General features: G+C 42.5%; 3 protein-coding genes across 3 annotated transcripts in view; all 3 read left to right on the top strand.

The window, feature by feature from the left end:
• The first annotated feature begins 14,449 nt into the window (after nucleotides 1-14,449).
• LOC124118397 (tyrosine-protein phosphatase 10D-like) lies at nucleotides 14,450-34,368 on the top strand. Its single transcript, XM_048400095.1, has 15 exons — nucleotides 14,450-14,547; nucleotides 15,201-15,713; nucleotides 15,750-16,106; nucleotides 21,514-21,595; nucleotides 22,371-22,435; nucleotides 23,666-23,742; nucleotides 24,542-24,626; nucleotides 25,714-25,787; nucleotides 28,870-28,906; nucleotides 29,373-29,470; nucleotides 29,690-29,815; nucleotides 31,495-31,646; nucleotides 32,453-32,588; nucleotides 33,395-33,522; nucleotides 33,785-34,368. The coding sequence occupies exons 1-15, from the start codon at nucleotides 14,481-14,483 to the stop codon at nucleotides 34,071-34,073; spliced, it is 2,286 nt and encodes a 761-aa protein (XP_048256052.1). The 5' UTR covers nucleotides 14,450-14,480; the 3' UTR covers nucleotides 34,074-34,368.
• Nucleotides 34,369-42,839: 8,471 nt separating this feature from the next.
• LOC124146220 (ornithine decarboxylase 1-like) lies at nucleotides 42,840-52,005 on the top strand. The gene is made up of 7 exons (XM_046516409.2): nucleotides 42,840-42,844; nucleotides 44,841-44,978; nucleotides 47,820-47,985; nucleotides 48,261-48,432; nucleotides 49,479-49,609; nucleotides 50,358-50,569; nucleotides 51,972-52,005. The coding sequence occupies exons 1-7, from the start codon at nucleotides 42,840-42,842 to the stop codon at nucleotides 52,003-52,005; spliced, it is 858 nt and encodes a 285-aa protein (XP_046372365.2).
• A 7,654-nt stretch (nucleotides 52,006-59,659) lies between these two features.
• Nucleotides 59,660-67,398, top strand: part of LOC124146219 (tyrosine-protein phosphatase 10D-like) — a 21,715-nt gene continuing 13,976 nt past the window's right edge. Inside the window, exons 1-2 of the mRNA XM_048399349.1 lie at nucleotides 59,660-59,753; nucleotides 64,097-64,879. Of these exons, the coding sequence (XP_048255306.1) occupies nucleotides 59,660-59,753; nucleotides 64,097-64,879 (877 nt within the window). The remainder of the gene's footprint in view (nucleotides 59,754-64,096; nucleotides 64,880-67,398) is intronic.

The following is a 67,398-nucleotide window of genomic DNA, read 5'->3' on the forward strand; positions in this document are numbered from 1 at the left end:
GTATATATGTTTTAAGATTTTGCCAACACGAAACTACTTTTTAAATCGCAAATACAAGGGATGGTAAACCGTCCCTATGTGAAAGGTAGGGAGAATTTACGTTTCAAGGTTTTACATTTGTAATGAAATAATTTAATATTCCGGTAAATAACTACACAAAAAGTATATAATAAATAGAATATTCCTTGTGTCTCGTGAAATATCACGTTGCTCTTATCGAGTGACTCGTACGCCACTCGTGAAAATATCTCCTTTCCCTGTCACTCGATGAGTGAGTGAGTTGGGTTTACGCCGCTTTTAACAGTATTCCAGTTATATCACGGCGTGTCAGCTTAATGTGGGAGGAAAGCCCGAAATGATGCAGGTCTCAGACGTTTACCACTTCGGTGAAACCCACGAGCACGGGTATGGTGCTGACAAACCTAGAAACATAATCGGGGTGAATAGGGATTCGAACCCACAATCATAGGTTTCTGGCGTGTCCAGGGGACGCAACTCTGCACAGCGAATCGCGGCGCCTTAAACGACTGGGCCACCCGTGCCCCCGTCACTCGATGAGAGATATATGATATTTCACTCGACACATGAAATATCCTCTACTTTTTGTTATCACACCGGGGCTTATTTTTTCACAGCGGCGGGGGAATTTGATATACGAAAACTTATTATTACTTCACGTCGGAATGAAAGTTCACAGCTGGTGGGAGATGGGAATCTTAGACTAAATCCGGACATCATGTAAGCAAACGCGCTTAATATGATCAGTATCCATTGAGTGCATAATCTGCCAGTAGCATTCAATGCAATATGTTCATTATTTTGGTGATATAAGCAGTTCTCTATTAAACCTAAATGTACAGATCAAGAAGGGTGGATAAATCTTTAACTTTCAATACAATTTGTACATAAATGGTGCTTATCAATGAATGATACTATGTTAATAAATGCTTACAATGAAACTAACATCGATAACTCCAGGTGAAGTGAGGTGAAATGGGGTTTAACGTCGCGTCCAAGACTATTGCACTTATATAGCGACGTGCATGTACGTGTGTGTGTTTGTGTGGCTGCTTTTACTAGTCCGGACTGATACCGATATATAGTGCTAGCCCACTGAGATACCATACCGCAGTTTACCATGAATACCCCACTCAGACACAGTATACTGACTCCGAGCCGACCAGTCCTTGTTTTAGCCGAGCGCCAGACAGGGTAACAACAAATACCATTTTTTAACGTCTTTTGGTATGACGCGGCCGGGGATTAAACCCCGGACCTTCCGCTCTCCGGGCGGACGCCCTACCACTAGGCCACAGAGGCGGCCCGATAACCCCAAATCACATTTCATGTCCAGCGGTTATTCATACCTATGAACGTTTTTTTATGTTTTTTTATATTAACCATGCTATCATGTTAGTTGTGTTGATTTTGGTTAATCGTGATCATTTGCTATTATCTTATTATGAGTTATTCCTTCACGACCTTTCATACGTACTATTGTTTTGCATAATTGGCCTGGTAAAGCAAGTACATGTATGCTAAAAACTGAATTTGTTTTAATACAGATATCTCGAACCTATAATCAAAGAATGTGTGCGCTTTATACTTTATATCTATACTTCGAACTTTAGCTTTTACGAAAGGTTACCTAGATTCCTGACCATCCCGGATTCCAGTTTATTTAAGCTTGATATATTTCTTTTCATTCTTCTTTGAATAAAGTGCTATTAAAAAATTCCGTTTGACAGCTTGTGTTGTCTTTCAATAAATGTAAGAGAACCATTTTTATGATTATAAAAAAATCTCTGCCCGACCAAGGCATAAGTACTATCAAGTGGCGATGGCACCGGATGTTCGCGAAACACGTCATAACGATTTATGTTAATCAGAATAAGATGCTGAGAGTCATCAATGAAGGAAGAGTGAGTGAGTGAGTGAGTGAGTGAGTGAGTGAGTGAGTGAGTGAGTGAGTGAGTGAGTGAGTGAGTGAGTGAGTGAGTGAGTGAGTGGGTGAGTGAGTGAGCGGGTGGGTTGGTGGATGGGCGGGTGGGCGAGTGAGCGAGTGAGCGAGTGAGCGAGTGAGCGTGAGTGAGTGAGTGAGTGAGTGAGTGAGTGAGTGAGTGAGTGAGTGAGTGAGTGAGTGAGTGAGTGAGTGAGTGTAGTTGTATGCCGCTTTTAGCAATATTCCAGCAATATCACGGCGGGGGACACCAGAAATGGGCCTCACACACTGTACCCATGTCGGGAATCGAACCCGGGTCTTCGGCGTGACGAGCGAACGCTTCAACCACTAGGCTACCCGACCGCCCCCCGAGGTGACATTGACTGCAGCATATTGCAAATACTTAAAACACGCGGCACGGCAGTAGTTCAGTACTCGCTTATGTCCTGGACTGGGTTCTGGGGGCATTGTTTTACGCCGGTTTTAGATCTATCATGGCGGGGAACATCAGAAATGAGCTTCACGTATTTTAGCTAGAAAAGAAATTTTAAACAATATTTATCAACAATTTTATGTTTTAAACGTACTTTCCATGAAGCTTAGGAAACGGACCGAAAATATCTCTTGCTGGCGTGTAGGACTTTGAAAAGATATTCTTAAAAGCATTGGTATAATCTGCGACTATGTAGCCTGGCGGAGGAACGTCTCTTAAAGTGCTAAAAGTCCTGTAAGTAAATATTAGATTGAATTTTTTAAATCGATCTCCCAGGGGTAAATCTCCAGGGCAGATCTCTTGCACAAAAACTCTTGATCTTGAAATATGTCTGACATGTGTATTCTGAGCGAGTGTGAAAACCCGTCCGGAAACTATCCCTTATATCACAAGAAGATAAATGTGTTTTCCGAGTGAGTGGCTATGTACAACGCGGCTTGGTTCAGGGATTTCAGCTTGAAGTACGAGTGATGCAGGTCATAGACGTGTACCAGAGGGATGACACACTGGCGGTTGAATGAAAGAGTTTCCGGAAACACAGATCTCAGATGTGGCTTCATTTGGGTTCTTACCCCATGTCATGTAATTTGCATATGAAAATGGCGAGTAACCGTTACATTCCTAACATACCACTTCTATACAACCATTACATCCCCAACATACCGCTCCTATATAATGATTACATCCCGCTTCTATATAAACATTACATCCCCAACATCCCGCTTCTATATAACGATTACATCCCGCTTCTATATAATCATTACATCCCTAACATACAGCTTCTATATAAATATTACACCCCTAACACACAGCTTCTATATAACCATCACATCCCCAACATGCAGCTTCTATATAACCGTTACATCCCTAACATACAGCTTCTATATGACCGTTACATCCCTAACATACAGCTTTTATATAAATATTACATTCCTAACATACAGCTTCTATATAAATATTACATCCCCAACATACAGCTTCTATATAAATATTACATCCCAAACATGCAGCTTCTATATAACCATCACATCCCAAACATGCAGCTTCTGTATAAATATTACATCCCTAACACACAGCTTCTATATAACGATCACATCCCCAACATACAGCTTCTATGTAACCGTTACATCCCCAACATACAGCTTCTATGTAACCATTACATCCCCTACATACAGCTTCTACGTAACCATTACATCCCTATCATACCGCTTCTATATAACCGTTACATTCCGCTTCTATATCACCAGGTGGGTTGGTGGATGGGCGGGTGGGCGAGTGAGCGAGTGAGCGAGTGAGCGAGTGAGCGTGAGTGAGTGAGTGAGTGAGTGAGTGAGTGAGTGAGTGAGTGAGTGTAGTTGTATGCCGCTTTTAGCAATATTCCAGCAATATCACGGCGGGGGACACCAGAAATGGGCCTCACACACTGTACCCATGTCGGGAATCGAACCCGGGTCTTCGGCGTGACGAGCGAACGCTTTAACCACTAGGCTACCCGACCGCCCCCCGAGGTGACATTGACTGCAGCATATTGCAAATACTTAAAACACGCGGCACGGCAGCAGTTCAGTACTCGCTTATGTCCTGGACTGGGTGCTGGGTGTACCTCTTTGGTGAAACCTACAGGTACGCCTATGGTGCTGACAAACCTGGAAACATAATCAGGGGGCAGATCTGGGATTCGAACCCACAATTGTGTTTTTTAGGTGGAGGTGAACTGACACTTATGTTGTTCCTGTGAAACCGGGGTAGAATAGGTCATCAGCAACCCATGCTTACCGTACAAGGCGACTATGCTTTTTGTAAAAGTCGACTAACGGGATCGTGTGGTCAGGCTCGCTGACTTGGTTGATACATGTCATCGTATCCTAATTGCGTGGATCGATGCTCATGATGTCAATCACTGGATTGTCTGGTCCAGACTCGATTATTTTACAGACCGCCGTCATATAGCTGGAATATTGCTGCGTGCGGCGCTAAACAACAAACAAACAAACAAAGATAATTCAAGACGTCACAGATCACGTGCTGTTCTGGAGTGCTTACGTCAGAATCTCACTGAGACACTTCTTTAGCGAGCAAGACGTCCGGATCTTCCAGAAGAACAATTGTGTGATGAATACCCTAAAGGCAGTGATGTTCCTAATCCCCTCAATATGTTAAAACAAATATAATAACACATTGTTGGTCTATACACGTATATTCAATTTATTTGAAGTCTTTCTACAAAAGGCAACATGTAGATATAAATAGCAGTAGCAACAGCATAAACAATAGCGGAAAACAATCTCTTGCATTACAACCAGGATACGAAGACAACAATGTGGTTTGATAGACATTCGTGTATCATGGATGCCATATATAAATTCTGTTTGTGAAACAATAATGGCGGGTTAGGTTACTCCAGGGTATAAATTACTTGCTACGTTAGAGGCGACTAATGGGATCGGGTGGTCAGAGTCGCTGACTCGGTTGATGCCTGTCATCGTATCCCAATTGCGTGGATCGATGTTCATGATGTCAATCACTGGATTGTCTGGTCCAGACTCCATTATTTACAGACCGCCGTCATGTGGCTGGAATATTGCTTTGTGCGGCATTAGACAACAAACTTGCTAAGTACTGACAGGGATATAGCACGTCATGATAGAGCACTAAATGTCTAAAGTCTGATTATCAAACCCGCGGTATCTTTGAAGTAAGCGGTAAGAGAAGTCTCTTTTCATTCTGAAGAAATCTGACACAAGGGAAGCAACTCATGGTCATGCTGCCCATAACTGCACGGATAACACTGGTCAACTCCAAAATACATGTCCTTCCCGTTTATAAACCAGACTATACCTGTGTCTTACATAGGAAATACTGTCATCTGGAATACAATGGTAGATCTTGGTGCTGTTCACATTAACTTAGGAATGGTTTCCACTGAAATGTCGTCCATTTTCTGTGAAAATCTTATCCCTGAAAACAAAAAAACACATCTAAAAACAACACTTTCGTTAAATATATGTCCATTACTCGGTGCTAGGTGTAAACAGCTTCAAGTATTGGTTGATTGCCACTAAGGGAGACAATTGATGAGACGAACTAGAGTCACATACACAATACGGCGCTTGAGTTTGTGAGGAGGCCAACTGCTGTGGGTGAAAGAAGCCTTGCCTTGTAAGTGAATGAGTATGGTTTTCAGCCACTTTTATCAATTTACCAGCAGTATCACGTCGGGGCGCCAGAAATGAGCTTCACACATTGTACCGATGTGGGGAATCGAACACTGGCGTGACGAGCGAACGCTTTTATCACTATGCTACACACGAAGCAGTCAGCATAGATTTGGTATGAATGTTTCCCTTCAAAATGTCAAACGTCAGAATAAATAGTCTCGAAGCATATAAAAGGTAAATAAGTGATGAAAGCTTTTTGGATCAGTGGAAACTATATGGAAAACCAGTGATGACTTCAGGCGTTCATGAAATGGATCAGCATGTTCTGCTTTGCCGCCACTCGCACGATTTTCATAAAAGAGAAGGTTTTGTTTGTTGCCTAACGCCGCTTGTCGTGATTAGGCAGGTGGCCAGAGGGATGACGAACTGGCGGTTGAATGAAAGAGTTTCCGGAAACACAGATCTCAGATGTGGCTTCATTTGGGTTCTTACCCCATGTCATGTAATTTGCATATGAAAATGGCGAATATCCGTTACATATCAATCTTCAGAGGTTCAGGTCAAATTATCAAAAGCAAATGCCATCTGAAGTTTACTGAGAACAAAATATGCTAAATGCTCAACTTCCTCATTGCTAGTATCTTCGTAAGCTTTAAGTGTAGGACAGGAAAAAGGCACCCGTCATGGGCACCAATTGTGGTGAATCGAAATGTCTGCTCAGGTGAACAAGGTCAAAACATTTAATTTGGCTAAGGTTCCGGTATATGAATGATCTGGTATCGTTCAATAACAATTACATGATTTACCCACCTGAACTTCAAAGAAAGGAGTGAGTGAGTGAGGTTTAAAGCCGCTTGTAACAATATTCCAGCAATGTCAGGTCGGTTGGCACGGATAAATTGACTTAACAGATAGTACATATGTAGAGAATAGAACCAGGGTCTTCGGAGTGACGCGCAAACGTTTTAACCTCCAGGCTACCCCTCCGCCCTACAACATTTAAGGCCTCATTCAAACCATTTTATGGTACACATGTGGAGGTCATTTCCAAATTTGACGCATAAGTGACAAAAATGATGTGATATGGGTGTCATCGGTAGAGCAGGATACGCTAACGAACATCAGCAACCTATCCTTGTCCTAAGAGGCGACTATGCTTGTGGTACCAGGCGACTAACGGGATCGGATGGTCAGGCTCGCTGACTTGGTTGATATATGTCATCGTATCCCAATTGCGTAGATCGATGCTCATATCAATTACTGGATTGTCTGGTACAGACTCGATTATTTACAGAGCACCGTCATATGGCTGAAATATTGTTGAGTGCAGCAATAAACAACAAACAAACAAACAAACAAAGTAACCCCCACACTCAAACATTAGTGTCCTGAGAACTCCGAGTTAGAGATGAAACAGGAAGACGTGAAATTGGCCAGCTGAAATTATTTTCCTACCATGGGACATTTTAAACAAACGCAATATTTTGATGTCCATGCAACATGAGTGAGTGAGTATGGTTTTACGCCGCTTTTAGCAACGGCGGGGGACACCAGAAATGGGCTTCAAACATTGTACCCATGTCGGGAATCGACCCCGGGTCTTCGGCGTGACGAGCTAACGCTTACACTACTAGGCTTCCTGACAGCCCCACCCGTGCAACATGAATTCACCATAACAGTGTCATCAAAAATGTGTGAAGCCCATTTCTGGTGTCCCCCGCCGTGATATTGCTGGAATATTGCTAAAAGCGGCGTAAAATCAAACTCACTCACTCACAATCGAAAGACCTTTTATTTTTCAGTGGTTAAGATCCAAATATTTCGGCCTTAAAGTCAATGCATGTAATCGAAAAAAAAGAGAAACAATAGCTTTCATCTCCAGTTTATTACTGCTACTCATAAATTAAATTGAGTGAGTGAGTGAGTGATTTGGGTTTAACGCCGCTTTTAACACTATTTCAGTTATAGCACGGCGTGTCAGCTTAATGTGGGAGGAAAGCCCGAAGTGATGCAGGTCTCAGACGTTTACCACTTCGGTGAAACCCACGAGCACGGGTATGGTGCTGACAAACCTAGAAACATAATCGGGGCGAACCGGGATTCGAACCCGCGGTCATAGGTTTCTGGCGTGCCCAAGCGACGCAATGATAAATTAAAACCAAACTCGTAGTTCATGCCATCACGGAAGTACGATTGCGAAACGATACGGGCTGATAATTGATTGTTTGGTTTTTTTGGGTTTTTTTTGGTTAAAACAAAGATCTTTATACGTATTATTTACCATTTCTTACGAACAGAGATGACAAAATCTCAGGTGTGTTGTTTTCATTTCACCTAATTGTTTTTTTTGTCAAAAGTCATATTTTGTCTAAATCTGGGTTTTTTGTCGGTCGATCTCAAAACCATTTAAACAAATATATGGCTTACCTGCTACTACGATTATTATTGTTTTTAGGATAAGCTTTTCAGAACAAACGTCGGATATAAATACAGATTACATAAGGAATAAATGAGTGAGTTAGTAAGTTTCTGTATATATATTATATCACGGCATGTTAGTTTAATGAGTGAGTGAGTATGGTTTTACGCCGCTTTTAGCAATATTCCAGCAATATCACGGCGGGGGACACCATAAAAGGGCTTCACACACTCTACCCATGTAGGGAATCGAACCCGGGTCTTCGTCGTGACGAGCGAACGCTTTAACCACTAGGCTACCCAACCGCCCCCTGTTAGTTTAATGTTAGAGGGACGTCCGAAGGGATACAGGCCTCAGGTACATACCACTTTTGCGAAACTCTTTAGGAACCAAGAATCATAATTAGGGCGAATCTGGGATTCGAACCCACGATCTTAAATTTCACCTCCACACAGCGAATCGAACGGGGTCGACGACAGGGATACAAGTTCCCTCCCTCGCTGTTTCAAATTTAGCGTGTGAGGTATGTAAGGCATCGTTCTCAAACACCTGGTGTTATATGTAAAACAGGGAATTAATTGTTATCAGTATTGTTCATATACTTTTAAGTACTTTTAAATATTTTATTGTAGATTTAATTTGTTTGTCACTTTTATAAAGACATGATAATTTGTTGCTGATGTGTTGATGCCTCGCATCAAAGTTCTTTTTTCTTTTCTTTTTTGTAGTTTTTGTGTGTGGGGGTCTGTGTTGTTTTTTGTTGTTTTTATGAAAGGGTCAAAATTCGTGTTTTGTTGCAAAGCGGAAAAAGGAAGAATGCTTCCAAAGTCAAAATCGAATTGAAAATCTGAAAATAGATAGGGAAGGAAATATGGCCCAAATGAGCGAACAACAAAGAGAGAGATTAAACTACTGTATTCAAATGTGAACAGGGAACCATCATATTCAACAACCCGGCACATAATTAATTATTATCTGTATTCACAGAATTATATGACAATTCTAGAGAAGTAATGCTATGTTAATTACGACTAATAACCAGTTATGAGGCAGTAAAAGTGTATGGAATAATAAAAACGACTATGTTTTAATGTTATTATAATATAATGTTTTATTAAGAAGATTAAGAAGATCCGACTGATGATACCCGTTTCTGTAACTTGATTGTAAATTGAGGTCCCTTTAGGTTACTTGTGAAACCTTCCGGTATTGTGACTGATTTTCACAAAGAGAGGCAACTGTTGTGACGTCTTAATAAATGAGTGAACCTTCAGCGATATTAAAAGCTGACAAGGCCGTAAGCAGACACACATTGTGTGTAGCTACATAAGGTGCGGGTTACAATGAGACACACATTGTGTGTAGCTACATAAGATGCGGGTTCAGATGAGACACCGTCAACTAGGACACACATTGTGTGTAGTTACAGAGGGTGCGAGTGACGATGAGACACCGTCAACTAGGACACACATTGTGTGTAGCTACATAGGGTGCGAGTGACGATGAGACACCGTCATCTAGGACACACTTTGTGTGTAGCTACATAAGGCGCGGGCTACGATGAGACACCGTCAACTAGGACACACATTGTGTGTAGCTACAGAGGGTGCGAGTGACGATGAGACACCGTCAACCAGGACACACATTGTGTGTAGCTACATAAGGCGCGGGTTACGATGAGACACTGTCAGCTAGGACACACATTGTGTGTAGCTACATAAGGCGCGGGTTACGATGAGACACCATCAACCAGGACACACATTGTGTGTAGCTACATAAGGCGCGGGCTACGATGGGCACCATCAACCAGGACAAACATTGTGTGTAGCTACATAAGGCGCTGGTTACGATGAGACACCGTCAACTAGGACACACATTGTGTGTAGCTACATAAGGGGCGGGCTACGATGGGCACCATCAACCAGGATACACATTGTGTGTAGCTACATAAGGCGCGGGTTACGATGAGACATCGTCAACTAGGACACACATTGTGTGTAGCTACATAAGGCGCGGGTTACGATGAGACACCGTCAACCAGGACACACATTGTGTGTAGCTACATAAGGCGCGGGCTACGATGGGACACCGTCAACCAGAACACATTGTGTGTAGCTACATAAGGCGCGGGTTACGATGAGACACCATCAACCAGGACACACATTGTGTGTAGCTACATAAGGCGCGGACTACGATGAAACACCTTCAACCAGGACACACATTGTGTGTAGCTACATAAGGCGCGGGTTACGATGAGACACCGTCAACCAGGACACACATTGTGTGTAGCTACATAAGGCGCGGGTTACGATGAGACACCATCAACCAGGACACACATTGTGTGTAGCTACATAAGGCGCGGGCTACGATGGGCACCATCAACCAGGACAAACATTGTGTGTAGCTACATAAGGCGCTGGTTACGATGAGACACCGTCAACTAGGACACACATTGTGTGTAGCTACATAAGGGGCGGGCTACGATGGACACCATCAACCAGGATACACATTGTGTGTAGCTACATAAGGCGCGGGTTACGATGAGACATCGTCAACTAGGACACACATTGTGTGTAGCTACATAAGGCACGGACTACGATGAAACACCTTAAACCAGGACACACATGTGTAGCTACATAAGGCGCGGGTTACGATGAGACACCGTCAACCAGGACACACATTGTGTGTAGCTACATAAGGCGCGGGCTACGAGGGCCACCATCAACCAGGACACACTTTCTGACAACCCGATCCTCAGCTTTCGGCTCTCACTACAAACATGAGATAAAGGGAACCTTTTCTGCCACTGAATCCCTTTGCAATGGTAATCGGTTTCTAAAGTCTTTGACACCTTCGTTACAGGGAAGTAGCTCATTTCATGCCCAATAAAGGATGCACTCTCAGCAACATAAAAGATGTGAAAACCTTTACAACACAAACTTCTGTTCGTTAAACTAATGCATGGTCACTATTTCCGCATCATAATGCTGTCAAATGCAGAAGGGGAAACTATTATTACCGCTAAATGTTGTATTTTGGACAAAGATGACTAGTCCTCGGGGATGTATGCACGGAAGGTGAAACGCTGGCTCTGTTACAGATGAAGCAGCCACAAGGTACTCGTAGTTCACGTCTCTAGTGCTGAAGCTGATGAAGGTAGTGCTCCATCTTTGTTTCATACATGGATATTTTCTCATGGCTTTATGATATCGTCACGTTAGCAATTCATATACTCGTAAACCCGTGAAAGGTCTTCAGCAACCCATGCTTGCCGTAAAAGGCGACTATGCTTGTCGACTAACGGGATCGGGTGGTCAGGCTCGCTGACTTGGTTGATGCATGTCATCGTATCCCAATTACGCGGATCGATGCTCATGATGTCAATCGTTGGATTGTCTGGTCCAGATTCGATTTATTACAGACCGACATCATATAGCTGGAATATTGTTGAGTGTGGCGTTAAACAACAAACAATCAAACATAAACACGTGCTTGTGACAAGTCGGTGTCAATAGCCTCTGCTTTCAGCATGAAACAACAGAAGCCAAATGATTTTTCTCGATTTGAGATATGCCACCGTCTGAACATATGCTGTCAAGGTGGTGACAGACAGTGTCAATGCCGACATACTTCATTATGTCCAAGATTATTGCACTTATATAGCGTGCATGCACGTGTGTGTGTTTGTGGCTGCTTGTACTAGTTCGGACTGGTGCCGATTTATAGTGCTAGCCCACTGAGATATCATGCCACAGTTTAACATGAATATCCCACTCAGACACAGTATACTGACTCCCGAGTCGACAGTCCTTGTTTTAGCCAAGTACATCTTTTAACACCTTTTGATATAACGCGGCCGGGTGTTGCTTTAAGTGTTTAAGGGGTCGCCTTCTGCCTCAGATATTTCTTTTGACATGTCCTTCTATGGGACTCATGTTGTGTTTCTTTGTTGTTTAACGCCACACGCCAATATTCCAGCTATATGACGGCGGTCTGTAAATAATCGAGTCTGTAGCAGACAATCCAGTGATTGACATCATGAGGATCGATCCACGCAGTTGGGATACGATGACATGCATCAACCAAATCAGTATACTTACTCCGATCCGACAGTCCTTGTTTTAGCCCCTTAATGCCGAACGCTCGAAATGGTAACAACAAGTACCATCTTAAAACGTCTTTTGGTATGACACGGCTGAGGATCGAGCCCCGTACCTTCCGCTCTCCTGGCGGACGCTCTACCACTAGACCACGGAGGTGGTCACTTCATAAACATAGACGCGAGTCTTATTGAAGGAAAACTGCGGGTAACAGGTTGTCGTTGGTTTTATGAGAATAAAACTACTGCGGAGTACAATAGAAATTCAGAAAGTGTATCCATATTATAACGTCGTTCCCCAAAGCAGACGGACAAAACTCAGATAAACATGAATAAACGGTTGTATCTAAATCTTATAGTTCACGCTAAAAATATTTTAAATGTTGCCTTGTTGCTCGCACTTAACGAGAATATGCATTTTATAACTAATTACATAATGCTCGGAAATCCTAGCCGGGGTAGCTCTATAGTGATGATATGTGCTACACGCGTTTGTATGAGGCGGAAGGATATTTGAATTTTCCTTGTATGACTAACCCATTTCTGTTCCCTGCTTAACATTGGGATGTTTGAATGCTTTGCTGTGGTTAATACTTGTATCATTGCAATGACGTGTACGTGCTATGGTAAAGGTACTTCCTTGTTTGAGTAGCCCCTCGGTAGAGTGTTCGCTCGTCAAGCCGGCCAGGGTTCGATCCCCATACGAGGGCTCGTCAAAAAGTTAAACAAACTTTATTATGGGCCATAACCAAGGTGCGCTAGTTAATGTAGTATATTGTTTGAGTAGTTTGTTGCAAGTGTATTTGGTCTCTTGTGGCCGTTTGTATATTAGTGACAGCCAGTTGAACGTGGTAGGGATCCAATTGGACGCAGAAATGGAAAAGAACGAGTACCGAGCAGTCACGTTTTTGACTTTACAGAATAGTACTACCTAAGAAATTCATGACCGCATGTCACAAATGTATGAGGACAAGTGTCCTAGCTATCCAACTGTTGAACGTTATGTTTAAGGCTGGGAGAACAAGCCTTGATGATGACCCCAGGTCTGGACGTCCCTCAACTTCCATCCATAAAGACCCGTGCTCGTGGGTTTCACCGAAGTGGTAAACGTCTGAGACCTGCATCACTTCGGGCTTTCCTCCCACATGAAGCTGACACGCCGTGATATAACTGGAATACTGTTAAAAGCGGCGTTAAACCCAACTCACTCACTCACTCCATCCATAAAGATTCAATCAAGGAGATAGTAAACATATGCTGTCAGATAGGCGTATTACCATTGCTGAACTTAAGGAAGACCATGGATCCACTGAAAACTAATATTCATGAACATTTACATGTGAATAAGATATCTACTCGTTGGGTGACAAAGTTTCAAAATTCTGATCTTGAGGCAAAAAGAAATGACATTACGAGAGACAATTTAGAGCTTATTGAGGAGGATTTTGTCAAATTCAAAAAAAGATTAGTAACGGGTGATGAAACATTCGTTTACCAATTTGATCCCGAGTCAAATCGTCAATCTATGGAAGAGCACCATCCTACTTCTCCGGCACCAAAGAAACTAAAGTCTTCAAGATCAGTGAAGGAGGTTATGGCCACTGTATTCTGGGATGCAAATGGTGTGATCCTTGTTGATTACTTAGAAAGTCAAAAGACGATTGCCGGTGCCTACTGTGCTGATATGCCTATCGCCTGAGACATTATATTAAAGAAAACCTACGAGAGATGCTGACTGCTGGAGTTCTTCTCACAGCTCTCGACTTGCAAAGGCTGCTGTGCGACAATGTCGGTTCGAAAACACATTCACAATTGTTGGTTTTGTTAGAACTTTTGACCAGCCTTCAAAGACACTACATACATACAGCGGGGGCACGGGTGGCCCAGTCGTCGCTGTGCAGAGTTGCGTCCCTTTGGCACGCCAGAAACCTATGATTGTGGGTTCGAATCACGATTCTCCCCGATTATGTTTCCAGGTTCGTCAGCACCACACCCGTGCTCGTGGGTTTCACCGAAGTGGTAAACGTCTGAGATCTGCATCACTTCGGGCTTTCCTCCCACATTAAGCGGATTTGAGAGAACTACTTGTCTATTTATTGCGTTACAGACGTGGCACAAGCAGACACGATGCTACGTTTTCTTAGTTATGGGCCAGTCGTCAATCTATAAACACCGCCCAAATCGGTATTAGGTTTCCCATAAGAATGCACCGATACACTTGACTATGTGACTCTGATGCAGGTAACCTGGCGCCTGTACCCCTCCCCTCTCCAGCATACACGGTATGAGCTGCTGTGGAGACAAGGCTGCATATGGAACATCCCCGTATTGTTTATCATCCAGGTCAACGCCGTGTCCATGGGGATAGAATGCAGGTCACGTGGTTCTCTACCTTGTCCGCTGTAATCATCCTGATTGGTCCAAGGATCCCATGCAGTAAGATTTAATGACGTAATATACTGTGCTTGAGTGAGTGAGTGAATATGGTTTTACGCCGCTTTTGGCAATATTCCAGCAATATCACGGCGGGGACACCAGAAATGGGCTTCACACATTGTATCCATGTCGGGAATCGAACCCGAGTCTTCGGCGTGACGAGCGAACGCTTTAACCACTAGGCTACCCGACCGCCCCAACTGTACTTGAAATTAGCTGGCCAGCAAAAGCAAGTGTACACTAATGTGGGTTTTAGGGTGACAATAATTATACAAACAAGAAATGGTTATTCGATGGTGATGTTTTTGATACGGGTATCAGAGGCCATACTGCTTGCATCGTATCAAAGATTATGTCACAGCAAGTGGCTGTGTTTAGCCAAGTAACGTTTGTAAGTTTTAGATTAAATCAAATTTTCAAGTGTATATTTTCTTTTCCCCGACAGTGTATCTCGACAAGAGTAATCGCTCTGTTTATCTTTAACATTTAGTAAGATAACAGGAACAACAGATTTAATAAGTGTAGAAAGTGTGCATTGACCAAAGGGCGATAACAGTTACTTTGCATGTATTTTGTTGTATTAAGAAATGTGTTATATCATTTTTAACAATGTAAGTGTGTTTCTATGATTGTTCTACCAATTTATATCACAGCATCCCCAGAAAGCACACCATGCAGCAACTGTGACGGTAACAACGTGACCTGTGTTGACGGTGTGTGCTCACCACGCTGTGTCAGTGTGACGTCATCTGGAGAGTGTCTCCAGTGTCGGGACTCCAGGTTCTATGGTAAACAGTGTGAAGATGACTGTCCAGACACCTGTCTCAACTCTCGCTGTCAGATGGACAACACCCGTGTTGTGTGTACAGAGGGATGTGTGGCCGGCAAGAAGGGAGATAACTGTGGCGTGAACTGTCCTACAGCCTGTACACAGTGTGAACGTTATGGTGATGGTTGTACAGGACCGTGTCAGAATCCCCAGTATTACGGTCCACACTGTAGAACACCTTGTTCCTCCAGCTGTACAGATGGATGTAATAGGATCACGGGGGAATGTGGCAGCTGTGAGCCAGGTTACATGGGGGACAAGTGTGATGTTACCTGTCCCCCCAACTGTAGAGATGGATGTGACAAAGACACGGGGGAGTGTGACAGCTGTGAGCCAGGTTATATAGGGAAGTACTGTGGCAGCTGTGAGCCAGGTTACACAGGGGACAAGTGTGATGTTACCTGTCCCCCCAACTGTAGCGATGGATGTGATAAAGACACGGAGGAGTGTTACAGCTGTGTGACAGGTTACACAGGGGACAAGTGTGATGTTACCTGTCCCCCCAACTGTAGAGGTGGATGTGATAAAGACACGGGGGAGTGTGACAGCTGTGAGCCAGGTTACACAGGGGACAAGTGTGATGTTACCTGTCCCCCCAACTGTAGAGGTGGATGTGATAAAGACACGGGGGACTGTGACAGCTGTGAGCCAGGTTACACAGGGAACAAGTGTAACGTTACCTGTCCACTCAACTGCAGAGATGAAGATTGTGGGAACTGCACACCAAGTAGTAAGTTGTAATCCGTTTTAGCTTATTGTGGTTGGTAGTACACTTCTGTGCATCATACGTATACTTACTGCTGTTTCTATAACGATGAATGAGCTACAGATACACAACAAGTCTGACGGCATCAGGCGGTCCACACGGGGGTTACTGGCGAGGGTGGTTGGCGGTTAGGGCGCATTGTGACGGGTGTCGGTGGGTACAGGGTGTTATTGTGACTAATACCTGGCGAGTTACAAGGAGTTGTTGAGGAGGGCGTTACGGGGACGTATTGTGACGGGTGTCGGTGGGTACAGGGTGTTATTGTGACTAATACCTGGCGAGTTACAAGGAGTTGTTGAGGAGGGCGTTACGGGGACGTATTGTGACGGCTGTCGGTGGGTGACAGTAATGGTCGGTTACAGGGATGTATTGTGAGAGTTTTAGTCGGTTCACAGGGATGTATTTTGACAGTTACGGTCGGGTAACAGGGATGTATTGTGACAGTTATGGCCGGTTACAGGGATGTATTGTGAGAGTTTTAGTCGGTTCACAGGGATGTATTGTGACATTTACGGTCGGGTTACAGGGATGTATTGTGACAGTTATGGCCGGTTACAGGGATGTATTGTGAGAGTTTTAGTCGGTTCACAGGGATGTATTTTGACAGTTACGGTCGGGTAACAGGGATGTATTGTGACAGTTATGGCCGGTTACAGGGATGTATTGTGAGAGTTTTAGTCGGTTCACAGGGATGTATTGTGACATTTACGGTCGGGTTACAGGGATGTATTGTGACAGTTATGGCCGGTTACAGGGATGTATTGTGAGAGTTTTAGTCGGTTCACAGGGATGTATTTTGACAGTTACGGTCGGGTAACAGGGATGTATTGTGACAGTTATGGCCGGTTACAGGGATGTATTGTGAGAGTTTTAGTCGGTTCACAGGGATGTATTGTGACATTTACGGTCGGGTTACAGGGATGTATTGTGACAGTTATGGCCGGTTACAGGGATGTATTGTGAGAGTTTTAGTCGGTTCACAGGGATGTATTGTGACAGTTACGGTCGGGTTACAGGGATGTATTGTGACAGTTATGGCCGGTTACAGGGATGTATTGTGACAGTTATAGTCGGTTCACAGGGATGTATTGTGCCAGTTATAGTCGGGTTACAGGGATGTATTGTGACAGTTACGGTCGGGTTACAGGGATGTATTGTGACAGTTATGGACGGTTCACAGGGATGTATTGTGCCAGTTATGATCGGGTTACAGGGATGTATTGTGACAGTTATGGACGGGTTATAATTACAGGGATGTATTGTGACAGTTATGATCGGTTTACGAGGATGTATTGTGACAGTTATAGTCGGTTCACAGGGATGTATTGTGCCAGTTATGATCGGGTTACAGGGATGTATTGTGACAGTTATGGACGGGTTATAATTACAGGGATGTATTGTGACAGTTATGATCGGTTTACGAGGATGTATTGTTACAGTTATGATCGGTTTACGAGGATGTATTGTGACAGTTATGGTCGTTTCACAGGGATGTGTTGTGACAGTTATGATCGGTTTACGAGGATGTATTGTGACAGTTATGATCGGTTTACGAGGATGTATTGTGACAGTCATGGTCGTTTCACAGGGATGTATTGTGACAGTTATGGTCGGGTTACAGGGATGTATTGTGACAGTTGTGGTCGGGTTACAGGGGTGTGTTGTGACAGTTATGGTCGGGTTACAGGGGTGTATTGTGACAGTTATGATCGGTTTACTAGGATGTATTGTGATAGTTATGGTCGTTTCACAGGGATGTATTGTGACAGTTAAGATCGGTTTACGAGGATGTATTGTGACAGTTATGGTCGTTTCACAGGGATGTATTGTAACAGTTATGATCGGTTTACGAGGATGTATTGTGACAGTTATGATCGGTTTACAAGGATGTATTGTGACAGTCATGGTCGTTTCACAGGGATGTATTGTGACAGTTATGGTCGGGTTACAGGGATGTATTGTGACAGTTATAGTCGGTTCACAGGGATGTATTGTGCCAGTTATGGTCGGGTTACAGGGATGTATTGTGACAGTTTTGGTCGGGCTACAGGGATGTATTGTGACAGTTATGGTCGCGTTACAGGGATGTATTTTGACAGTTTTAGTCGGGTTACAGGGATGTATTGTGACAGTTATAGTCGGGTTACAGGGATATATTGTGATAGTTTTAGTCGCGTTACAGTGATGTATTGTGACAATTTTGGTCGGGTTACAGGGATGTATTGTGACATTTATGGCCGGGTTACAGGGATTTATCATTCTATTATGGGTGGGTTACACTGAGCCATAATTAAAGTTGTTGGTGGCATAGCAGGTACTTATGAATACAGTTGTTCACGTTGAAAGAAATGGGTGGGTTCGTATTATGACAGTTATGGTAGAAACGTTTGGATCGCGTTTCATACAAAATTCAAATTCGTTTTACTAAGTACTGTTTATGACGAAACATGGAGGATCGCTTGGTGTAGTGATCTTACTGTTTGTATACCCATCCATTAGCACACATTCTTTGAATATACTCTTCAAAAGGGTAGGGAATACTCAGAAATAACTTAGAATTTCCAAAACGTACCATATATTGGTTTCTTAGTAATAGTTCCATGATAATAATGAACAAATTGGGAACACATTACAACCTGTAGTGATGTATGACAGTAGATGTTATGAACGCCCGCGATAGGGAGAAGTTGGGTAATTTCAAAGTTGACGTTTCTGGATCAGTAGTGCGAAATACCGCCACGATTTGTCTAACATCCATTCACTCGACGAGCATACTGCTTATGAGCCTCCCAATAGCGATTTGAGGGAGCCTGTCCCACTCCTCTTGCAGCTCCTGGCCCAGGTAAGCCATCGTGGTCGGCGGCCTATGACGTTGACGTACACGTCTCCCTATAATGTTCCAGGCATTCTATGGATAGTGTGCTGCTGGAGGTGGGAATTTGCGATCAGTGCACGGTGATCGAGGGCGATCTCGTCCTGAAAACGCCTCGCAAAGGGGACAACATAGGGTGTCAGTATGTTGACCCGATGGTACAGATGGTACCTTCTTTGCACAATATGGAGTGGGGTTCGGTCGGTCTTAGTGACACCTGTCAACTGTCAGAGATCTCAGCTTGACATTGGCTTGAGGTTCACGACCACGCCTATCAGGGAAGTGCAAAGTTAATCAATAATTGACAGAAATAATGGTCCGCAGAGATTAATCGACATTCCTTTAAAGTGTCAAAATCAGGAATGACATCTACAGATGTGTTTGGCGCTACGGTGTGAGGCACGTGTAAACTGAAGGTAGTGGTTTCAGACACAAACGTTCCGTCACAGGATGTAATCTTTGTTCTTTAATACTTTGTATTTACATTTATATTTCATGTTCCCCTAAATGTATAATTTGCTTTTTTCAACAGAACAGAGTGTAAACTAGTTTGCACTTTGTACAGTTCCAAATGCTATTGAAGGAGGGGCAAACACTCCTCTGTCTAGAGGGTCTAGAGGGTCTCATTTGGCCTTCGTCCTTCTTGTGGACATACCTGTAATGCTGTCTTTGGTATGCCTGAAACAGAATCAAGACATTGACTGGCAGTTCGATGATTAGAAAGACTGCCAGCGTCCCAAATTTATAATTAAATTCATACGACATTGTTGTACATGTAGCAGGGCGTGGAGTCGTCCCACAGATGACATCCTTACACTGTCAGCTTGCTGACAGGGTTAACCTCTTTGGTCATGTGGACAAGGCGTCCGACCTCGGATCAGAAGGTCCCTGGTTCGAATCCCATCACGGGATTCGCTACATACACAACAGTCGAATTCAATGATTGTCTCCGTAAAGTCGACGGCATTTAAGGCTGTTATATAGATGCAAAGGAAATCTTCCCGAGACAAGGGAATTAACTGATTATAAAAGTCGAGTTTCCACCCGAAACTGGCTAGAATTTCGGAGTTATCTTTTGGCTAGACTAACGAGTCTATGCATTGTCCTGTCTAAATCGCGTGTCAAAGCATGTGTACCGCCAACTCGTCATATTTTCATGTTTTTAATCAAGGTGCTCACGAGATTTGATGTACTTCGCGAAGTAAAACCCGTTTGATCACAATATTGGTTTTGATCAGATCGCCTTGACTTGGCGCCGCCATTTTGTTTGAAGCAAATGCAAGTGATACGAGAGGTGGAATTTGATTGTCATTAGGAGGGACATATGAATGGACATAACTCGTAATAGCCACTGGTGACGCTACGATCGATATTTTCCAAATCTTTTCATGTTTATAATCAAGGTGCTCAAGTAATTTGACGCTTTTTTGCGAGGTAGGACTCGTTTAGTTACAATATAAAACTTGACTATCGATTAGAGCGTCTTGACTGGGAGCCGCCATTTTGTTTGAAGTGATATGAGATGTGGAATCTGATTGGTCAATAGGAGGGACATAGAAGGGACAGAACTCGTAATAGCCGATCGAGTCACGAAGTTCACGAAAATCCAGCGTAGTTCGGCAAGGATAGGAACTTGACTTTTATAGTCAGTTAGTTCACTTGCCTCGGGAAAATGTGCAAAGGAATATGTTCAATGCGATTGCCCAAACGATTTACATTTAATAGCATTACTTGCATATACAATGTAACAAACACACATACACAGACACATGTACACACATACACAGACGCAGACACATGTACACACATACACAGACGCAGACACACACATACTGACACATACACACAAACGCAGATACACCAATATTCACACAAACACACAGATGCAGAAATACACATACACAGACAGACGCAGACACACCCATACACATGACGCAGGCACACACACACACACACACACACACACACACACACACACACACACACACACACACACACACACACACACACACAAATACGCATCCATACACAAAGATGAAGACATACACATACATATATACACAGACGCAGACACACACACACACATACATAGACAGACGCAGACTCACACATATAATTAGACGCAGACACACACACAGATACGCACACAGAAATGCATACACAGACGCAGACACACAGACTCACACATACAATTAGACGCAGACACACACATACACACGCAGACATACACATACACACGGACACAGACACACATACAGAGAGAGACACATACGCGCACATACACACAAGCTCAGATACACACATACACAGACAAACGCAGACATGCACAGGTAGACATACTGAGCTTTTGAGTCAATATATTTAGATACTGAATCACTGTTTAAATGACCAGCAGACAGCCACAGCTGTTAGCGAGAGGCCAATATATACGGGATGTGCATGTATTCTGTGACTTGATCATGACATTCAACTGGTATATAATGAACACGTTTGTTTCAGCAACAAGAGCCAACGCTGAAGCCGCGTGTGTTGTACTTGTCGCCATCCCCATCCTCATCCTCGTTGTCATCGTGTACAGAAGGTGCGCGGTTCATTGTATTCGTGTATACACCGATACTCCAATTAGAGAATACCACGCCCATAAGCAGAATAACATTAATAAAAGCCTCATTGCATGCTTTTCCGTTTACTCGTTCGTGACCAACTCGTGTTATTCCGGGACAAGCCGAATAGCGACTCGTTTCCCTCTCATGGCCATTTTTGCGACCGGGTTCCGTCTTAGCGTAAACGGGCATACCTAAAACAATTGTCAATTCGTTGGTTCACATATATTTCCCCATATATTTTATATATTTCAGATGCAATTTAAAGCACATCTGGACATGCGGAGTTATACAGTATGATTGAACACATTTAACTGTGTCATGGGTATATTTTTAGATGCAAGACATATGTAAAATCAAAAATTATTTCTGAGGGATTCTTTGACGAAGAAATTGAAATCATACGCGGATTCTGATTGGTTTGGCGTATTTTCGCACATTATATTCATCGATAGAGGGATGAGTCTTCTTGCTGGTTACGGAAAGGGGCGAGTGGTGACGAATGACCGTTTACCATCAAGGCACCGTAAAGTAGGGAACATGTTATTAAGGGTATGTCTTTCCATGTTGGTCCCTGAAACCATTTATGGAACTTTTATCGTCAGCCCGATGCGTGTCACGCTCAACAGTACCCACCCCGCAACGAAGAAGGGATCGAGCCTTACGTTGTCTTGTTTATTTATCATCCACGCCCATCTTGCGGATTTCACGACATGCATAAGAATACCATGTGCCTTTTATTTTCAAACAAAGGCGACGCAAAGGAAGACAGCAGAACCAAAAAGGAACTCCTAATCCAACATACACATCGTGTTCGGGTAAGAATATAGCCAATAGAAAATCGATCTAAACTAATCGATGTGGTGTTAGTATGACTTTTGAGAGTTCCTTTACCTTATTTTGACCAAATCAAGGATCTTGTCAACAAAGGGATAAAATGTATTTAATAAAGCTATTTGTACAAAATTTAATTTCCCACCATGTTCGAGGTCCAATTGAACACAATACAGTAAACTAAGGTTATAACGAACTCAAAGGGACCACAAATTTTAGTTCGTAATAACCGTAGTTCGTCACAAGCATATATACAGCATAACTACAGCAAAAAGTCGGGACAAAAGGTAAGTTCGTTATATCCGTCAGTTCGTTATAAGCGTGTTCGTTATAAACGTAGTTTCCTTTATGTGCACGTGGAAGGTAATTCAGAACTATGCCTATTTCATGTGAAGTTTCATCATGGAATACTACTTACATCGACTTCCTTGGCTTCATATCTGGGCAGGACAGTGTTACATGTGTCCATCCTCCTGAGGCAAGTCCAGTTTCCACCCTTGCCGAACGAGGCTGGAATTTCCAGGCTCGACCGTAGCGCCACTAGTGGCTATTACGAGTTATGTCCCTTCTACGTCCCTCCTTTTGACCAATCAGATTCCCCTCTCATATCACTTGCATTGGCCTCAAACAAAATGGCGGCGCCCAATTAAGACGATCTGATCGATAAACAATATCTATATTGTAATAAAACGGGTCTTACCTCGCGAAGTGCATCAAGATCACTCGAGCACCTTGATTAAAAACATGAAAAGGTTTGCAAAATATCTGTCAACGCCCAGTCGACAGTACACATGCTTTGCAAATCCTGCAGTCGACCGAAATCTGCATGTTGAAATCTATGTTGTTTACGAAACATGTGACTAGTTCGTTACGCGATTTTGATTTGACCATGCATAGACTCATTAATGCAGCCAAAATGTAACTCCTGAATTCCAGCCTAGTTCGGCAAGGTTAGAAACTGTACTTTAATAGACAGTTAACGCCCTTGCCCCGGGGAGATGACAGGTGTCATGTTACTGGGATTTTACTGCATGTTATGGGATTTTACTGTTTTCGAAGTTACATACATGTTAATCTGCGTGTCTTCGTGACCGGAAAATGTAAGACACATAACGAGACTTAACATTAGGATAAGACGAAAATTCTGCAAACGAATGTATACATGCAACCTAAGTGTGCATTCCGTACATATTAATCATATGTCCATCTTCCAGTCTATACACTAGGCGGGGACATGTGTGATGAGCTGAGCGGGGACACGTCGAAGGAGGTCATGGAGGGGGAGTTTAAAGTAGGTATACTTCAAGGTTCTGAATACATCATCAACCGTAGGGGGGGCACGGGTGGCCCAGTCGTCTAATTGCCGCAGATTTCATCCCTTGGGCACGCCAGAAACCTATTATTGTTGGTTCGAATCCCGGTTCGCCCTGATTATGTTTCTAGGTTTGTCAGCACCATACCAGCTCGTGGGTTTCACCGAAGTGGTAAACGTCTGAGATTTGCATCACTTCGGGTTCCCCCCCCCCACCCCCCCCCCCCCCCACACACACACACACATTAAGCTGACACGCCGTGATATAACTGGAATATTGTTAAAAGCGGCGTTAAATCCAACTCACACACTCACTCAACCGTACGATAAAAAATAATGTGATGCTATATGGCGAGTGGGTGGTCTGTGGTTAACGCTGCTAAAATTTGGAGGCTTACGTCCTTGATGCAAATATGATGTTTATCGGCGAGGGATCTTAACATAGGATGGATGTGAGATTCGAACCACACACCCGGGTTGCCGTTGTGCGAAGCGATCTTAGCGCTAGGGTGATCGTAACTTCCATACCATAACATAGACTTACGACAGTCGTAGCGTTAAGGTTGGTTTGTACAACGGCACCCAGGACCTTAAGGTACATCCCTGCACATAGACTCCCTGATATATAGATAGGGGAGTGTTGTGTGACTTGGCAGATTCTGTGTCTCAAACCCCGACCATATTTGCCTAGTCAATATCCAAGTAGTTACTCCCTGACATATCACTCTCTGCGGCTTTAAACACCACTCGCATACAAGCTATTATGTTTCTGTTTTAGAAACTGCCTTCTTATATAAAACCAGTAAATTGTGCCACTTTGGACGAAAACGAAGGGAAGAACAGATACAAAGATATCCTGCCATGTATGTAATTATATATCCTGCTGTACTCTTTATTTGGAGTCATTTTAAAAAAAACAACTTTATACTTACTTTAATTAATCTTAGATAGGTAGAATTTTGCGGTTCGTTATGGAACTTCTACTTTGAGTAAATGTTCGAAATTGGAGTTTATGGATATCTATGAATTGCTGATCCTTTTCGCGAACACCAGGGGCCACTTGCACAAAGCCATCTTAGCGCTAAGACTATCTTAAGACTATGTTAAATTTGGGAGTTACAATCATCTTAGCGCTAAGATCGCTTTGTGCAAGTGGGCCAAGGTGTCATCACCATTTTTTCAGCGATCCATAATTATAATGTTCACTGTTTGGGCTTCTGCGCCAAATCAGACCGCCTCCGTGGTCTAGTGGTAGAGCGTCCGCCCGGAGAGCGGAAGGCCAGGGGTTCGATCCCCGGCCGCGTCATACCAAAAGACGTTAAAAGATGGTACTTGTTGTTACCCTGTCTGGCGCTCGTCATTAAGGGGCTAAAGCAAGGACTGGTCGGCTCGGAGTCAGTATACTGTGTCTGAGTGGGGTATTCATGTTAAACTGCGGCATGGTATCTCAGTGTGCTAGCACTATAAATCGGCATCAGTCCGGACTAGTACAAGCAGCCACACAAACACACACACGTACATGCACGTCACTATATAAGTGCAATAATCTTGGACGCGACGTTAAACCCAATTTCACCTCACCTCACCTCTGCGCCAAATTGAGTCTGTTTTGGTGGATAATCGAGACTGGTTGTCTCTTGCGTTGACGTTTTCAATTTCACATTCAATTTCGAGGTTTAATCATATCTAAAACATACAGATTCACACGGAGGACATTTCTCTGATGTTGGTCAGCCTTATCACCCTATTTTCGAAATATTCTCCATGTCACGTGCTCCTTAACAGTAGCATCAAACAGACATGGCGGATAGATATCTGATAAAATGCATGTCCCATTTGCTTGTAACACACGCGTGTCCGACCAACTGCTACTGTTATCGCCGTTATTGCAGAGAAACAGTTCAATCCTGCCACAAAAACAGCATAAGATGTGATTTTTGGTATTTACAGTTGATGCTACACGAGTGCCCCTTGAGATTGAAAATGAAGATGACAGCGACTACATCAACGCCTCTTACATAGATGTAAGTTATGAACAATTTAGGTTGGTTCTTATTAGATTTTGTGTGGTTCTTGTATTAAGTGTGGTTCTCGTATTTATTATGGTTCTTGTATTTAATGTGGTTCTCGTATTTCGTGCGATGCTTCTTTTTTTTCTGTGGTTCTTGTATTTAGTGTGGATCTCGTATTTAGTGTCACAGTGGTTCTTGAATTTAGTGTGGTTCTTGTATTTAGTGTGTTTCTTGTATTTACTGTGGTTCTTGTGTTTACCGTGGTTCTTGTATTTAGTGTGGTTCTCGTATTTAGTGTGGTTCTTGTATTTACTGTGGTTCTCGTATTTACCGTGGTTCTTGTATTTACCGTGGTTCTTGTATTTACTGTGGTTCTTGTATTTACTGTGTTTCTTGTATTTATCGTGGTTCTCGTATTGAGTGTGGTTCTTGTATTTACTGTGGTTCTCATATTTAGTGTGGTTCTCGTATTTACTGTGATTCTTGTATTAAGTGTGGTTCTCGTGTTTAGTGTGGTTCTTGTATTTACTGTGGTTCTTGTATTTACCGTGGTTCTTGTATTTACTGTGGTTCTTGTATTTAGTGTGGTTCTTGTATTTAGTGTGGTTCTCGTATATACGGTGTTTCTTGTATTTACTGTGGTTCTTGTATTTAGTGTGGTTCTCGTATTTACTTTGGTTCTCGTATTTAGTGTGGTTCTTGTATTTACTGTGGTTCTTGTATTTAGTGTGGTTCTTGTATTTACTGTGGTTCTCGTATTTATTGTGGTTCTCGTATTTAGTGTGGTTCTCGTATTTAGTGTGGTTCTCGTATTTACTTTGGTTCTCGTATTTAGTGTGGTTCTTGTATTTACTGTGGTTCTTGTATTTACTGTGGTTCTTGTATTTAGTGAGGTTCTTGTATTTACTATGGTTCTTGTATTTAGTGTGGTTCTCGTATTTAGTGTGGTTCTCGTATTTACTGTGGTTCTCATATTTAGTGTGGTTCTCGTATTTAGTGTGTTTCTTGTATTTAGTGTGGTTCTTGTATTTACTGGGGTTTTGTATCCTGTGGTTCCTGTATTTAGTATGTTTCTAGTATTTACTGTGGTTCTTGTATTTAGTGTTGTTCTCGTATTTAATGTGTTTCTTGTATTTACTGTGGTTCTTGTATTTAGTGTGGTTCTCGTATTTAGTGTGGTTCTTGTATTACCGTGGTTCTTGTATTTAGTGTGGTTCTTGTATTTAGTGTGGTTCTTGTATTTACTGTGGTTCTCGTATTTAGTGTGGTTCTCGTATTTAGTGTGGTTCTCGTATTTGGTGTGGTTCTTGTATTTACCGTGGTTCTTGTATTTACTGTGGTTCTTGTATTTACTGTGGTTCTTGTATTAAGTGTGGTTCTTGTATTTAGTGTGGTTCTTGTATTTACTGTTGTTCTAGTATTTAGTGTAGTTCTCGTATTTAGTGTGTTTCTTGTATTTAGTGTGTTTCTCGTATTTACTGGGGTTCTTGTATCCTGTGGTTCTCGGATTTAGTGTGTTTCTAGTATTTACTGTGGTTCTTGTATTTAGTGTTGTTCTCGTATTTAGTGTGTTTCTTGTATTTACTGTGGTTCTTGTATTTAGTGTGGTTCTCGTATTTAGTGCGGTCCTTGTATTTAGTGTGGTTCTCGTATTGAGTGTTTCTTGTATTTACTGTGGTTCTTGTATTTAGAGTGGTTCTCGTTTTTAGTGTGTTTCTTGTATTTACTGTGGTTCTTTTATTTAGTGTTGTTCTCGTATTTAGTGGTTTTCTTGTATTTACTTTGGTTCTTTTATTTAGTGTGGTTCTCGTATTTAGTGCGGTTCTTGTATTTACTGTGGTTCTCGTATTTAGTGTTTCTTGTATTTACTGTGGTTCTTGTATTTAGTGTGGTTCTCGTATTTAGTGTCTTTCTTGTATTTACTGTGGTTCTTGTATTTCTATTGATGCTTCTTTTTTTACTGTGGTTCTTGTGTTTAGAGTGTTTCTTGTATTTACTGTGGTTCTTGTATTTAGTGTGGTTCTTGTATTTACATGGGTTCTTGTATCCTGTGGTTCTAGTATTTAGTATGTTTCGAGTATTTACTGTGGTTCTTGTATTTAGTGTTGTTCTCGTATTTAGTGGTTTTCTTGTATTTACTGTGGTTCTTGTATTTAGTGTGGTTCTCGTATTTAGTGCGGTTCTTGTATTTAGTGTGGTTCTCGTATTTAGTGTTTCTTGTATTTACTGTGGTTCTTGTATTTAGTGTGGTTCTCGTATTTAGTGTCTTTCTTGTATTTACTGTGGTCTTGTATTTAGTGTGGTTCTCGTATTTAGTTTGGTTCTTGTATTTACTGTGGTTCTTGTATTTCTAGTGATGCTTCTTTTTTTACTGTGGTTCTTGTATTTAGAACGTTTCTTGTATTTACTGTGGTTCTTGTATTTAGCTCGTTTCTTGTATAAAGTGTCACAGTGGTTCTCGTATTTAGTGTAGTTCTAGTATTTGGAGTTGAGTATTTGGATTCGAACCTCAGACTCGTCCTAATAATGTTACTTGGTTGGGAAGCATCACAGCGAGCTCGGGGGTTTCTCCAAGGATGTACTCGTCTGTGACCGGCATCACTACACTACACTACACAGTTACAGTGGTGAGACCGCCTCCGTGGTCTAGTGGTAGAGCGTCCGACCGGAGAGCGGAAGGTACGGGGTTCGATCCCCGAACTCGTCATACCAAACAAACGTTAAAAGATGGTACTTGTTGTTACCCTTAACTCATTAAGGGATTAAATCATTTTTAACATGAATACCCCACTCAGACACATTGTACTTTATAAATCTTTAACTTTCAATACAAGAGTCCGAGCCGACCAGTCCTTGTTTTAGCCCCTTAATGCCGAGCTCCAGACAGGGTAACAACAAGTACCATCTTTTAACATCTTTTGGTATGACGCGGTCGGGGACCGAACCCCGGACCTTCCGCTCTCCGGGCGGACGCTCTACCACTAGACCACGGAGGCGGTCTGATATTTCTGGAATAATGCTCACAGCTCAACGAAGTCGCTTAATAATGTATTGGGAGTTACACAGTTACTCATGGAGACTCTCTCCCCCACAGGGATACATGGACCAGACCCGCTATGTTGCAACCCAAGGTACGTGGAGACTTTCATGGGTTTGGTAAACTACTTTCTTCCTCATCTCCACGCATATAATAAATAATACTACCAAAAGATACTCGTGTCTATCCTACTATGTCGACATTCAAATTGCTTCTTAGTTTAATATGACTATGCCAATACTCATGTCAATCGGAACACAACAACGAACTCATCATTACGGGAATTTTTATTTTCGCTTTAATATGGATATAGTTACGAATTCATTTCAATATTTCTTGCGTTTATGGCCTCGTATAAACGTGTTAAACTCCAAACTCTAAACGCTAAAACATATTAAAGTCAATTCATATGAATAAATACGTCAACAATAATAACTTGACAGACTGCTTATTTCATCATTAACACAAAAACCAGGACAGATCTCTTGGTTAATCAATCAAATGCCATGGAATGGCATGCAACGTATTTGCTATAGATAGCCTTGAAAACCTTTCTACAGGGCCCTTGGAACACACAAAGAACGACTTCTGGAGGATGATATGGCAACTGAACACCGCCAAGATTGTCATGGTTACTAACCTCATGGAGTCGGGGAAGGTAAGAATACATTATGTCAGCTTCTGGCAAAAAAATAATAATCAAGACGTCTCCAACCATGAAGTGATGATATCGACGACGTTCATGTACAAATATATTTTGGACTGCCGATACAAACATCTTTACTCACCATGATATCATCACATTAAGTATTATGAGCAAATAATATTACTACTACATTCATAACCCTATGTATATATATATCATGCATTCTCTCAGTTGAAGTGCTACATGTACTGGCCATTCTGCAGCTCTGAGTCCACGATGTACGGCAGTATAAGTGTTCAGTGCGCGAAAGAGGAGGTCTACGAGACCTACACCCTCCGCTCAATGGCGATCTGGAAGGTAGGTGACCTTCACCCAGCGCTTCCTGTTCATATGGAAGGTAGGTGACCTTAAACACCCGTCCGCCTCCTGGCCATCTGGAAGTTAGGTGACCTACACCCTCCGCTCCCTGAACACCTAGAAGTTAGCTGACCTACACCCTCCGCTCCCTGAACACCTAGAAGTTAGGTGACCTACACTCTCCGCTCCCTGAACACCTAGAAGTTAGGTGACCTACACCCTCCGCTCCCTGAACACCTAGAAGTTAGGTGACCTACACCCTCCGCTCAATGGCGATCTGGAAGGTAGGTGACCTACACCCTCCGCTCCCTGAACAGCTAGAAGTTAGCTGACCTACACCCTCCGCTCCCTGAACACCTAGAAGGTAGGTGACCTACACCCTCCGCTCCCTGAACACCTAGAAGTTAGCTGACCTACACCCTCCGCTCAATGGCGATCTGGAAGGTAGGTGACCTACACCCTCCGCTCCCTGAACAGCTAGAAGTTAGCTGACCTACACCCTCCGCTCCCTGAACACCTAGAAGGTAGGTGACCTACACCCTCCGCTCCCTGAACACCTAGAAGGTAGGCGACCTACACCATCCGCTCCCTGAACACCTAGAAGGTAGGCGACCTACACCCTCCGCTCCCTGAACACCTAGAAGGTAGGTGACCTACACCTTCCGCTCCCTGAACACCTAGAAGGACAATGTAGGTGACCTACACCCTCCGCTCCCTGAACAGCTAGAAGTTAGCTGACCTACACCCTCCGCTCCCTGAACACCTAGAAGGTAGGTGACCTACACCCTCCGCTCAATGGCGATCTGTAAGTTAGGTGTCCTACACCCTCCGCCCCGTGGTCTTTGTGAACGTAGGTGACCTTTTGGAAGTTTCCTGGCCATATGGAGGGTAGGTGACCTAGTGGTTAGGTTACCTAGACCCTCCACCCCCTGGCCACATAGTGGTTAGGTTACCTAGACCCTCCATCCCCTGGCCACATAGTGGTTAGGTTACCTAGACCCTCCACCCCCTGGCCACATAGTGGTTAGGTTACCTAGACCCTCCACCCCCTGGTCCTATAGTAGGCGGGATAGCTACACCCTCCACCCCCTGGTCCTATAGTAGGCGGGATAACTACACCCTCCACCCCCTGGTCCTATAGTAGGCGGGATAGCTACACCCTCCACCCCCTGGTCCTATAGTAGGCGGGATAGCTACACCCTCCACCCCCTGGTCCTATATTAGGCGGGATAGCAACACCCTCCATCCCCAGGTCCTATAGTAGGCGGGATAGCTACACCCTCCACCCCCTGGTCCTATATTAGGCGGGGTAGCTACACCCTCCACCCCCTGGTCCTATAGTAGGCGGGATAGCAACACCCTCAACCCCCTGGTCCTATAGTAGGTGGGATAGCTACACCCTCCACCCCGTGGTCCTATAGTAGGCGGGATAGCTACACCCTCCACACCCAGGCCCTATAGAAGGCGGGATCGCTACACCCTCCACCCCGTGGTCCTATAGTAGGCGGGATAGCTACACCCTCCACACCCTGGTCCTATAGTAGGCGGGATAGCTACACCCTCCACTCACTAGCCATATAGAACAAATTATACCTACAACCCATGGACCCGCCCCTAGCAATGTAATGCAAGTGAGCTCTCCGCACCGGTTGAAACGTTGCTGTTTTATGTCATTACAGGAAGCTACAGAGACAAGAATGATCAAGCAGTTCCACTTCACACAGTGGCCCGACCACGGGGTTCCCAGTGACACTACAGCACTATTACACTTCAACAAAGTAGTGAAGGACACGGCACTACCACTGTCAGGGCCATTAGTGGTTCACTGCAGGTAACAGATATTTATTCCAAATATCTGTTTCACGTACAATAAGAAAAACGTATGTATCTTATTAGTAGACAAACACAACTTAATCGTTAACGAAGGCATTGCCCGTAACTTGTGTAGCGGCAGCACATGCTCACACCTGTCGTCAGAATTGGTAACTTGCAATGATTCAAGGTTCTTGAATTAATATATTTGGAATAGTTCTTCGGTCAAATGAAATATGGCATTGACGTTTGTTATCAATATGTACGATCCACACTTTTCACACAGTAATGGATTTGACGAATATGCAGGTTCGTTTTTGCTGAAGCAATTGATTGTGTTGAATATATGACACGTTTTAATTGAAAGCAACTTATTTTATTCTTTGTAAGACGTCTCAGAGCTACATCTTGTTCCTTCATCAGGTAAATGGTGAAGCAAGAATGAGCTCTGAAATGTCGATCAAAGAATAAAATAAGTTGCTTTCCATTAAAAAGTGTCATATATTCATGCTCTCCCAACTTCTAAATGCCTATCAAAGAATTCATTGTGTTGCTTGTCCAACTTCTAAATGCCTATCAAAGAATTCATTGTGTTGCTTGTCCAACTTCTAAATGCCTATCAAAGAATTCATTGTGTTGCTTGTCCAACTTCTAAATGCCTATCAAAGAATTCATTGTGTTGCTTGTCCAACTTCTGAATGCCTATCAAAGAATTCATTGTGTTGCTTGTCCGACTTCTAAATGCCTATCAAAGAATTCATTGTGTTGCTTGTCCGACTTCTAAATGCCTATCAAAGTATTCATTGTGTTTCTTGGCCTATACAGTGCAGGTGTTGGACGGACTGGCACTTTCTTAGCGTTGGACTACTTACTGGACCAGGCAAGGAGCGAGGGCCGAGTCTGTGTCTACAACTGTGTGCAACACTTCCGTAGGGAGAGGATGAAAATGGTTCAAACAAAAGTTAGTTTATTACTAAAAGATTACTCAAATGTCTGACTGAAAGTTCTGCGAACTTATGAAATAGTCTGCCGATCTGGCGTTGCATCTGCAGATCCGCCGTCACATGGCTTAAACAACAAATAAACAAACAAACAGCATATGCAGGTGTTAATCCCTTATCAGAGAAGGTAATTCGGAATAAAAATCCTTCGAGACATGTTAGTTGCATGCAATGTTTTGTGAAACAAGGAAGAGATATCAAGAGTGTTTCACGTTTTTGTTCACGTTTAAAACCACATCACACCTTAAGAATAATATCACGGGAATCCTTTGACCACATACGTTACACAAGATTTCTCGTCTGTGACACTGTTGGTACAACCAGAGGTAGAAGGTGACCAATGGTTATGCATGCAGCAAACATTGCTGTGACGCCCCTCTACAGGGTCAGGTCAACGGTAGACGGTGTCTTTCTTCCTATTTTTCCTCCTCAAAATATGTTGACCCAAGTGTGCAGAAATTCAGCATAACTGTTTAGTCTCCACAATCGTTATAAGTGAATAATATTATTACGTTACTTCTAAAAGAAAACAAACGGGATAAAAATGTTCCAATGTTAATGCTGACAAGGACTTTGGTTAAATTGCTGTCATTGACGACATTATCAAATGTTGACCATGTGTTTTACGTTGTCCTGACACTATTAATATCAGTTCAGGATCAATATGCATGTTGTATTCCTGAAGTACAAAAACTTCCATTTTGTATGTTTATTCAAGAGACACGTTTAAATTTCGAAAGTTTGAGTTTGTGTGATGTATTTTCAGGAGCAGTATATATTCATACACAGCATTCTCCTGGATGCCTTGCAATGTGAACAGACCTTGACTCGCCCCATCGAGCCAGTACACATCCAGTGTGAGACATGCTGGAACCAGATTAATAATAAGCACAGGTGAGTGAGTGAGTGAGTGAGTGAGTGAGTGAGTGAGTGAGTGAGTGAGTGAGTGTGTGAGTGAGTGGGTGGGTGGGTGGGTGAGTGAGTGAGTGAGTGAGTGAGTGAGTGAGTGAGTGAGTGAGTGTGTGAGTGAGTGAGTGAGTGAGTGAGTGAGTGAGTGAGTGGGTGGGTTGGTGGGTGGGTGGGTGAGTGAGTGAGTGAGAGTGGGTGAGTGAATTAAATGCAAAATATTGTACTGTACATCTGATTTTGATTTTAGGGTCAATATGGACATTTCATCCATTGACAGTGATGAAGAAGATGTTCTGTATGAAAATGTTCCCCATCACTGGGCACGTCAGCTTCAACAAAGAAGTGGAGATGCGGCCTCTCTTCCCGACGTCTGTGACGTGGTCTGTGAAACAATGCCCTTGCTGTCTAGTGCAACAAACACCTCAAGCGAGGAGAGGAGCCCGGAAGAGAAGACGGACGACGAGGGAGGAAGGATGAGTTGGGTGTCGCCTCTGTTAGGTACAAGTGACAGGATACAGGAGACGGGTTACGAGTGACAAGTCACTGTTTCGTTCTGCCACATATTCCAGAGTTCCTTGAATACATATTTTGTTCATACTGTGCGTGTGTAGTGATAAGTAGGGTAGTGCATCGTATTGGTAAATTTCGTTTAAAGTCATCCATATCTTGTATGTGTTTCTCATCTACAACCTTAACCAGCATGAGAGAGGGCAGACGAAATATGATAAGAAAAAGTTGGGTTTTTTTAATACAAAATAAACTGATGTTGTGTAACTTAATCTATAACATTTTAAAGTTTTAAAACTTTTGCTATCAGTCTTTAATAATTTATTTGTGACATAGATCGAGTTACTTAGCTTCATTAACGACTATGGTTGTATTATAGACTTCAGTGTGAAAGACTGATTTTTCTGAAGTTGAGAAAAAAGATATTTTCATTGCAGTGAACATAACACTTGATATTTCACTGCAGTGACACGTTTACGGAACTATTGTTTTACAAGAGTTACCTCCCCTTAAATTGTCTCCCTTTAGCGTAAATGTCAAGCCCGTACACAAACTGTTGACGTCCTTTTTACGTTAGTTCCACATTCAACAAAGCAAAATAATGACAGATGGTCTTTTATGGAGTCAATATCACTTCTTTGCCGTTTGTTATCCTCTCGAAAATGATTCGTTATAAATTGTACATTTCTCATTTAACTCGTCAATCGAGACTGTTCGTTTCGCAAAGCGCCATTTTTGTTACTTGACCAGCGTGTATTCTTTCGCTTCCAACAGCGGTCTCCAAGTTTTCAAGAATATGTTTTGTTGATTTTGTATATAATCATATCTAAATGTATGATAAAAAATTTTCGTGACCCTAAATATTTTTGGATACTTTTGTATATATTTTTTAAGATTTTGCCAACACGAAACTGCTTTTTAAATCGCAAATACAAGGGATGGTAAACCGTCCCTATGTGAAAGGTAGGGAGAATTTACGTTTTAAGGTTTTACATTTGTAATGAAATAATTTAATATTCCGTTAGATAACTGCTCAAAAAGTATATTATAAATAGGATATTCCTTGTGTCTCGTGAAATATCATGTTAATCTTATCGAGTGACTCGTACGCCACTCGTGAAAATATCTCCTTTCCCCCGTCACTCGATGAGAGATATATGATATTTCACTCGACACATCAAATATCCTCTACTTTTTGTTATCACACCGGGGCTTATTTTTTCACAGCGGCGGAGGAATTTGATATACGAAAACTTATTATTACTTCACGTCGGAATGAAAGTTCACAGTGGGTGGGAGATTGGAATCTCAGACTAAATCCGGACATCATGTAAGCAAACGCGCTTAATATGATCAGTATCCATCGAGTGCATGAGCTGCCAGTTGCATTCAATACAATATGTTCATTATTTTGGTGATATAAGCAGTTCTCTACAAAACCTAAATGTACAGATCATGAAGGATGGATAAAGCTTTAACTTTCAATACAATTTGTACATAAATGGTTCTTATCAATGAACGATACCATGTTAATAAATGCTTACAATGAAACTTACATCGATAACTCCAGGTGAGGTGAGGTGAAATGGGGTTTAACGTCGCGTCCAAGATTATTGCACTTATATAGCGACGTGCATGTACGTGTGTGGCTGCTTGTACTAGTCCGGACTGATGCCAATTTATAGTGCTAGCTCACTGAGATACCATGCCGCAGTTGAACATGAATACCCCACTCAGACACAGTATACTGACCAGTCCTTGTTTTAGCCCCTGAATGCCGAGCGCAAGACAGGGTAACAACAAGTACCATTTTTAACGTCTTTTGGTATGACGCGGCCGGGGATCGAACCCCGGACCTTCCGCTCTCCGGGCGGACGCTCTACCACTAGACCACGGAGGCGGTCCGATAACCTAAAATCAAATTTCATGTCCAGCGGTTATTCATACCTATGAAAGTTGTTTACGTTTTTTTTATATACTAGCCACATAAATAAACTGTGCACGGAGAAAATATAGATATAAGGGCACACCGTCAATATATGAAAGAAAGGTTTGAACACAGCAATTATTGGAGACATTCAAACGCTCATGCAAGTGCCATGCGATATGACGTCATTGATGGGGGCCTATGGACGTGCAATGTGTTACTGCACGTGCATCCTGTGCAGCTGTACACAGCATGTGCAACTCAAAATTCGCTGTCACTTTGGAAAGCATGATCTGTGGTCATTCAAAAATTCAAAACTTCTCAGGCGCAGACACAAGCATATCACAAGCAAATCATGCCAAGATTGACAGCTGCACAGCGTCATGAAGCCATTGGAATGATCCGAGCGGGCAACAACAGGTGGCAACAAATTTCCAATGCCATCGTAACACGATATCGACATTGGTGAGGCGTTATCAGAACACAAATGATGTTGCCGACCACCCACGTTCAGGACGTCCCCGAGTAACGACGCCAAGACAGGACTGATGGATTCGAGTTACACATCTCCGACACAGGTTCCAAACGGCAGTAACGACGTCCCAGACAATTCCTGGACTGCGCCGTATCCATCCCAACACTGTCAGGAATCGTTTACGTCAGTACGGGATTCGACCACGACGCCCTGCCATACGTCCCATCCTGACACACCGTCATCGAGTCAACCGTCTAAGATGGTGCCGAAACCATGTTCGCCAACCTCGAATATGGTGGAGAAATGTTGTCTTGACAGATGAATCGAGGTTCAACATTTCCCACAGTGACGGGCGCCAACGTGTCTACCGGCGTTTGGGAGAACGTTATGCACGAAACTGTATTGTGGAGACGAATCGTTTTGGAGGTGGCTCCGTGGTGATTTGGGTCGGGATAACAGCACGGCACCGAACCCCTTTGGTGGTTGTTCAGGGCAATCTCACCGGTGTTGGCTACAGAGATCAGATTCTGCGGCCTGTGGTCATTCCTTTCCTGCAACGTCATGGCCCGGGATTGACATTTCAACAGGACAACGCTCGTCCTCACACGGCTAGGGTCGCAATGGATTTCCTTCACCATAACAATGTCATGTTACTGCCATGGCCTGCAATTTCTCCAGATCTCTCCCCAATAGAGCATGTGTGGGATGAAATGGAGCGCCGTCTGCGTCGTCTTCCACATCCTCCAGATAATGTCCGTGACCTTGCACAGGATTTGAGGAGGATATGGCAGGCCATTCCCCAGGCTTTCCATGCCCATTTGGTGGACTCCATGCGTCGCCGATGCACTGTTGTGATTCACGCACAGGGTGGTCATACCCGTTATTGACTTTGTAACTTTGTCGTTTGACCCCCTACTCCATTTTGATCTTCTGACGTCATCGTAACAGATGTTGTTCAGGTCCCGTTGACATTTTCTTATGGTCCGATCATTCAGCTGCTACGGCGTCTGCATCATTTTGTTCTTGCTGTGTTGTATTTCAATCCAGAATATATTTTCTCCGTGCACAGTTTCTTTATGTGGCTAGTATATTAACCATGCTATCATGTTAGTTGTGTTGATTTTGGTTAATCGTGATCATTTGCTATTATGTGTTATTATGAGATATTCCTTCACGACCTTTCATCCGTACCATGATTGTTTTGCCTAATTGGCCTGTTAAAGCAAGTACATTATGCTAAAAACTGAATTTGTTTTAATACTGATATCATGAGCCTATAATCAAAACATGTGTGCCCTTTATACTTTATATCTATATTTCGAAGTTGAGTTGTTACGAAAGGTTACCTAGATTACTGACCATCCCGGATTCCAGTTTGTTTAAGCTTGCTATATTTCTTTTCATTCTTCTTTGAATAAAGTGCTATTAAAAAATTCCGTTTGAAAACTTGTGTAGTCTTTAAAACCCTTTGAGAACCCTTTTTATAATTATAAAAAATCTCTGCCCGACCATGCCATAAGCACATCAAGTGGCGATGGCACCGGATGTTCGCGAAACGCGTCATAACGTTTTATGTTAATCAGGATAAGATGCTAACATTCATCAATGAAGGTAGAGGTGACAGTGAGTGAGTGAGTGGGTGGGTGGGTGAGTGAGTGAATGAGCGAGCGAGTGAGTATAGTTTTATGCCGCTTTTAGCAATACTCAAGCAATATCACGGCGGGGGACACCAGAAATGGGCTTCACACACTGTACCCATGTCGGGAATCGAACCCGGGTCTTCGGCGTGACGAGCGAACGCTTTAACCACAAGGCTACCCGACCGCCCCCCGAGGTGACATTGACTGCAGCATATTGCAAATACTTAAAACACGCGGCACGGCAGCAGTTCAGTACTCGCTTATGTCCTGGACTGGGTGCTGGGGGCATTGTTTAACGCCGGTTTTATCATCGCGGTGAACATCAGAAATGAGCTTCACGTATTTTAGCTAGGAAAGAAATTTTAACAATTTTATGTTTTAAACGTACTTTCCATGAAGCTTAGGAAACGGACCTAAAATATCTCTTGCTGGCGTGCAGGACTTTGAAAAGATATTCTTAAAAGCATTGGTATTAATCTGCGACTATGTACCCTGGCTGAGGAACGTCTCTTAAAGTGCTAAAAGTCCTATAAGTAAATATTAGATCGAATTTTTTAAATCGATCTCCCAGGGGTAAATCTCCAGGGCAGATCACTTGCACAAAAACTCTTGATCTTGAAATATGTCTGACATGTGTATTCTGAGCGAGTCTGAAAAAACCCGTCCGGAAACTATCCCTTATATCACAAGAAGATAAATGTGTTTTCCGAGTGAGTGGCTATGTACAACGCGGCTTGGTTCAGGGATTTCAGCTTGAAGTACGAGTGATGCAGGTCATAGACGTGTACCTCTTTGGTGAAACCTACAAGTACGCGTATGGTGCTGACAAATCTGGAAACATAATCAAGGGGCGGATCTGGGATTCGAACCCACTAATGTTTTTTAGGTGGAGGTGAACTGACACTAATGTTGTTCCTGTGAAACCGGGGTAGAATAGGTCTTCAGCAACCAATGCTTGCCGTACAAGGCGACTATGCTTGTTGTAAAAGTCGACTAACGGGATCGGGTGGTCAGGCTCGCTGACTTGGTTGATACATGTCATCGTATCCCAATTGCGTGGATCGATGCTCATGATGTCAATAACTGGATTGTCTGGTCCAGACTCGATTATTTACAGACCGCCGTCATGTGGCTGGAATATTGCTGGGTGCGGCATTAGACAACAAACTTGCTAAGTACTGACAGGGATATAGCACGTCATGATAGAGCATTAAATGTGTAAAGTCTGATTATCAAACCCGCGGTATCTTTGAAGTAAGCTGTAAGAGAAGTCCCTTTTCATTCTGAAGAAATCTGACACAAGGGAAGCAACTCATGGTCATGCTTCCCATAACTGCACGGATAACACTGGTCAACTCCAAAGTACATGTCCTTCCCATTTATAAACCAGACTATACCTGTGTCTTACATAGGAAATACTGTCATCTGGAATACAATTGTAGATCTTGGTGCTGTTCACATTAACTTAGGAATGGTTTCCACTGAAATGTCGTCCATTTTCTGTGAAAATCTTATCCCTGAAAACAAATAAACACATCTAAAACACTGTCGTCAAATATATGTCAATAACTCGGTGCTAGGTGTAAACAGCTTGAATTAGTGGTTGATTGCCACTAAGGGAGACAATTGATGAGACGAACTAGAGTCACATACACAATACGGCGCTTGAGTTTGTGAGGAGGCCAATTGCTGTGGGTGAAAAAAGCCTTGCCTTGTAAGTGAATGAGTATTGTTTTAAGCCACTTTTATCAATTGACAGTATCACGTCGGGGGACACCAGAAATGAGCTTCACACATTGTACCGATGTGCGGAATCGAACCCTTGCGTGACGAGCGAACGCTTTTATCACTATGCTACACAAGAAGCAGTCAGCATAGATTTGGTATGAATCTTTGCCTTCAAAAGGTCAAACGTCAGAATAAACAGTCTCGAAACATATAAAAGGTAAATTAGTGATGAAAGCTTTTTGGATCAGTGGAAAACTATATGGAAGACCAGTGATGACTTCAGGCGTTCATGAAATGGATCAGCATGTTCTGCTGTACCGCCCCTCACACGATTTTCATAAAAGAGAAGTTTTGTTTGTTGCCTAACGCCGCTTGTCGTGATTAGGCAGGTGGCCAGAGGGATGACACACTGGCGGTTCACTGGGTGAATGAAAGAGTTTCCGGGAAACACAGATCTTAGATGTGGCTTCATTTGGGTTCTTACCCCATGTCATGAATACATGCTCATGTAATTTGCATATAAAAATGGCGAGTAACCTTTACATTCCTAACATACCACTTCCATATAACCATTACATCTCCAACATACCGCTCCTATATAACCATTACATACCGCTTCTATATAACGATTACATCCCGCTTCTATATAAACATTACATCCCTAACATACAGCTTCAATAAAACCATTACATCCCTAACATAACGCTTCTATATAACCGTCACATCCCTAACATACCGCTACTATATAACAATCACATCCCCAACATACAGCTTCTATATAAACATTACATCCCTAACATACAGCTTCAATAAAACCATTACATCCCTAACATAACGCTTCTATATAACCATCACATCCCTAACATACCGCTTCTATATAACCGTCACATCCCTAACATACCGCTTCTATATAACCGTCACATCCCTAACATACCGCTTCTATATAACCGTCACATCCCTAACATACACCTTTTATATAACCGTCACATCCCTCACATACTGCTTTTATATAACGATTACATTCCGCCTCTATACAACCGTTACAGGCCTAACATACCGCTTCTATATAACCATTACATCCCGCTTCTATATAACCATTACATCCCTAACTTACCGCTTCTGTATATATTACATCCCGCTTCAATATAATCATTACATCCCGCTTTTATATAACCGCTACATTCCGCCTCTGTATAACCATTACATCCCTAACTTACCGCTTCTGTATAAATATTACATCCCGCTTCAATATAATCATTACATCCCGCTTCTATATAACCATTACATCCCTAACATACCGCTACTATATAACGATTACATCCCGATTCTATATAAAAAAATACACCCCTAACATCCCGCTTCTATATAACCATTACATCCCGCTTCTATATAACCATTACATCCCGCTTCTATATAACCATTAGATTCCGCTTCTATATAACCATTACATCCCTCACATAGCGCTTCTATATAACGATTACATCCTGCTTCTATATAACAATTACATTCCGCTTCTATATAACAATTACATTCCGCTTCTATGTAACAATTACATCCCTCACATACCGCTACTATATAACGATCACATCTCGCTTCTATATAACAATTAAATCCCTAAGGTACCGCTTCTATATAACCATTTCATTCCGCTTCTATATAACCATTACATCCCTCACATACCGCTACTATATAACGATTACATCCCGCTTCTATATAACAATTACATCCCTAACATACCGCTTCTATATAACCATTACATTCCGCTTCTATATAACAATTACATCCCTTACATACCGCTTCTATATAACCATTACATTCCGCTTCTATATAACCATTACATCCCTCACATACCGCTGCTATATAACGATTACATCCCGCTTCTATATAACCATTACATCCCGCTTTAATATAACCATTACATCCCTAACATACCGCTTCTATATAAATATTACATCCTCAACATAGAGCTTCTATATCAATATTACATCCCCAACATACACCTTCTATATAATCATTACATCCCCAACATGCAGCTTCTATATAAATATTACATCCTCAACAAAGAGCTTCTATATGACAGTTACATCCCTAACATACAACTTCTATATAACCATTACATCCCTAACATACCGCTTCTATATAACCATTACATCCCCATCATACTGCTTCTATATAACCTTTACATCCCTAACATAACGCTTCTATATAAACATTACATCCCGCTTCTATATAACTATTACACGCCTAACATACCGCTTCTATATAAATATTACATCGCGCTTCTATATTACCATTACATCCCGCTTTTATATAACCATTACATGCGGCTTCTATATAACCATTACATCCCTCACATACCGCTTCTATATAAATATTACATCCCCAACATGCAGCTTCTATATAAATATTACATCCTCAACATACACCTTCTATATAAATATTGCATCCCCAACATACAACTTCTATATAAATATTACATCCCCAACATGCAGCTCCTATATAAATATTACATCCCCAACATACAGCTTCTATATAAATATTACATCCCCAACATACAGCTTCTATATAAATATTACATCCCTAACATACCGCTCCTATATAAATATTACATCCCCAACATGCAGCTTCTATATAAATATTACATCCCCAACATACAGCTTCTATATAAATATTACATCCCCAACATGCAGCTTCTATATAACCGTTACATCCCCAACATACAGCTTCTGTGTAACCGTTAACTGCTTCTGAACGATGCTGATGCACTCCCGTACAGGAACTGTTGATAACATTGCATGTGTTAGTGGATAAATATGAGGTGAAATGGGGTTTAACGTCCGGGCGGACGCTCTACCATTAGACCACGGAGGCGGTCCGGATAAATATGAAAGAGTGAAAGTGAGCTACGTTATAACCAGTGACAGGGTATAAAGTGGTGATTCGTCATAGTAATTGTAAATTCTATATGATATTTTTTATGGTTTAAGGGTTTAAAGTAAATCTTGGATACGTTCGTCCGAGACTAATGGCGTAAGTTGATGATTACATTATTTAAATTTCCCGAAAGGGGAGTTATCTCCAAGTGGTATGTGATTTTGTGCTATACCATAAGGTATTTTTGACCGTGCCGAATAACAAATCACAGTCACTGTGACAATAAAACAAACGCTTAGCCATTGTGCTACCCGGTCTTCCCTTGGATCTAAGGTATTTGTAAATTTATAACAGATGTCAATCTCATTAAAACAGATCTTACATTTCGCTACCGCTAAACAAAGATCTGAGGACATCCCATTACGGGTAACGTCAGAACGACCTTTCGCGAACTTTGACCGGCCAATGAAATCGACATAAGCCAATCAGAAGGCAGTTTTCTCGAGCTTTACGACACTAGTTTCAAACTGGCGACCACGCTTCGAAACATATTTTGACGTATCCTCGATTATAATTTTTTAAACTAATAAAAAGAACAGCCTGGAATGGCTAATAGATGGTCTAGATTGTATGAATACAGACATAAAGCCCACTGTCGTTCGGAATACCCTGTGTTAAGTATTTCGAGGATGCATGATTAGAAACCACATTCCGACTGTCACTTTCATGATCTGGTAAGCGACGCTCTGATAAGTTGGATGAAAGGTCGTTCTGACGTGACCCGTAAAGGAATGTCCTCAGATCTTTGATCTGATCTTAATGAGATTATAACAGATGTATATATACTATTGAAAGCTCACAGCCACCGGGGATACCTGATATTGGTACTGAAGAGTACTATTTGTGTCTCCTGTTGTGAGTTGATTTGTTTTAAGTTGACAAGACGGCCATGCTGATCTCTTAGGTTTGGAGTCACGATATTGTTGAAAGTATTTCTTGGCAATTAGTTAAACAGCAAAAAAACTTTGCTATGACTGTTCCTTAAAATGTCTGATTCATGTGCTCAGACATCAGTCGCAGAACTGTCACATGACGATGATGTCATGCTTATGCCATGAGGTCCTCTCGTCTCGCTCTAAGCGTTTCTTAGAAAATCTAGACTGGTTATTCTCTGGCATTGACATTTTATATTCACTTGAACTGGGTCAATGTTTCTGCTGGTGGACTGAAGTCCCCGGGTTTCACCATAAGCTCAGTAGCGTTTATCTGTGCTGAGTCAGCTAGAAAAGAAATGTTTGGGCCGAGACTTTAAAACTGCGCCCCATTATGTTGCAAAAGGAATATATTTCTTGACATTTTTCTTTACTTATAAGCAGCAAAATCTCTGCACTTGTACAGCAGACGTAGTTCAAAATTGGCACACCGTTTTTATTATTTTCAACCAAATCAGTAATGTTACTCTCGTGTCACTGGATATTCTGGTTCATCGATCACTTGATTGTCTGGTTTGTTTACAGGCTGATGTCGCAAGGCAGGAGTACTGCTGTGTTGTTTTAGGCAATAAATACTTTCTTATTATGCAAATTGTTTGAATGGCGGGTGCTACCGGTAGAGCAGGACATGCATACCCTTTTCGTCATCACTGACCAGTGGTCCATTCATATAACTTCCAAAGCTATTTGCCCTTTACGCCAAGTGGAGGGGCGGTGGTTAGCCTAGTGGTAAAAGCATTCTCTCGTCACGCTCAAGACCCGGGTTCGATTCCCCACATTGGTACAATGTGTGAACTCATTTCTGGTGTCCCCCGTCGTGATATTGCTGGAATATTGCTTAAAGCGTCGTAAAGCCGTACTTACTCACCCACGCCAAGCGGAATCTGTTTCGGCAGATTATCTAGGCTGGTTATTCTCTTGCATTGACCATTTATATTTACTCCATATAAGCATTGGTATATATATACTGCCTGCTGACGATCACTGCCTGCAATTCAAGGATATACGTACATGTATACATCAGCTTTAGTGCAATGTCACAACGTCTCTTACATCGGCAAGAATGTCATCCCTTTTCATGTTTATTATACTTTGGATACAGGACAGAAAAATTACAAACCCCTGTGATCTAAATATTATATGTCTCCATATGTTTCCAGACTCCTAATGCGGATTGTCCCCCCAGCTGGCAATAAAGTTATGTACGACCTCTCAGCCAAGTTTGGCTGCCACCCTGGTGACGTCAGCGACCTACTGCGGACAGCTAAAAACCTTGATCTTGACGTTGTAGGAGTAAGGTCAGTCGCTTGGTTCCTCCCTGTCCACTCTCATTAAACACATATCTTTATCTCCTACTTGTGTGAAGATAGGACAACCCCTCCATAAAAGGTGAGGTGAAATGGGGTTTAACGTCGCGTCCAAGATTATTGCACTTATATTGCGACGTGTGTGTGTGTGCGCGCGCTCGCGCTTGTACTAGTCCGGACTGATGCCGATTTATAGTGCTAGCTCACTGACCAGTCCTTGTTTTAAAAGACGTTAAAAGATGGTACTTCTTGTTTCCCTGTCTGGCGCTCGGCATTAAGGGCTTGAAACAAGGACTGGTCGGTATACTGTGTTTGAGTGGGGTATTCATGTTAAACTGCGGCATGGTATCTCAGTGGGCTATACAATCGGGACCGCGTCCGTGATCTAGTGGTAGAGTGTCCGCCCGGAGAGCGGAAGGTCCGGGGTTTTATCCAGGCGCCAGACAGGGGAACAACAAGTACCATCTTTTAACGTCTTTTGGTATCCATCCATAGAAGGTCGCGTCAGGTGTATCTTAAGCGATCTTGGACCACTCAAACTAAGCATGAGTCTGTTATTGAGTTAATTATTTGCCAGCTTTCTATACCAATTGGGCTTCGTTTTATTACCACTTCGATTCGGAAATTTCAATTTTAACAAAAGAAAACATACACATAACATCAATATGCCTCCGATGGTACTCTGTGTGTACATGCCATGCCGTTTTAGAAACGACCGGGTGTATAAAGTCTCATGAACATGATGGAGCGGCCTGTATTATTTATATTCGGAACTGGCCGCTTAACTTCGTTTATGCTGGTCTGATTGTGACACTCATTCGTACAGAGAATTTCGAAGCCTAAGCGCTGATTGGTGAGGCTATAACATTTTTGCGTGGTGAGGTGTCATATCGGAGAAAAAGATAAACATCATGAGAAGTGAGCTTTTTCTAATAAACGAATATTGTTATTTCTGGGCTATGATTGGAAACTTACTTTTCCTACCAAATCACTCCACCACTACTTTCTTCTGATGGGCTCTCGTGTGAAAAACGAGTCATTAACCTCCTTTAGCGTACAATTTTTTCTTACCTGTGGGTGAGAAACCCATTTGAGAGAAGTTGTATCAAACATTCCTGAGATCAATTTCCAGATTTTAGTTTGCGTATAACACCAAGATTACTGCACTCGTGCCTGACATGCACCAACTATTTTACAACTCGTTTTAAAACGAGTTCTCTCGCGTTGTAACATAGTATATGACAGCCACTCGTGTTGTCATCTACGACCTTTATGAAGAACCTTGTTCGATGTTTCTGCTCCAAACATAACATCATTATTAAACTGATCCACATCTTGCTAGACATCGTTGCCAGTATTCGTGACCAACTCGTGTTATTCCAACTTTTCTAGACTTTCAAAAATTACTGAACAATATTCCAAAGAGTTGGAGATTTCAAATCAGAGACAAAACCCTTGATGTTAATGTAGTTCAGCTGAACAATATATGTAAACACTTCTTTAATAACGTTAAAAAATCAAGGACTTTTTATGATGAACTAATTAGGAAGGATACTGTACCGAAATCATTAGAACACTTGAATATGTTTTTTTCCTCAAGGTTTGGATTCGAAAGATATACTTTTATGTTATAGAAAATGCACGCGCGATTGTAAACTTTTAGATTTTCAATATCGATTTATAAACAGAATAATTTACGCTAAGAAAGAATTATTCAAGATGAAACTTGTCGATGAAGATATTTGTACTTTCTGTAAAACTGCTTCTGAAGATATGTCTCATGTATTTTCGATTGCCAATCTGTTCAACAATTTTGGCTTAAAGTTGAAAACTTCCTAAATAACAACCTGCAAACAAATTTTATCCTTTCGAAACTTAATATCTTTTTTGGTATTTCCACTCAAAACCATGTAAAAAATCATATTATTATATTAGCAAAAAGATTCATCTACATATCAAACATTAAACAACAAGATTTATCTTTCGAGCAATTTCTTTCACTACTAAAAGACATAATTTGTTTGGAAAGTTTTATCGCTAAAAAAATAATCAATTTAACCAATATGCTCAGAAATGGCAAAACTTACATCTCATAATCTAACAAAGCAGTTGAAACATACTACCTGTTAATTAGTAATCATCTATTTCTTGTAAACAAATATTTATAATCTCCCTCTCAGTTTGAGAAGACGACATATCCTACACAACCTGCCTGTCCTCACCTATGAAAACTATAACTTGTGTTAATACTGTCATATATATACATGTTAATACCTACACTTGTAACAATATACATGAAATGGAATAATAATAAAAAAGATTTTTAAAAAAAAAATCAAAAAAAAATCGTGTTATTCCGGACAAGCCGAATAGCGACTTCTCCCCTCTCGTGGCCATTTTTGCGACCGGGTTCCGTCTTAGCGCAAACGGGCATACCAAAACTAATTGTCAACTCGTCGCGTAATGGTTCACATATATTTCCCCATATATTATATATATTTCAGATGCAATTTAAAGCACATCTGGACGTGCGGAATTGTACAGTATGATTGAACACATTAAACTGTGCCTTGGGTATATTTTTAGATGCAAGACATATGTAAAATCAAAAATTATTTCTGAGAGATTCTTTGACGAAGAACTTGAAATCATGCGCGCATTCTGATTGGTTTGTCGTATTTTCGAACATAACATTCATCGATAGGGGGACGAGTCTTCTTGCAGGATACGGAAAGAGGCGAGTGGTGACGAATACGTTGCCAGTATTCGGTATCCGCGCTGGTTAATACATGACATTGTCTCTGCTTTCCTATGTGTCATCCTCGCCACCAGTTTCCACGTGGGCAGCGGAATAAAGGACCCGGAAGTGTTCGCCACGTCACTGCAGAGAGCCAGCAGTGTGTTTGGGATTGCAGCGAAGATGGGATTCACTCTACATACTCTTGACGTTGGCGGAGGTATCTACGGACACAGAGGAGCACCAGTATCTTTTGAAAAGGTACAACATCTTGTCTGTCCTGGTCCAGATGGCGTAATAAATTAGGTGGATTCAGGAGTTTGGGAAAGGAGGGTGCGCATCCTACCCAAGTAGGAAATAGAACTTGGGTGGACATGTGATAGGGGGCTGCCACAGTTGCCACGTCCCAATCACAAAAAATAACTGGTATGCACGCACGCACGCACGCACGCACGCACGCACCCACGCACGCACGCACGCACGAACGAACGAACGCACATGGTAAATGAGTTCACTGATAGCTATTTTATTTCCAGGTTGCCACCGCCTTGAATAGATCTCTAGACGAGTTCTTTCCCGTGAGCTCCAATGTCAAGGTCATGGCAGAACCGGGGCGGTTCTTTGCAGCATCGCCTTTCACCTTAGTGACAAGTGTGATTGCAAAGAGGAAGTGCACGGCCGTCGTTGGGGAAAGAGATCTAAATGAGCGTGAGTGACTGTTAAAATTATACCACAGTGGCCTGTAAAACACCGATTCTTACAAGCAAATCGGAGGCTCACACCATGAACATGACTCCTGGAAATAAGGTTCCACATTGTTATGACCCGAACCTCAGCTCTTATGACAAGCAGGTGTTTTGGGACCTTGCTGGCCCAGACTTCCCTCGAGTGAGATCTGCAGCACAGCGCATGCACAAATACGCTTTCTCGTTGTTGTGAGATTACGTGGTGAACGAGTGATAGAGTGTGGTTTTACGCCGCATTTAGGAATATTCCAGCAATATTCATGCCGAGAATCGAACCCGGGTCTTCGGCGTGACGAGCGAACGCTTTAACCACTAGGCTTTCTCTCGTTGTTCAGCCGTTGGCCTTGCTATGTTCTCGGGTATTTTACTGTTGACTGATAACGTTCGGTTGCCATGCCACCGTTTTTATACCCTTGTGTACACGAATATCATGCTTCACGTGCATTGGGAGCAGGGATGGCACGGTCGTCTAAGGCGCCTCAATTCGCTGTGCGAGTTGCGTCCCTTCGACACACAAACCAGACTCTGATTTCGAATCCCGGTTTGCAGAGGTTATGTTTTTTGGTTTGTCAGCACCATACGCGTGCTCATGGGTTTCACCAAAATGGTAAACGTCTAAAGCCTGCATATCTTCGGGCTTTACTCCCACATAAAGCTGACACGCCATGATATAACTGGAATAATGTTAAAATCAGCGTTAAACCAAACTCACTTACTGACTTAACGTGCATTGCAAGTTGTCTTCTCAACGTCATTTTACTCATACAGCATCACCCAAATACAGCAACGAAGTTCTATTTGTTACGTTCTGTAAACTATCTATATCTCAAAAACAAATTCTCGGTGTACTTTCTTTTGATCATCAGTATATTTCAATTTAATGAAATTAATAATTTGTTCGGTGATTATTCAAAAATATCCCTTAATTGATGCCAAAAAGTAATTGCAAAAACACCACAATGGAATTGACATGTGTACACGACTGGTTTATATTTATTGTATTCTCAGTGAAGACTTTGGACCCGGAGAAGCCCCGTGACGTCACCCCAAGATATATGTATTATATAAATGACGGTGTATATGGATCGTTAAGCTTCGTTCTCTCAGAAGACACTTGCATGATACCTACATTAGTCAAGGTGAACACTTTATGTACAAAACCAATAAAACCAGATTAATAATTATTCCCACTGCATAACTATAAATTATAAAGTAATACCAATAATATGTCATTTGGATAAATGTAAACGATGAGAAAGTTTTATCTAAGATAAATATATTCAATTGTATTTTCTAAGGAATTCATTCTGTAGTCTATGCCCGAGATCGCACGTTTTGTCTGTTTAAATAATTTCACAATTAATGGGAGGCAGTGTACCCAAATATTACATGCAACGATTATTGCGATTATTCAGAAGCTTTCTATTTTATAATGACTTTAACAAATATCTGCTCAGAAAATAATTTGATCATTGGTATAACCATTTTGGCCTCAGAGAAAAATGAATCTATTTCGACACTAACTGACCTGTGCAATGTGAAGGGGCTATTACCGTGGAAGCGAATTTTCTTTTCCGTCATTTTTGTAAAATGCTTTTCTAATTTGAGGATGACCATAGTTTCAATGGGCAGAATTAAATGCCATAGGACCTTTTGTGACAGAAACCCGTAACCAGTGAATCCGGTGATCGTGGGTTCGAATCCCAGATGTACCTGTGATCATGGATTTCTCCAAACTGATAAACCTCCAAAAAACGGTCAATTCGAGCTGTCCATTCCGACACGCTATGCAATAACTTAAATCCTGTTTAAAGTTCTCAAAACTGCGTTAAAACCAATCACTCGCTCAGTGTGAATTTGACTCTATTATGTATATGGTTATGTCAGGTACCCGCTAGTGACGTGACCTTCACCTCCAGCCTGTGGGGTCCGACATGTGACGGCAGTGACTGTGTCCTGAAGGAAGGGCCTCTCCCCGAGCTCCAGATCGGGGACTGGTTCTACTTTGAGAACATGGGCGCCTACTCTCTCAGTCTCCACTCACGATTCAATGGAATGGCTGTACCTGAGGGTCATTATATGTGCGAGGAAGAGATCTGGTAAGCTGAATGGTACCAACTTATACCCCATGAGAACCCTGTTCAGAATAGGTCCACACAACTGTTTGTCTTCAGATGCTGCTAGATCAGGGCCCACTTGCACAAAGCGATCTTAGCGCTAAGATGATCGTAACTCCCATGCTTGCATGGGCTTACAATAGTTGTAGCGCTAAGGTCGCTTTGTGCAAGTGGGCCCAGGAGTCAGGCTTTATGACAGGTTGTTGTGATGCCGCTGGAAACGTGCTGCACAGCGAGATGGGAGATGAGCCCCGATGCCTGATACTGGGTTTCAGTTGGTAGACATTAAGATATTAGTAGCGGGCCTTCCACCGATTCTCGCTAAACGCGGTTACAAGATATCTGTGGATGGTTTAACCTTTAGCCGTCCTGACACTTAAATATTTGTTCGAAGAATTTCTTCTCGGTTGTAACTTATCTGTACGTGGTTGAACAGTATTCGTCATTGGAGAGATCCGGTGGACTGTCATGTGTTCAGCATTAGAACATCAACTTCTCATCAGTTTTGTCAGTGTTACTGCAGAAACAGATCTGGGTATACACGTGCTACCAACTAGGTATTTGCTGTGTCTACAAGATTCAGTCGTCTTCATCCAAATTGTGCGGATAAGGTTGACCTTAAGTTCCTAAGGAGAGGATGGTTGGACCCTTTACAGGACAAATAACACTTCAGTTTAACTTTGCAGTTAAACTCACATCAACCTGCTTATGCTCCTATGATGTATTGCAATATGTATTGGTTAAAGCACGAGGACCTGGGCCCACTTGCACAAAGCGATCTTAGCGCTAAGACTATTGTAAGCCTATGCTAAAGTATGGGAGTTACGATCATCTTAGCGCTAAGATCGCTTTGTGCAAGTGGGCCCTGGTGTCTAATCCTTAAAAGGGTTAGTTAGAGTCAGATTTGTCATTATGGTCCATGGTCCAAGTGCTCTAACCTATTAAAACCATGTGCGCAAATTCAGCACCTAAAACGCTTAAAAAACATTTTCTTGTTAAAGTTATTTTGAATGATATTCAGGAACCCTTTCGCACGTGCACCCCTCTTTGCCGACTCGGGGTCTGAAATGCATGACCCAGGAACTTATACTATTCATTTTGTACCTACTCGAGCACATTTATCAATCACCGAAACATTACTTACCCATGTTGCTGGGTCTATTATGATCAAGCATAGCCGTCATCAAGATAATAGTAATTTCGTGTCCATCTGTTCTTTTCGTTGAACGAAAAGCTACCAAATCATAAATGCATGCATAGAGTAATGATAGGAAAGAAAAGAAGTTCCGTCATTGCCAAGTGGTGTTTAACTAACATTTCAGTTAGTTGGAGCATCGTGAAAGACAAAGGAGCCATGTTATAAATGTATGTTATTTCTTTTCAGGGAAACGGTTTTTGAAGGGAGCAAGACAGATTGATGGATATAAATAAGATCATCTAGTTTCTCCTGATTTCCAGTTGACCAAGCATGGTGTTTGTATCGGTTTGTCCTATTTAGAGAAACACATGTCACGTAGAGATATAAATCAGTGTCCATCTACCGCTCAACCATACTTGAGGTTCAACACAATATACTTTATATATGTCTCAGATACATGACCAATTCATTTTTATGCAGCCCTATCAGACAGTTTATAAACTGGAAAGTAGAAATTGGATAACTATCACGACAAGTGGATGGCTTTGGATGAATGATACCATTAATGTATTTTATCACGTGGAAGCTCATATTATTGGTTCTACTTTCAATTTCAATATTGAAATAAATCCTTAATGTTGTAAGAAGTTGGTATTGCGTTTTTCATATTTTGCTCTTTACCTTTGAAATTTGAAACTTGATTAATATGTCGTAAATGCAACGATATCCCATCGCTGCCATTCTGAAGCATTAATGCAATGAAGCCGAATCGACGCCAACAGTTGAAGTGGACGGATCTTGCCATAATCATAGCATTTCAACTGTCAACAGTCACACTGTTTGTATGTTGTATAAAGTCGATGGATATTCCCCTAATGCCAATCGCAAGAGACATTTGTCAACATCGGTTGCCCTCTCACAAACAGATTCAATGAATAGTCTGATAGAGGGATTCACTGGCATGTACAGAGAGAGGGATTCCGTCAAATTCACAGATAGAGATTCAATGAATTTACAGGTATAGGGATTCAATTACATTTACAGAGGGATTCAGCGTCATTTACAGACATATTGATTCAGTAACATTCACAGACAGTGGGATTCAGTGACGTCTACAGACAGAGATTCAATGAATTTACAGATATAAGGAGTCAATGCCATGTACACAGAGATGGATTCAGAGGGATTCAGTGACATTAACAGACAGAGATTCAATGATTTCACGGGTACATGGATGTATTGGCAGGTACAGACAGAGGGATTCCATGACATTTACAGAGGGATTCAGTGACATTTACAGACATATTGATTCAGGAACATTCACAGACAGAGGGATTCCCTGACATTTACAGGGGGATATTCAGTGACATTTACAGACATAGGGATTCAGGAACATTCACAGACAGAGGGATTCCCTGATATTTACAAAGGGATTCAGTGACATTAACAGACAGAGGGATTCAGTGGCATTTACAGAGGGATTCGCTGACATTTACAGGCAGATAGATTTAGTGACACTCACAGACAGAGACATTTAATGACATTCACATACAGAGAGATTCAGTGACATTCACAGACTGGGAGAATCAATGACATTTACAGAGGGATTCAAAGACATTCACAGTGGGATTCGGTGGCATTCACAACCAGATGACTTGACTTTGCGCTGAAGTTGTATTTTTACCCATACCCTTTCATTCTGTCCTACTACATTAAGGCCCTTCTACTTTACAAGTCTTTAGTTGACCTCAGACAGCAGATCATGTTGTCAAGCCAGACATGTTAATCCAAGGGACATCACTCCACATAGAACGTCATTCCCGAAGAAGGAAGATCGTTTCAGATTGTCGGCGAGGTCAGACGAGCACGTGTTGTCAGTATCTCTCTCCGTTTTTGTTGTATGGGGTCAGATATCGTTACATTTCCACGTTTCTTGTTGAAATAGGATTAGTATATCAATAATAGGTTTATATTACAGTCAGGATCTTACTGGTGGCTTATCCTGTTACGGTGTTAAATTTTCGTTGTAGCACGGGCTTCTCTCGCCCGACGTGGTTGGTTTTAGTTTTGGCTGACTGTTTTGGCGAGCTCGTTGTTAAATGGAAATCGCTTCAATATGGATAGCGATAGTGACGAGAATGGCAATAATTCAAATGCAGTTGTCTTTGAAGAAAGGTCCACTGATGCATATTTTGCAGAACGTTACATCAACATGGTATAAAAAGACCCCGAAAACATCAAGACATAACTCACACTGAAACTATCATTTCTGATGTGACCATTAAATTTGTGGTGCTAATTTTGACAGTTGACCCTAAATAAATTATGTCCAATATCTTAATTCTTTGGCTCCAAAACGGTGATGTTGAATTCATAATAAAACTTGAAATTGGTGATCCTGTGATTCATTGTAAAACTAGAAATTGGTGATCTTGTGATTCAGGCAACAGTGTTGTCTCCCCTCCACCCAGTATGGCTCCACGTGCGATACGTACTACACGAAGTCCCAAACATACTAGTGTTCCATCTGCTGTTCCACCTGCTGTTCCTGGTGTGCATGTAGCTGTCAAATACATGGGAATAACATTCGACAAACACCCAACTCCCCTAGCTCCAAAGGCTTCTTCACTATTGGTTCAGACTTCTATTTAGGTTCTACCCCTCAGACATTCATGACCGTTTTGTCCGTGGTTATTGCCCAAATACTTCAAAGCGAGAGCAAAGAAGATCAAATGTCAGCTGCTCATATCTATTTCCTGCTGCATCGTGTTGAAAAGGTATTATGGATAAATCTCTTGTTTCATTACTATTTTGTAAGTCAAGAGCATGAATCGGTGGCACCCGTCACAAACACATGCACATCTGAAGAATGTCCGTTCTTCTTATGTACTGGATTCCAAGAAATCCATAAAATCCGTACAAAGAGAAATATATTGCATGGTCCAGCAAATCATGAATGGTCCTGAATACAATCAAGGAAGGGCTTTCTTTATATTCACTCAAAGTATTTGAGACAAGTGGAATTAATATCATGTGGATTCTTAAAAACTCAAAGGATTTGCTTGACATTATAAAACCGTAGAAAAGAGCCTAGATCAATTCTGTCAAAACATTTTTCAACTTTGCAGACCAAGACGAACTTGAGGAAAATTTCATTCCTTGAGGCTTTTGTTACAAAACGTGGTGACCAAAGATACAGTTACATATCAATCTTCAGAGGTTCAGGTAAATTTATCAAAAGCAAATGTCATCTGAAGTTTACTGAGAGAAAAATATGCGTAATGCTCAACTTCGTCATTGCTAGTATCTGCGTAAGCTTTGAGTGTAGGACAGGAAAAAAGCACCCATCATGGGCTGCAATTGTGGTGAATGGAAATGTCTGCTCGGTCGAGCAAGGTCAAAACACTTAATTTGGCTAAGAGGTTTAACTGAAGGTTCCGGTATATGAATGATCTGGTATCGTTCAATAATAATCAAATCCCTTTGTGAGTGAGTGAGTGAGTGAGTGAGTGAGTGAGTGAGTGGGTGGGTGGGTGAGTGGGTGAGTGAGTGAGTGAGTGAGTGAGTGAGTGAGTGAGTGAGTGAGTGAGTGAGTGAGTGAGTGAGTGAGTGAGTGAGTGAGTGAGTGAGTGAGTGAGTGAGTGAGTGAGTGAGTGAGTGAGTGAGGTTTTACGCCGCTTGTAGCAATATTCGGCGTGATGAGCTAACGCTTTAACCACTAGGCTACCCGACCGCCTCACCCATGCAACATGAAATCACCATAACAATGTCATCAAAAATGTGTGAAGCCCATTTCTGGTGTCCCCCGCTGTGATATTGCTGGAATATTGCTAAAAGCCGCGTAAAATCAACCTCACTCACTCACTCACTCACTCACTCACTCACTCACTCACTCACTCACAGTCGAAAGACCTTTTATTTTTCATTGGTTAAGATCCAAATATTTCGGCCTCAATGTCAATGCATGTACTCGAAAAAAAGAGAAACAATATTTTACATCTCCAGTTTATTACTGCTACTGATAAATTAAAACCAAACTCGTAGGTCATGCCATCACGGAAGTACGATTGCGAAACGATACGGGCTGATAATTGATTGTGTTTTTGTTGTTGGTTAAAACAAAGATCTTTATACGTATTATTCACCATTTCTTACGAACAGAGATGATAAAATCTCAGGTGTGGTGTTTTTATTTCACCTAATTTTTTTTGTCAAAAGTCATTTTTTGTCTAAGACTGGTTTTTTTGTCTCTAAAACCATTTAAACAAATATATGGCTTACCTGCTACTACGATTATTATTGTTTTTAGGATAAGCTTGTCAGAACAAACGTCGGATATGAATACAGATTACATAAGGAATAAATGAGTGGGTGATTAAGTTTCTGTATATATATTATATCACGGCATGTTAGTTTAATGAGTGAGTGAGTATGGTTTTTTTGTTTTTTTTGGGGGGGGGGTTTATGAAAGGGACATAATTCGTGTTTTGTTGCAAAGCGGAAAAGGGAAGGATGCTTCCAAAGTCAAAATCGAATTAAAAATCTGAAAATAGATAGGGAAGGAAATATGGCCTAATGAGAGAACAACAAAGAGAGAGATTAAACTACTATATTCAAATGTGAACAGAGAACCATCGTTTTCAACAACCCGGCACACAATGAATTAGTATCTATATTCACAGAATTTTATGACAATTCTAGGGAAGTAAAGCTATGTTAATTGCGACGGATAACCAGTTATGAGGCAGTAAAAGTGTATGGAATAATAAAAACGACTATGTTTTAATGTTATTATAATATAATGTCCTATTAAGAAGATTAAGAAGATCCGACTGATGATACCCTTTTCTGTAACTTGATTGTAAATTGAGGTCCCTTTAGGTTACTTGTGAAACCTTCCGGTATTGTGACTGATTTTCACAAAGAGAAGCAACTGTTGTGACGTCTTAATAAATGAGTGAACCTTCAGCGACATTAAAAGCTGACAAGACCGTAAGCAGACACACATTGTGTGTAGCTACATAGGGTGTGGGTTACATTAGGACACACATTGTTTGTAGCTACATAAGGCGCGGGTTACGATGAGACACCGTCAACTAGGACACACATTGTGTGTAGCTACAAAGGGTGCGAGTGACGATGAGACGCCATCAACCAAGACACACATTGTGTGTATCTACATCAGGTGCGGGTTACGATGAGACACCGTCAACCAGAGTACCTATTGTATGTAGCTACATAAGGTGCTGGTTACGATGAGGCACCATCAACAGGACACACATTGTATGTAGCTACATAAGGCGTGGGTTACGATGAGACACCGTCAACCAGGACACACATTGTGTGTAGCTACATAAGGCGCGAGCTACATAAGGCGCGGGTTACGATGAGACGCCATCAACCAGGACACACATTGTGTGTAGCTACATAAGGCGCGGGTTACGATGAGACGCCATCAACCAGGACACACATTGTGTGTAGCTACATAAGGCGTGGGTTACGATGAGACGCCATCAACCAGGACACACATTGTGTGTAGCTACATAAGGCGCGGGTTACGATGAGACGCCATCAACCAGGACACACATTGTGTGTAGCTACATAAGGCGTGTGTTACGATGAGACGCCATCAACCAGGACACACATTGTGTGTAGCTACATAAGGCGCGGGTTACGATGAGACGCCATCAACCAGGACACACATTGTGTGTAGCTACATAAGGCGCGGGTTACGATGAGACGCCATCAACCAGGACACACATTGTGTGTAGCTACATAAGGCGTGGGTTACGATGAGACGCCATCAACCAGGACACACATTGTGTGTAGCTACATAAGGCGCGGGTTACGATGAGACGCCATCAACCAGGACACACATTGTGTGTAGCTACATAAGGCGCGGGTTACGATGAGACGCCATCAACCAGGACACACATTGTGTGTAGCTACATAAGGCGCGGGTTACGATGAGACGCCATCAACCAGGACACACATTGTGTGTAGCTACATAAGGCGTGGGTTACGATGAGACGCCATCAACCAGGACACACATTGTGTGTAGCTACATAAGGCGCGGGTTACGATGAGACGCCATCAACCAGGACACACATTGTGTGTAGCTACATAAGGCGCGGGTTACGATGAGACGCCATCAACCAGGACACACATTGTGTGTAGCTACATAAGGCGCGGGTTACGATGAGACGCCATCAACCAGGACACACATTGTGTGTAGCTACATAAGGCGCGGGTTACGATGAGACGCCATCAACCAGGACACACATTGTGTGTAGCTACATAAGGCGTGGGTTACGATGAGACGCCATCAACCAGGACACACATTGTGTGTAGCTACATAAGGCGCGGGTTACGATGAGACGCCATCAACCAGGACACACATTGTGTGTAGCTACATAAGGTGCTGGTTACGATGAGACGCCATCAACCAGGACACACATTGTGTGTAGCTACATAAGGCGCGGGTTACGATGAGACGCCATCAACCAGGACACACATTGTGTGTAGCTACATAAGGCGCGGGTTACGATGAGACGCCATCAACCAGGACACACATTGTGTGTAGCTACATAAGGCGTGGGTTACGATGAGACGCCATCAACCAGGACACACATTGTGTGTAGCTACATAAGGCGCGGGTTACGATGAGGCACCATCAACAGGACACACATTGTGTGTAGCTACATAAGGTGCGGGTTACGATGAGACGCCATCAACCAGGACACACATTGTGTGTAGCTACATAGGGTGCGAGTGACGATGAGGCACCATCAACAGGACACACATTGTGTGTAGCTACATAAGGTGCGGGTTACGATGAGACGCCATCAACAGGACACACATTGTGTGTAGCTACATAAGGCGTGGGTTACGATGAGACGCCATCAACCAGGACACACATTGTGTGTAGCTACATAAGGCGCGGGTTACGATGAGACACCGTCAACCAGGACACACATTGTGTGTAGCTACATAAGGCGCGGGCTACGATGAAACACCTTCAACCAGGACACTCATGTGTAGCTAAATAAGGCGCGGGCTACGATGAGGCACCATCAACCAGGACACACATTGTGTGTAGCTACATAAGGTGCGGGTGACGATGAGACAACGTCAACCAGGACACACATTGTGTGTAGCTACATAAGGCGCGGGTTCCGAAGAGACACCGTCAACCAGGACACACATTGTGTGTAGCTACATAAGGCGCGGGTTCCGAAGAGACACCGTCAACCAGAACACACATTGTGTGTAGCTACATAAGGCGTGGGTTACGAAGAAACACCATCAACCAGGACACACATTGTGTGTAGCTACATAAGGCGCGGGTTCCGAAGAGACACCGTCAACCAGGACACACATTGTGTGTAGCTACATAAGGCACGGGTTCCGAAGAGACACCGTCAACCAGGACACACATTGTGTGTAGCTACATAAGGCGCGGGCTACGAGGGCCACCATCAACCAGGACACACATTGTGTGTAGCTACATAAGGCGCGGGTTACGATGAGACACCGTCAACCAGGATACACATTGTGTGTAGCTACATATGGCGCGGGCTAAGAGGGCCACCATCAACCAGGACACACATTCTGACAACCCGATCCTCAGCTTTCGGCTCTCACTACAAACATGAGATACAGGGAACCTTTTCTGCCACTGAATCCCTTTGCAATGGTAATCGGTTTCTAAAGTCTTTGACACCTTTGTTACAGGGAAGTAGCTCATTTCATGCCCAATAAAGGATGCACCCTCAGCAACATAAAAGATGTGAAAACCTTTACAACACAAACTTCTGTTCGTTAAACTAATGCATGGTCACTATTTCCGCATCATAATGCTGTCAAATGCAGAAGGGGAAACTATTATTACCGCTAAATGTTGTATTTTGGACAAAGATGACTAGTCCTCGGGGATGTATGCACGGAAGGTGAAACACTGGCTGTGTTACAGAAGAAGCAGCCGCAAAGTACTCGTAGTTCACGTCTCTGGTGCTGAAGCTGATGAAGGTAGTGCTCCATCTTTGTTTCATACATGGATATTTGCTCATGGCTTTATGATATCGTCACGTTAGCAATTCATATACACGTAAACCCGTGATAGGTCTTCAGCAACCGATGCTTGCCGTAAAAGGCGACTATGCTTGTCGACTAACGGGATCGGGTGGTCAGGCTCGCTGACTTGGTTGATGCATGTCATCGTATCCCAATTACGCGGATCGATGCTCATGATGTCAATCATTGGATTGTCTGGTCCAGATTCGATTTATTACAGACCGACATCATATAGCTGGAATATTGTTGAGTGTGGCGTTAAACAACAAACAATCAAACATAAACACGTGCTTGTGACAAGTCGGTGTCAATAGCCTCTGCTTTCAGCATGAAACAACAGAAGCCAAATGATTTTTCTCGATTTGAGATATGCCACCGTCTGAACATATGCTGTCAAGGTGGTGACAGTCAGTGTAAATGCCGACATACTTCATTATGTCCAAGATTATTGCACTTATATAGCGACGTGCATGCACGTGTGTGTGTTTGTGGCTGCTTGTACTAGTCCGGACTGATGCCGATTTATAGTGCTAGCCAACTGAGATACCATGACACAGTTTAACATGAATATCCCAATCAGACACAGTATACTGACTCCCGAGTGAACAGTCCTTGTTTTAGCCAAATACATCTTTTAACGTCTTATGATATAACGCGGCCGGGTGTTGCTTTATGTGTTTAAGGGGTCGCCTTCTGCCTCAGATATTTCTTTTGACATGTCCTTCTATGGGACTCATGTTGTGTTTCTTTGTTGTTTAACGCCAAACTCAGCAATATCCCAGCTATATGACGGCGGTCTGTAAATAATCGAGTTTGTAGCAGACAATCCAGTGATTGACATCATGAGGATCGATCCACGCAATTTGGATACGATGACATACATCAACCAAGTCAGTATACTGACTCCGAGCCGACAGTCCTTGTTTTAACCCCTTAATGCCGAGCGCCAGGCAGGGTAACAACAAGTACCATCTTTAAACGTCTTTTGGTATGACACGGCCGAGGATCGAACCCCGTACCTTTCGCTCTCCTGGCGGACGCTCTACCACTAGACCACTTAGGCGGTCACTTAATAAACAGAGACTTGAGTCTTATTGAAGGAAAACTGCGGGTAATTGGTTTTATGAGTATATAACTACTGCGGAGTACAATAGAAATTCAACCCATTTCAGAAAGTGTATCCATATCATAACGTCGTTCCACAAAGCAGACGGACAAAACTCAGATAAACAACTTACAAATTATAGCATTTGGGATGTTTTCAGGGGTTATCTAGTTTCCGTAAAATACCCCGACAGGACCAGTGACAACCACGGGGACGGCTGAATACCCATCTCTTCATATATACTTATAGTAAGCAACATCGGTTACATTAGGCCGAACGATGTATACAAGTTTCATAAATTTACGTAAATCAACAACAAGCGCACTTAACACAAAATTCACTTTAAGTGTTTGAATAAAAAAATTGAATAAAAAAAATAATATATCAATCATATCAAATATCATAAAGTCTCACCAGTTTTATGAATAAACGGTTGTATCTAAATCTTATAGTTCACTCTAAAAATATTTCAGATGTTGCCTTGTTGCTCGCACTTAACGAGAATATGCATTTTATAACAAATTAGATAATGCTCGGAAATCCCAGCCGGGGTAGCTCTATAGTGATGATATGTCCTACACGCGTTTGTATGAGGCGGAAGGATATTTGAATTTTCCTTGTATGACTAACCCATTCGTGTTCCCTGCTTAACATTGGGATGTTTGAATGCTTTGCTGTGGTTAATACTTGTATCATTGCAATGACGCGTACGTGCTACGGTAAAGGTACTTCCTTGTTTGAGTAGCCCAACGGTAGAGTGTTCGCTCGTCAAGCCGGCCAGGGTTCGATCCCCATACGAGGGCTCGTCAAAAAGTTAAACAAACTTTATTATGGGCCATAACCAAGGTGCGCTAGTTAATGTAGTACATTGTTTGAGTAGTTCATTGCAAGTGTATTTGGTCTCTTGTGGCCGTTTGTATATTAGTGAAAGCCAGTTGAACGTGATAGGGCTCCAATTGGACACAGAAATGGAAAAGAACGAGTACCGAGCAGTCACGTTTTGGACTTTAGAGAATAGTACTACCTAAGAAATTCATGACCGCATGTCACAAGTGCATGAGGATAAGTGCCCTAGCTACCCAACTGTTGAACGTTATGTTTAAGGCTGGGAGAACAAGCCTTGATGATGACCCTAGGTCTGGACGTCCCTAAACTTACATCCATAAAGACCCGTGCTCATGGGTTTCACCGAAGTGGTAAACGTCTGAGACCTGCATCACTTCGGGGCTTTCCTCCCACATTAAGCTGACACGGCGTCATATAACTGGAATACTGTTAAAAGCGGCGTTAAACCCAACTCACTCACTCACTCCATCCATAAAGATTCAATCAAGGAGATAGTAAACATATGCTGTCAGATAGGCGTATTACCATTGCTGAACTTAAGGAAGACACAGGTCTAAACCATGGATCCACTGAAAACTAATATTCATGAACATTTACATATGAATAAGATATCTACTCGTTGGGTGACAAAGTTTCAAAATTTTGATCTTGAGGCAAAAAGAAATGACACTACGAGAGACAATTTAGAGCTTATTGAGGAGGATTTTGTCAAATTAAAAAAAAAGATTAGTAACGGGTGATGAAACATGGGTGTACCAATTTGATCCCGAGTCAAATCGTCAATCTATGGAAGAGCACCACCCTACTTCTCAGGCACCAAAGAAACTAAAGTCTTCAAGATCAGTGAAGGAGGTTATGGCCACTGTATTCTGGGATGCAAAGGGTGTGATCCTTGTTGATTACTTAGAAAGTCAAAAGACGATTGTCGGTGCCTACTATGCTGATTTGCCTATCGCCTGAGACATTATATTAAAGAAAATCTACGAGAGATGCTGACTGCTGGAGTTCTACTACTTCATGACAATGCCTCTTCTCACAGCTCTCGACTTGCAAAGGCTGCTGTGCGACAATGTGGGTTCGAAAACACATTCACAATTGTTGGTTTTGTTAGAACTTTTGACCAGCCTTCAAAGACACTACATACACACAGCGGGGGCACGGGTGGCCCAGTCGTCTTAGGCGCCGCGATTCGCTATGCAGAGCTGCGTCCCTTGAACACGCCAGAAATCTATGATTGTGGGTTCAAATCACGATTCTCCCCGATTATGTTTCCAGGTTTGTCAGCACCACACCCGTGCTCGTGGGTTTCACCGAAGTGGTAAACGTCTGAGATCTGCATCACTTCGGGCTTTCCTCCCACATTAAGCGGATTTGAGAGAACTATTAGTCTATTTATTATGATACAGACTTGACACAAGCAGACAAGATGGTACGTTTTCTTAGCTATGGACCCATCGACAATCTATAAACACCGCCCACATCGGTATTAGGTTTCCCATAAGAATGCACCGATACACTTGACTGTGATCTGTTGCAGGTAACCTGGCGCATGTACCCCTCCCCTCTCCAGCATACACGGTATGAGCTGCTGTGGAGACAAGGCTGTACATGGAACATCCCTGTATTGTTTATCATCCAGGTCAACGCCGTGTCCATGGGGATAGAATGCAGGTCACGTGGCTCTCTACCTTGTCCGTTGTAATCATCCTGATTGGTCCAAGGATCCCATGCAGTAAGATTTAATGACGTAATGAGTGAGTGAGTGAGTTTGGTTTTACGCCGATTCTAGCAATATTCCAGCAATATCACGGCGGGGGACACCAGAAATGGGCTTCACACATTGTACCCATGTCGGGATTCGAACCCGGGTCTTCGGCGTGACGAGCGAACGCTTTAACCACTCGACCGCCCCTACTGTACTTGAAATTAGCTGGCCAGCAAAAGCAAGTGTACGCTCATGTGGGTTTTAGGGTGGCAATAATTATACAAACAAGAAATGGTTATTCGATGGTGATGTATTTGATACGGGTATCAGAGGCCATACTGCTTGCATCGCATCAATGATTATGTCACAGCAAGTGGCTGTGTTTAGCCAAGTAACGTTTGTCAGTTTTAGATTTAATCAAATTTTCAAGTGTATATTTTCTTTTCCCCGGAGTAATCGCTCTGTTTATCTTTAACATTTAGTAAGATATCAGAAACAACATATTTAATAAGTGTAGAAAGTGTGCATTGTCCAAAGGGCGATCACAGTTACTTTGCATGTATTTTGTATTAAGAAATGTGTTATATCATTTTTAACAATGTATGTGTGTATCTATGATTGTTCTACCAATTTATATCACAGCATCCCCAACAAGCACACCATGCAGCAACTGTGACGGTAACAACGTGACCTGTGTTGACGGTGTGTGTCCACCTCGCTGTGTCAATGTGTCGTCATCTGGAGAGTGTCTCCAGTGTCAGGACTCCAGGTTCTATGGTAAACAGTGTGAACATGACTGTCCAGACAACTGTCTCAACTCTCGCTGTCTGATGAACAACACCCGTGTTGTGTGTACAGAGGGATGTGTGGCCGGCAAGAAGGGAGATAACTGTGGAGTGAACTGTCCTTCAGCCTGTACACAGTGTGAACGTTATGGTGATGGTTGTACAGGACCGTGTCAGAATCCCCGGTATTACGGTCAAAACTGTAGCTCACCTTGTTCCTCCAGCTGTACAGATGGATGTAATAGGACCACGGGGGAATGTGGCAGCTGTGAGCCAGGTTACACAGGGGACAAGTGTGATGTTACCTGTTCTACCAACTGTAGAGATGGATGTGATAAAGACACGGGGCAGTGTGACAGCTGCGTCTCGGGTTACAGAGTGAAGAACTGTCATGACACATGTCCCCCCAACTGTATAGATGGATGTGATAAAGACACGGGGGAGTGTGGCAGCTGTGAGCCAGGTTACAGAGTAAAGAACTGTAATGACACCTGTCTCCCCAACTGTAGCGATGAATGTGATAAGGGGATCGGAAAGTGTGAGGGTTGTAAACCAAGGAACAATGGGAAGTACTGTAATATCTCCTGTCTTACCACCTGTGGGGAAGGATGTCATCAAGACGGTGGATGCATCTTGATACGTAAGTTGTACACATATTATTTTATTCATTTCAATCCGTCATTGGAATAAACACATCGAAAGTAGTTATGTTGTGCACTTGTTGGTGTCACAAAGAGAGAGGGCTGTGACAGTTGTGATACTAGAAATACGATAGGGATTATTTTGTGTTTCTCTGTCTTTACTTTGGAATACGGAAACTGATTGAAGAGGGCCATATCAACATAAAGTCTACATGGAATAATCCGTCCCGATTCCGGGTTAGAACGTTATGGTGATGGTTGCACAGGACCGTGTCAGAATCCCCGGTATTACGGTCCACACTGTAGAACACCTTGTTCCTCCAGCTGTACAGATGGATGTAATAGGATCACGGGGGGGGGGGGGGGGGGGGGGGGGGGGGGTTGTGGCAGCTGTGAGCCAGGTTACACAGGGGACAAGTGTAATGTTACCTGTCCCCCCAACTGTAGAGATGGATGTGATAAAGACACGGGGGAGTGTGACAGCTATGAGCCAGGGTACACAGGGGACAAGTGTAATGTTACCTGTCCCCCCAACTGTAGAGATGGATGTGATAAAGACACGGGGGAGTGTGACAGCTGTGAACCAGGTTACACAGGGGTTAAGTGTGATGTTACCTGTCCCCCCAACTGTAGAGATGGATGTGATAAAGTCACGGGGAAGTGTGTCAGCTGTGAGCCAGGTTACACAGGGGTTAAGTGTGATGTTACCTGTCCCCCCAACTGTAGAGATGGATGTGATAAAGTCACGGGGAAGTGTGGCAGCTGTGAGCCAGGTTACACAGGGGACAAGTGTGATGTTACCTGTCCCCCAAACTGTAGCGTTGAATGTGACAAAGACACGGGGACGTCAAGTGGTAAAGTTGTAATCTACGAAAGCCCATTAGGACCATATTAGTATTTTAGTTTTTTTCTCTTTTAAAAGTCGTAATTACGGGAATAAAGTCGTAATTACGAGAGAAAAATCGTAATTACGACTTTTGTTTTCATAATGACGACTTTATTATCATAACTACGAGTTTTGAAAAGAGAAAATAACAAAATACCAATACGGTCCTAATGGGCTTTCGTAGTAATCGCTAATATGAATGATATCCGTTTTAGCTTATTGTGGTTGGTAGACTAAGTACACTTCTGTGCATCATACGTATACTTACTGCTGTTTCTATAACGATGAATGAGGCCAGATTCAGAACAAGTGTGACTGCATCAGGCGGTTCACACGGGGGTTACCTGCGAGAGTGGTTGGCGGGTGGGGCGCATTGTGACGGGTGTCGGTGGGTACCGGGTGTTATTGTGACTAATACCTGGCGAGTTACAAGGAGTTGTTGAGGAGGGCGTTACGGGGACGTAAAGTGACAGAGGTGTATAGTGTGAATGTGATGAGAGCCGGGTGAGTTGTGACAGTTATGGCCGGTTACAGGGATGTATTTTTACAGTTATGGTCGGGTTACAGGGATGTATTTTGACAGTTATGGTCGGGTTACAGGGATGTATTGTGAGAGGTAAAGTCGGGTTACAGGGATGTATTGTGTCAGTTATGGTCGGTTCACAGGGATGTATTGTGACAGTTATGGTCGGTTTACAGGGATGTATTGTGACAGTTATGGTCGGGTTACAGGGATGTATTGTGACAGTTATGGTTGGTTCACAGGGATGTATTGTGACAGTTATGGTCGGGTTACAGGGATGTATTGTTACAGTTTTGGCCGGTTTAAAGGGATGTATTGTGACAGTTATGATCGCATTAGAGGGATGTATTGTGACAGTTTCAGTCGGGTTACAGGGATGTATTGTGACAGTTTTGGTCGGTTTACAGGGATGTATTGTGACAATTATGGCCGGGTTACAGGGATGTATTGTGACAGTTTTGGTCGGTTTACAGGGATGTATTGTGACAATTATGGCCGGGTTACAGGGATGTATTGTGACAGTTTTAGTCGGGTTACAGGGATGTATTGTGACAGTTATGGTCGGGTTACAGGGGATGTATTGTGACAGTTATGGTCGGGTTACAGGGATGTATTGTGACAGTTATGGTCGGGTTACAGGGATGTTTTGTGACAGTTTTAGTTTGGTTACAGGGATGTATTGTGAGAGTTTTGGTTTGGTTACAGGGGAATGTATTGTGACAGTTATGGTCGGTTCATAGGTACGTATTGTGAGAGTTATAGTCGGGTTACAGGGATGTATTGTGACAGTTATGGTCGGTTTACGAGGATGTCTTGTGATAGTTATGGTCGGGTAACTGGGATGTATTGTTACAGATTTGGTCGGTTTAAAGGGATTTATTGTGACAGTTATGATCGCGTTAGAGGGATGTAATGTGACAGTTTTAGTCGGGTTACAGGGATGTGTTGTGACAGTTTTGGTCGGTTTATAGGGATGTATTATGACAATTATGGCCGGGTTACAGGGATGTATTGTGACAGTTATGGTCGGTTTACGAGGATGTATTGTTACAGTTATGGTCGGGTTACAGGGATGTATTGTTACAGTTATGATCGCGTTAGAGGGATGT

The sequence above is a fragment of the Haliotis rufescens genome, unplaced genomic scaffold (genome assembly GCF_023055435.1).
Source record: "Haliotis rufescens isolate VD_foot unplaced genomic scaffold, xgHalRufe1.0.p SCAF_2, whole genome shotgun sequence".
Lineage (NCBI taxonomy): Eukaryota > Metazoa > Mollusca > Gastropoda > Lepetellida > Haliotidae > Haliotis > Haliotis rufescens.

What these genes read in the sequence shown, in the direction of transcription:
- LOC124118397 (XM_048400095.1), top strand. Translation starts at nt 14,481, where the DNA reads ATGCAGGTCACGTGGTTCTCTACCTTGTCCGCTGTAATCATCCTGATT. An exon ending in TCATGGAGGGGGAGTTTAAA is followed by an intron (nt 23,743 to 24,541) that starts GTAGGTATACTT and finishes TTTCTGTTTTAG; the next exon opens with AAACTGCCTTCTTATATAAA. An exon ending in CCATTAGTGGTTCACTGCAG is followed by an intron (nt 31,647 to 32,452) that starts GTAACAGATATT and finishes TGGCCTATACAG; the next exon opens with TGCAGGTGTTGGACGGACTG.
- LOC124146220 (XM_046516409.2), top strand. An exon ending in CACCAGTATCTTTTGAAAAG is followed by an intron (nt 47,986 to 48,260) that starts GTACAACATCTT and finishes TTTTATTTCCAG; the next exon opens with GTTGCCACCGCCTTGAATAG. An exon ending in TGATACCTACATTAGTCAAG is followed by an intron (nt 49,610 to 50,357) that starts GTGAACACTTTA and finishes TGGTTATGTCAG; the next exon opens with GTACCCGCTAGTGACGTGAC.